We start from the raw sequence: 61,037 nt of genomic DNA, 5'->3' as shown, positions 1-61,037 counted from the left end.
AGAGAAACGGCTCCCGGCAGGGACAAATCCAGGGAGCAGAGAGCCAGGCCACCCCTCGGCATCACTCTCTGCTCAGCTGCTTAGAGAAAGAGAGAAGAGTTGTGAGAAATGGACTTTGAAACGGGACTCTTCCAAGCTCTCAAGTCCAGTTTCTCTTTCAAGTCCATTGTGTGTGAGATCATCCTCCAACGGAGAGAGGTGTATAATTAGCACAGGGCACCTGCGTGGTGACCAGCAGATCACTTGTGGGCAGACCAGCTCTCCTGACTCTGCATTAGGGTCAGGGAGCCCTTTTGTCCCTCAGGGCTCACCAGTGTCCAGCTGAGAGCAAGGTGAAAGATGAGGATTTCTGCCCCTTCAGGGAAGGTGCCCTCACTCAGCAGCACACAAAGGTGAGCTCAGAAAAAGGAATTGAACAAAGTTCCCTCCCAAAAAAGAGAAAGCAATTTTGAGGGGATTTTTTGAGAAACAGCATAGGACTGGCTCAAAGAAGTCTGCCCTGACTTGTCAATGTCTTCTTTCAACAGTTCCCCAAGCCCAGAGTGAACAAATGTCCAACGGCAGCTCCATCACCCAGTTCCTCCTCCTGGCATTCGCAGACACACGGGAGCTGCAGCTCTTGCACTTCTGGCTCTTCCTGGCATCTACCTGGCTGCCCTCCTGGGAAACGGCTCATCATCACTGCCATAGCCTGTCACCACCACCTCCACACCCCCATGTACTTCTTCCTCCTCAGCCTCTCCCTCCTTGACTTGGGCTCCATCTCCACCACTCTCCCCAAAGCCATGGCCAATTCCCTCTGGGACACCAGAGCAATTTCCTATGCAGGATGTGCTGCACAGCTCTTTCTGTTTCTTTTTTTCATTTCAGAGAGTATTTTCTCCTCACCGTCATGTCCTATGACCGCTACGTTGCCATCTGCAAACCCCTGCACTACGGGACCCTCCTGGGCAGCAGAGCTTGTGCCCACATGGCAGCAGCTGCCTGGGGCAGTGGGTTTCTCTATGCTCTGCTGCACACGGCCAATACATTTTCCCTACCCCTCTGCCATGGGAATGCTGTGGACCAGTTCTTCTGTGAAATCCCCCAGATCCTCAAGCTCTCCTGCTCAGATGTCCACCTCAGGGAAGCTGGCCTTCTTGTGGTTAGTGTCTGTTTAGCAGTTGGGTGTTTGTTTTCATTGTGGTGTCCTATGTGCAGATCTTCAGGGCCGTGCTGAGGATCCCCTCTGAGCAGGGACGGCACAAAGCCTTTTCCACGTGCCTCCCTCACCTGGCCGTGGTCTCCCTGTTTATCAGCTCTGGCATGTTTGTCTACCTGAAGCCCCCGTCTGTCTCCTCCCCTTCTCTGGACCTGGTGGTGTCAGTTCTGTACTCGGTGGTACCTCCAGCCATGAACCCCTCATCTACAGCATGAGGAACAAGGAGCTCAGGGATGCAGTGTGGAAACTCATGACCAGATGTTATTCCGATCCAATAAACTGCCCACCTTCTTCTGCATAGCATTTATTATGTAACTTATTACCGACCCAGCCTGTAAGCTGTAATTTTTGCTACTGGTGGTAGTGTTTTACTTGTAATGAGTTTGTCATCCCCTTTCTCATTTACTGTCTGCTTTTCTTTTCTTTTCTGAGTGGCTGTGTAAATGAAGATCCCTGCTCTCTGTGTGTTTAAACAAATAAAAAGGGCCCTGCAGCTCCTTGTTTTATCTTTTTTTTTGAGATTCTTCCTCCAAGACCTTTTTGGATCTGCAGGATCGTACAGAGCCAGGACTCATGGTTGGGAGCTAAGACATTCAGGCGCAGGAGAGAGGAGGTCAGTCTGTGCCTTGGTGGCATGGATTGAACAGGAAGGTGTCCCAGGGAATTCATCACCCCCCAGCCTCTCTCATCAGCCATTTCCAGCACTGGCTGCTCACCCCACGTTTATGGGTTAGTCTTGCTACGAGGCATCTCCACCATCCTGCTGGGCTCAGAGCCTGTATCATGGAAATGACCAGCTCTGCCTGGGCTCTCTTCTGGCCCAGACCCTGGCAGACCCTGGAGCAAGGCTGCCTCTGAAGCCACACATTGGACCTGGTTGGGGCTGAGTGTAGGAAGAATGGGAAGAGTGCAGAAAGGAGGAGTTAGCAGTGAGAGACTGGGGTGGGTTGGCCCTGGCTGGAATCAGGCACCCACCAAAAGCCACTCTGTCACTCCCTTCCTCAGATGGACAGGGGAGAGAAAATACACGGAAAGGCTCGTGGGTCGAGATAAGGACAGGAGAGATCACTCAGGAATTACCATAATGGGCAAAACAGACTCAACTCGGGAAAATTAATCTAATTTTTTACCAATCAAACCAGAGTCAAGGAATGAGAAAGAAACCCTAATTTTAAAAACACCTTCCCCCCCACCTCTCCCTTCTTCCCAGGCTTAACTTCACTCCCGATTGCTCTATCTCCTCCCCGCGTGCAGCACAGAGGTACGAGGAATGGGGGTTGATGTTCAGTTAATCACAGGTTGTCTCTACCGCTCCTTCCTCCTCAGGGGCAGGACTCCTCACACTCTTCCCCTGCTCTGGCGTGCGGTTCCTCTCGAAGCAGACAGTCTTCCGTGAACTTCTTCAATGGGAGTCCTTCCCACAAGCTTCAGTTCTTCACGAACTGCTCCAGCGTGGGTCCCTTCCATGGGGTGCAGACCTTCAGGAGCAGACTGCTCCAGCGTGGGTCCCCCACGGGGTCACAAGTCCTGACAGAAAACCTGCTCCGGCATGGGCTCCTCTCCTCATGAGGCCACAGGTCCTGCAAGGAGTTTGAGCCAGCGCGGGCTTCCCATGGGGTCGCAGCCTCCTTCAGGTGTCTCCACCTGCCCCACTGTGGGGTCCTCCAGGGGCTGCAGGTGGATATCTGCTCCACCATCAACCTCCATGGGCTGCAGGAGAAAAGCTTGTCTCACCATGGTCTTCTACAAGGGCTGCAGGGGAATCTCTGCTCTGGTGCCGGGAGCACCTCCTCCCCCTCCTTCTGCACTGACCCGGGTGTCTGCAGGGTTCTTTTTTTTTATGTATTTGCAATCTCTCTCACTGCAAAAATTGCTCCTGTTTTGGTTTTTGGGGGTTTTTTGTTGGTTTGGGTTTTTTTTTTCTTTCTTAAATATGTAATCCCAGAGGTGCTACCATCGTCGCTGATTGGCTTGGCCTTGGCCAGCAATGAGTTCATCTCGGAGCCGGCTGGCATTGGCTCTCTTAGACAGAGGGGAAGCTTCCAGCAGCTTCTCACAGAAGCCATCCCTGTAGCCCCCCGCTACCAAAACCTTGCCGTGCAAACTTAAAGCACTGTTCTAAAAATTGCATGCCAGAGGCTAACCACTCTGAACTAATTTAGTAAAACCTAAATTAAAGAGCATTGGTTGACCAGCAACAATATGAAGGAGGTCTCTTACAGCACTGTCCTGTTGCTGCTGTCAGCGATAGTACCACTAAGTCCAAAACATCCTTGAGAGCTTCTTTGTTTTCCCTCGGCTCCAAAGCTCAGGCTGCTCAGGCCAGGAAAGTACTACCTCAAATCTCTTCAAACCAAACGTCTCCAAACTTCTCTCATCCGCACTTACCCCAGAACACTTCTCCCCATCACATCAGCACTGGTCTCTGTTTTCTATTGGGGTGAAGTCAGGGTACTCCTTTGTAAAGACTTCCCTACAAAAATCTTCTCTACCTGCTGATCCCACTCGTATCACCTCACGCTACGTACAGCTCCATCTTCCTTCTGCAGAGCTCTATGGGATAGACTGTTTCCCTGTTTCTTTCATGAGAAAAAGTGACAAACCGCAGAGATTCCTTGCCAGGAAGCCACAGCCTTGGGTGTTGCTCAGCTCCTTCTCACTGGCACTTCATTCCACACCTGTTTTGGTGTATTTGGTGCTTTTCTGTGGCTATTCTTTATGCACAGAAGATCTTAAAAGGACAACGATTTCATAAAGGCCCTGTTACAGACAAAAGTTTGCCATGAGCTCTGGAGGGAGCCAGAAAGATAGTTAATAAGCACCAGGAATGTGAAGGCCTCTTCTGAAGAGCAAGAAACCCTGAGCAGCAGTGGTTGTCCATGTGTAGGTCTCAGAGAGAAGGTCAAGGGATGTTAGTGAGAAACAAGGAGACGGCTTATGATTTTAGTAAATGCTGAAACCATATCTGAGCCCAGAAATGAAAGCAGCTGGTACCTGTGTATGGGGAAGAGGAGGAGGTTTGTCCTGGGAAGATGTCAGGAAGGAAGACATCTCTTCTGCAAGTCAGGGATGAAAAGGATTTTTCCATGTTGTGTGCATGCCTAGGAGCTGGAGAATGCTCACTGCTGAGGGTCATCATGTTCAGTCAAGCACCATGAGATGACCTTTCATTCTAAATCTTCAAGTTTCTGTTGGCCTAATCCCCAGGTGTATCGAGGTCCCTCTGGAATGAACCTCCAACATTGAAAGTACCTGTGCTGATCATCCTGAGTCATGGTGCCTCTAACAAGGTGATAACTGAGGTAGCTACAGGACACTACAGATGAGAAAAAGAGTACTAGTGTAGTGTAGTTGCTAATCAAGGCAGAAAGCAACGTTTAACCACCTCAGAAACACCAAATAAGGGTTCAAAGGGAGAATGTGCAGGGCCTGTGAGGAAATGGATAAAAGGGGTTGTCTTTTTGTATGGGAGGGTCTAACAATGCTGAAAGAGTAGGGCTGGAGAGGTGGGAAAGGATTGAAAAGGGAATGAATGGTGAAGCAAAGGAAATGGTCAGGACAGTTTGGGGATACCTGTCAAGCAGGCCTGCACCTGAGCAGCAGTGCCTGGAGCAAGGCATGACAGCTGCAGCTGCTCTGACTAAACTAAGAACCTGACTTACTTCCATGGTCACAGGGAACCTGAGAACTTTCCCTGCTGTCATCAAATGCAGACCTTGAGGACAAGAAACTGCTGCATCATTTTGGTTTCCAGACTCTTAAATGGGATTTCAGGAGGTCTCTGCTGTGGCCTTCTGCATGCAGCAGAATCAGGTATGGAGTCAGACAGTGTTGCTCAAGGCTTTATCCATTGGGGGCTGGAAAACACCGCCTCTTCTGCAGGCTGAACAAGGTTCTTCCCCTCAGTTTCTCCTCCCAGGCAAGTGCTCCAGCCCCTGAGCATCTCGGAGGCCTCCCACTGCGCTCGCTCCCAGTTATCAACATCTTCCTCCATGGGGTGGCTTGACTGGCCAACAGCCCAGCAGGCACACAGCTGCTCACTCCCTCCTCCTCCTCCCCCTCCCCAGCGGGGGGGCCCCAAACTTGACACAGCAGCGTACAGGTGGTCTACAGAGCGATAAGCAGGGGGACACAGTCGCTTCCCTCACTCTCCTGCTGACACTCCAGTTCATACACTCCAGGACACCGCTGGTGGCCTTTGCTAGCAGCTCGCACAGTGGGATCGATCGTTGTCGTTTGTCCCCCAGCACCACCAGGGCCTTTGAGGCAGGGCTGATCCCCAGCTAGGCATTCCTCAGCCCCGGCCACTGCTGGTGTCAGTCTGTCCCAGGTGCAGGACCTGGCCTTTGTCTGTCTTCTCTGTCATGAAGTTCCTGACAGGACAGTCCTTCTGCCTGGCACGTTTCCCCTGAATGGCTTCGCTAAGGCACAGGAACGATCACCCCCCCCGCATTTAGTGTCATTGACACTAAAGTCCCTCTTCTCCCTTCATGCATAACTGCAGTTAGTTCATCATGAAGGCAACCAGGTTGGTGAGGCATGATATACCCTGGGAAGTCCATGCTGACGGCTCGTGGACACGTTCTTCTCATCTGGGTGCCCAGATATGTCACCTGAGAAGACTCTACCTGATGGCACACTCCTCACCAAAGTGAGCTGGTGCAGCCTGGGGTTCCCTGGGTCGCAATGTTGGCCACTTTCCAAGACGGGTGCAGCTTTTGCACGTCCTCACTCACAAGAGACCTCTACCAAGCCTGTGAACTTTGAAAAGGCATATTCAAAAGAAATATTGATCTTCCCCTGTACCTTCATCATCACTACTCTGCCCATTATATGGAGTTTTTAATTTCTCTAATCTTTCCTATATTGTCACCTCTCCTGATAACAACAACCATTTCTGAAGTCATCTTTCCAGCAGACTGTCTAGACAAAGGCCTTTTCCATTACACTCTACTTTTCTCCTCCCCCTGGCAGGGATGGAGTTAATTTTCTTCCTAGCAGTTGGGATAGTGCTGTGTTTTGGATTTAGGATGAGAGTATTGTTGATAACACACTGATGGTTTTAGTTGTTGCCAAGCAGTCAAGAACTTTTCATCTTCTCATATGGCCTGCCAACGAGAAGGTGGGGGGCACCAAGGAGCTGGGAGGGGACACAGCCAGGACAGCTGACCCAAACTGACCAAAGGGATATTCCTTACCCTATGACATCATGCTCCATATAGAACTGGGGGCTTGCCAGGAGATGAGGTGGCTCAGGAACTTGCTGAGCATTGACTTCAGGTGGTGAGAAATTGTGCTGTTCATCATTTGTTTTATATATTCTGTTATTGTTATTGTTGTTATTATTAACATTGTCATCATCCCTTTCTGTCCTATCAAACTGTCTTTATCTCAACTCACAAGATTTCCTTTTATTCCTTTTTCAATTCCCTCCCCCATCCCAGGAAGGGGAGTTAGAGAACAGCTGTGGGGTTGGTTTACCTGCCGACCAGGTTAAATCACGACACTAGTCTAATTTGCTCTTTAGCCAACTCTTTAGCTGTGTTTATAGCTAGCTTTTGGCATCTACCTGTCTAAAACATTTCTCATAAGATTATCCCTTGTAGAAAAGCAACATCATTAGAGGCAGCTTGTAGTAAGCATATGGTGCAGAGTGTGTTTTATTGTCGATGAAACTTTATCGTGCTTGACTTTTCTTTGCTTGCAAATAGGCAAAAAAAATAATATGTGCAGCCATTTCTCTAAGGAAAGCAAGTGCGGGTTGGTACAAAGGAGCTGTAACATCCAGCTGCAGAATTCAGTGGAGAAGTCTGATGTAAGGGAAAGTCCCCGGTGGCCAATGAGAGAAATGGTGGGGCTGGGGAGCTGAGGTGGAGGTTGTCCATGCTGTGTCAGACCTCAAGGGACTGCTTTTCCTCCTGTCCAGGCGTCCTTAGGAGAGACCCTGGAGCAAGATCTACTGGGGAATGCTGCCATCACCTCTTCTCTAAACTGAAAAGTAGTAAAATACACCCTTGGAAATAAAACCTCCTCTTTATTAGCAGTTCTTTGAAATCTTTCTCCATAACTACACTAGGAAACAGCTCCAATTATCTGTACAACTCTTGAAGACTTGAAGAAAATCACAGGGAGAGAGATGGCTCGTTAGGGCTTATTTTAATGAGTCCCGTGGTGTATTTGGTGCTAGGTAACAAACCTCAGGTACTGAGAGGAGATTGCACAAACCTCTCAAAGACTCAATGTAAAAGGAAAAAACCCAAAGTACCTTGAAGCATTGAGTCCCACTGAGCACCATGACCAGCAAAGGCTCCCCGAGGACTCGTTAGAAGGGATAATTGGAGGCCATGATTGCAGGTAGGCAAAGGTAATGTGCAGGCAGCTGAGATGCAGAGAAAGCCCTGCTTTTGTCTGATGAAGCAGAAGGGCCAAGGCCTGACCCCCAGCCCCTGGGAAGGCAGATCCTGTCCTTCACGCCTTGCTCAGGGCTCTTCCTGGGGCAGTGGGATGTGGGGGGTGTCATGCTGAGTGAAGGACAACGGGATGGCAGTTCCCAGCCTTACTGGGGGTGTGCAAGGAGGCAACGAGGCCCCCCCAGTGCCTTAGGACAACATGTCTCCTCACAGGCCTTGGTGGCAGAGACGATTGCCAAGGGGACACAGACTTGGGTTCTCTTGGCGACTTCCAGCCTTGCCAGCACCCTTTGCCATCTCCACCACACGTTGTCCTACGCTGTCCCACAGCTGCTTCTTTTCCCTGCACACTGTAGACACCCATCTCACTTCCTCACCTTGCTCTCACCCTGGCATTTCCATACATTCACGGACGTCTGTCCACCCTCACGCTCTGTTCCTTGAAACACAAAGAGATGGACTGATCTCACACTCCTTCGGGATGACTTCTTGTACCACAGGACTACCCTTGGAGTGACAGTTCTTCCTCCTCATGTCCAGTCTCCACCTTCCACGCTGCACTGTGTGGCAGCGTTTCTCTCTCCTGTTGTTTCCTACCTCCAAGGAAAGCTCCACCATCTGAGAAACAACCCTTCAGGCAGGCATCCCAACCCACCAGTCTTCTTGAGGCCTTTCAGCTGAGCAGACAGAAGTAACCTCACCATGATCTCCCAAGGCTGCTAGCCTTTCAGCTTCTCAGATAGACATGACCAAGCCGTGTGCCTGCTGCTGCCCCATCATGTTCTCAGGCAGAACAGACATGATCACCAAGATATAAGCCCCCTTCCTGGAGGGACCCTAGGTCCTTTGGCAGATGGGATCTCACAGACAATGTGCCAACCAGGTACCTTCTGCTGGCCTGTCAGAGACGCTGGCAGATGTGAGCTTTAAAGCACGTATCCCAGCCATGGGCCAAGGTCTGGCCTGTCAGCTATTTCAGAATGAAGTGACCTCAGAGTCCCTTTCTCAGCCACGTTCCTGCTGCTGGCCTATCACCTCCAGAGGCAGAACTGACCTCACCTCCCCATTTGCTTCCTACTGGATAATGAGGTACTTATACACAATTGACCACATCATACCATACCCAACCATCACCCTCTTTGTGGCCCAGTACCTGAGCAGGTAAAAGTAAGCTGCTTTCATCAAATTTATCCAGTAGATTTCCTACCAACAATTTGAGTGGAGAAATGTTCCTCAGAGGAACTGCTGTATTTCTACCGCTGCATTTTCTATCTCTACTTCGGCCTCTTTGTTTTGTCTTCTTCCTCTGTCGATTCTGTCTCCAAAAGCTCTCCAAGGGAGAGACTCATGGAATCATCAAATAACTCAGGTTGGAAGAGAGCCCTGAAGTTCATCTTGTCCGGCTATCCTGCTCAAGGCAGGGTTAACCTGATGAGGTCGCTCAGAGGCTCTGCCCAGTTTGGCATCATCCACAAAGGAGCTGAAAATGCCCTCTGTCACATTGTACAGGGAGTTAATAAAGACATTCAACAGGGTTGGCCCAATCTGACTATACGGAGACTATGGAGACCATGTCAAAGCCCTTGCTAAGGTCCAGGTACGAAACATGCCCTTCTTGCCCCTACCCATATGGGTTTGGCAGTCCCTTCCTTCTCCTTCAGTGCCTGTGAATCCCTGCAGGTGTATTTGGCCCATCACCTTCTGAGGGACTAAGGTGAGGTTGACCAGCCTGTAATTCTCCCAGTCCTCCTCCTTGCCCTTCTTGAAGAAATGTTTGATGTCTGCCTTTTCTGAGGATCCCAAAACCTCTCTGATTGCTCTGACACGTTTGAGGGCACAATCCAGAAAGGGTGACGCGAGCAGACAGGAGTATTTGCAATGAGCCTGTCCAAGGCGGCTGAGAGGAATCTCAAGGGGAAGTTGGGGGTTGTTCCTGCAGTCACAAATAGAAACGTCAAGGCCCTGTGAGATGTCCGCACCTGAGTTGGCCTCATTGACTCCTCATATACACAGGGGTCTTCAGAGCCACGAGTCCTTCCCTTGCAGACACAGAGGCAGTGCATCGCAGCAGTCACAGTGTCTCTCTGGCCTCTTGTTGCCACTCCGGGAGGAGGCTGGGAGGCACCTCAGCCCTGCAGTGTGTCGCCCTGCCCTGCACTCATCTGAGATGCTCCAAGGCATGAGGAATGGACACCGGGACTTAGGTCCAAGGAAGCCCATCCCAGTGCTGCATTCAGGTGGTTTCCCAGGGGAAGTTACTCTCACAGTGAAGTGACCTCAAGACGCTGTCTGTCCCACAAGCCTTTTGTGGCACCTCTGAGGAATAGCTGATGGCATTCATGCTCACTCAGGTTCATCTCCCCACATGCACATGATGTGCATGCTTCTATCTCGTCTGTAAAATGCAGACGTGAACTTCTGACCTAGTCATGCAGTGTCCTCCTTCTGAACAGGAGGGACAAACCACCTCTCTGAGCTGGAGTGAGAAGCCAGTGTTGGGAATGGTGGTTGCAAGGGGCTGGTCTGTGATGATTGCCCTGGGGCACTTTCCTTGGGGTGTCCAGTGACCATGGGCACAGACCAGACCCTGCTCTGCTGGTCCTTCAAGGCTATCCCAGGAGGACTGGCTGTGCGAGGACACTGCTGCGTTCCCTCACCCCGCACATTCAAACACTTGGTCTGTTCGCTGGTGTTTTCCTCACCAGGGCACTTTCTTGAGCTTGTTCTGGACAGCCACTTTGAAGGCAGACCTACGCCTTCAGGCACTGCCTCAGGAGGTCCCCTTGTCTGACGGAAACACTGTTATGGGGGCAAACTCTGTCATAGTAGTGCCCATTGCCTGTCCCTGCCTATGATCACAGGACTGCCACGCAGCAGGACTCTGACCAAGCTGCCAGTGCTCTCAGGCCTTGCACCAAAAGAAGAGCTCAGAAAGAGAGTGTGGAAGTGAAAAGAGAGCAGCTCAGGAAAGACCAAGCGCTGGTGCTGCTTGGCAGTGCTCCTGTGCTGGGACTCTTTTCCCCTCCACCTGTGCACACAGGCACTGACCTGCAGCTCCAGAAAGGTCTCTCAGGAAGGATCTCAAACAAACCAGTCACTGCAGGGTCCTTTGATTTCTTTAAATGTACAGACAGTCTTGCTTCTCATTAACACACTCTCTGGATCACACAGGAAAGGTAGATCCTGATGCAGAAGAAGTGGGATGAATAATGACATTGCTTTGTGGACCACATTATCACCAGTAAAACAGAAGAAAAACTGAAAACCCCCCAAAAAAACAACAGCAACAAAAACTTCAGAAGACAGGTTGGGGCTGTAAGGAGTTACATTATGAGAGGTGACCAGCAGGTCGAGGGAGGTGATCCTGCCCCTCTACTCCGCTCTTGTGAGACCCCACCTGGAGTACTGCATCCAGCTCTGGGGTCCCCAGTACAGGAGAGACATCGAGCTGTTGGAGTGAGTCCAGAGGAGGGCCACGAAGCTGATCAGAGGGCTGGAGCACCTCTCCTATGAGGACAGGCTGACAGAGTTGGGGTTGTTCAGCCTGGAGAAAAGGCGGCTCCAAAGATCGAATTGCAGCTTACCAGATTCTGAAGGGAGCCGACAGGAAAGACGGTGAGGGACTGTTTATCAGGGAGTGTAGTGACAGGACAAGGGGTAATGGGTTTAAGCTGAAGGAGGGTTGATTTAGATTAGATGTTAGAAAGAAATTCTTTACCGGTAGAGTGGTGAGGCACTGGAACAGGTTGCCCAGAGAGGCTGTGGAGGCCCCATCCCTGGAAGTGTTTAAGGCCAGGTTGGATGAGGCTTTGGGCAGCGTGGTCTAGTGGAGGGTGTCCCTGCCCGTAGCAGGGGGGTTGGAACTAGATGATCTTTGAGGTCCCTTCCAACCCAAACCATTCTATGATTCTATGATTCTATGAGATATGCAGAGGATGATGAAGAGTTTATTGCTTCTGAAAATCATCCAGTCCTCAGTTTCCACAGTGCATCCTTGAGCTCCCGGTTCCTCATGCTGTAGATGAGGGGGTTCATGGCTGGAGGTACCACCGAGTACAGAAGTGACACCACCAGGTCCAGGGATGGAGAGCAGATGGAGGGGGGCTTCAGGTCAGCAAACGTGGCAGTGCTGAGAAACATTGAGATAACGGCCAGGTGGGGGAGGCACGTGGAAAAGGCTTTGTGCCGTCCCTGCTCAGAGGGGATCCTCAGCACGGCCCTGAAGATCTGCACATAGGACACCACAATGAAAACAAAACACCCAAAGAGTAAAATGCCACTAACCACAATTAGCCCAACTTCCCTGAGGTAGGCATCTGAGCAGGAGAGCTTGAGGATCTGGGGGATTTCACAAAACTGGTCCACAGCATTGCCGTGGCAGAGGGGTAGGGAAAATGTATTGGCTGTGTGCAGCAGAGCATAGAGAAACCCACTGCCCCAGGCAGCTGCTGCCATGTGGGCACAAGCTCTGCTGCCCAGGAGGGTCCCGTAGTGCAGGGGTTTGCAGATGGCAACGTAGCGGTCGTAGGCCATGACAGTGAGAAGACAATACTCCCCTACAATAAAGAAGAGAAAGAAAAAGAGCTGGGCAGCACATCCTGCGTAGGAGATGGCCCTGGTGTCCCAGAGGGAGTTGGCCATGGCTTTGGGGAGAGTGGTGGAGATGGAGCCCAAGTCAAGGAGGGAGAGGTTGAGGAGGAAGAAGTACATGGGGGTGTGGAGGTGGTGGTCACAGGCTATGGCAGTGATGATGAGGCCGTTTCCCAGGAGGGCAGCCAGGTAGATGCCCAGGAAGAGCCCGAAGTGCAAGAGCTGCAGCTCCCGTGTGTCTGCGAATGCCAGGAGGAGGAACTCAGTGATGGAGCTGTCATTGGACATTTGCTGTCTCTGGGCATTGGGACCTGTCAAAGGAGGAAGAAGTAGTGACAAGTTAGGGTAGACATCTCAGAGAAGTATTTCTTCCGGTTCTCATGGAAACCCCCCAAACCGCCTCTTTCCTTTCAGAAAGACCTTTTGCTGGTCCATTTAGTGAATTCGGGTGGGAGCTGGCTGAGGATCCCCCAAGTGGCACTTCTGCTTGTCGCTGAGAGAAACCTTGTGGGTCCTGTGTGGCAAAGGGACTGTCCCTTTGTGCCGAGGGACAGTCTGTCCGTCAGACCCGGTCTCAGTTACCCTAGGCTGTCACCTCCTTGAGCTGGAGGGCGATTGCACCCAGACCCCCCTGAGAAGAAAATGGACAATGGGGTGAATGCAGTTCCCAAGTGCCCATCTCCAAACTCCTCACATTGTCTCAGCTCAGCCCTCCCCTCCCAGCCAGGGACGCAGGGGGCTCATCACAGGTGCTTGCATACACCCTGCCAGCAGCATTTCCATGGCCTTAGTACTGAGGGGCTGCTACGTAACACACAGACGGAACGGGAAGGCTGTGCCCTTCTGGAAGACAGCCTGCAGCACAGCAGGATGGCCCAGGGAAATAACCAAATGTCCTCAAGATCACCTGTCCGGAACAGTGAGTTGGCTCACTGAGCCCTGCAAGCAGCATTGCCCGGAGCTCCCACCTTAGGTGGGAAGAAAGGCAGCATGAAGAGGAGGGGGGAACTGGAGAAATTCCCCAATGCCCCTGTTGATGGAGGCAGTACGGGGACAAACGGATGAGCACTTGGGAGATTCCCCTCATCAGGGGTCCATCTGCCGAGGAGGTAACTCATGCCGTGGAGCACATGGCCTTCAAGGTGAAGGCCCTGCTGTGTGGCAGAAGAGATCAGGGGCTTGCTCCGGGGAAGGCGTCGGCGCTGTAGCAAATGGCACAGAGGTGCCTGAATTCCCCCCCCTCCCCTGGCATTTCTGGCAGCAGCTTCTTCTCACTCCCTGCCCATATCTCTGCAGCCTGGAGCTGTTCCTGCCGGGATTTGTTTCTCTGTCCCCACATCTCCTCCCTGTCAGTGCTCACAGACCCCATCGCACCCACTGTGTGCTCAGCTCTGCCCTGCAGACCCCTCCTGGAAGCAGGGACATCTCTGTGTGTGCGGGGGCTCAGCAGCAGTTCAGAGAAGTCTGAATTAGAACTAGGGTCTCCGTGCCTTCACCAGAGCAGAGAAATAAATTCCCATCTCCCACTGCCCCCCAGCCAATGAAGAGCGCAAAACTGAAAGCACAGGTTCCTGCACTTTCAGGTACATGTTGCCTTGATGTCCTGCTTCAAAAGGACCCTCTGCAAATGCCCTGAGGGGGATCTGAACCTGTGAGCACCTCTGACCCATGCAACACCCTCTTGACTCCAGAAGGCCTCTGCCCTGCCAGGCATCACCCCTTCCACCCAGAGCTTATCCCCAGGTGCTGTGGGGAGCTCCCCAGGCAGGCTGAGTGCTGACCCTGGCAGGCAGCAGAGTCCCTGCTCCAGCACACAGCCCCTGGGGTGCAGGGACCCCGCTCTGAAGGACAGCCCTGGGCACCCCTGGCTGTACACCTGGCTGCACACCCTTGCAGCCAGCCCCAGGAGAAAGGAAACTTCGTGTGCTGTCCCTCTGATGGTGCTACGCAGAAGCCCTGCTCTGGAGCATGTCCTTCTCCACAGTAAAGAAACCCTGATCGCCATCCTGCCAGATCTTAGCTGCAGCAAGATGTGTGAGCTCTAGGAAGCCCCTCCAGGACATTTGTGTATCGACCTGGAGCCAGACACTTACTGTGTCAAGGCCTGTGTAGATTTCTCCAACAGCGAACTCTCAGCATTAGCCCACTCCACAGTGCCTGTAATATCTCTGCCGTTTCCCCCTCTGCCCTCGCTGCCTGCAGGCAGTGCCCTCAGCCCTGCTGCGCTTTGCAGAGGAGCTGCTCCTGGGCAGAGCTGTCTCTCTGCAGCGCTGCCCGCTTGCCATGAGCTCCCTCCATCCCAGGAGCCCAGCCCAGCTCAGCAGCAGAGGACCAGCCCAAGGCAGCACTTTCTCTGCCCCCTCTGGGCTCCCTCCAGGTGTCCCTGGGGCTCTGGGGGAACCTGCTGTGAAACAGGCTGAAGGAATCATGATGTTCCCTCCCTCCGCTGGAGAGAGACACTTCTTTCCAGTAGAGTCATTTCTCCAAACAGACTGAGTCATGTCCAAGATTCACCTTTTCATGTCCCATCATTAGAGACAGGAAACCAAGACAGTGACCAGGAGGGATCTCCTTTACCTCTGCTGAGGGAAGGGATGCACCCGAGTCATTAGACGCATCTCAGGTGTAGTTTTATAGTCCTGGGGCTGGAAGGGGACTCAGCTCCCTGCCACAAACCCTCAGGATGTCGGATTCCTCTTGCCTCAGTTAAGGTGGGCACAAAACAGGCACCTGCATGTGAGCTGCTTGTCCCAGCTCCCATGGTAATTCATGAAGATAAAGGCCGTGAGTGAGCTGCTGAGACACAACACCTGGTTATCTTTGAGATGCCAGAGGTGACCAAGATGTGTGCTGGTAACTGCAAGATCTAATGGAGCACTTCCTAGAGACAGGGCAGCATCTGGGGCCATCACCTTGGAGGCTGGTGGGAAATTTCTTTGGCCAGGTGAAATGACAGCAGATGCCCACGTTTATGACAACTGAAACTGTAACTATACCTTAGCTCCAGGGCATCCTATAGAGGTCTTCAACTGACCAAAAGGAGTGCCTTCCTGAGGAACCTGTCCTTCCTGGAGATCTGCTACACTTCAGTCACTCTGCCAAAAATGCTGGTGGGTTTCCTGATGGAAGACGGCAGGATCTCCTTCCTTGGCTGTGCTGCCCAGCTCTATTTCCTGGTTTTGTTGGGCAGCATCGAATGCCTTCTCCTGGCTTCCATGGCCTACGACCGCTACATAGCCATCTGTGACCCCCCCCTGCACTACACCCTCATCATGAGCAGGGGTGTCTGCATCAGACTGCTGGTGGGGTCGTGGGTGGTCGTCGTACCAGTGCAAGTAGGACAGACCTACCAGGTGTTCACTTTGCCCTTCTGTGCATCCCTGGACCTTCGCCACTTTTTCTGGGATGTCCCCCCTCTGCTGGAACTGGCCTGTGCAGACACTTTCTGGAACCAAGTGATGCTGTACACCATCATCCTGGTCTTTGCGATCCTTCCCTTCTCCTTCATAGTTATTTCTTACCTTAAAATTATCAGGGCAATTCTGAGAATACCTTCAGTTCTGGGCAGACACAAAGCCTTTTCCACCTGCTCTTCACACCTCGGGGTGGTGACGCTCTTCTATGGCTCAGCCACAGTTGTCTACTTAAAGCGACAGTCAAGGGATTCTGTAGACCCTGACAAGTACCTTGCCCTGGTTTACACAATTGTGACCCCCATGTTTAACCCTGTCATCTATAGCCTGAGGAACAAGGAAGTGAGAATTGCCTTGAAGAGACTCCTATGGACAAAGTGATACTACAGAGTATGTAAAATAGCCCCAAATAGTCCCAAATGCCCCACTGGGGTACGTGGTTGTCTGAAAAAAGGCATCCCACATTTGCCCCAAAAAACCCCACATGTCCAGCCTGGCTTCCATCCTCCTCAAGAAGGGGGAAGGTGGCCTGAGGCATTCCTGGTATGTCATGCCCCACCATGATTAATGCAAACAGCTCCTTCAAGCTCTGTCTGACCAATGTAAAGTTAAAGGGAAATAGTCGAATCGTGGTCAGCAGTCAAGGAGGCCCAAAGGTGACACAACCGATGAAGAGATGACTCCCCTCAGGTTTGAGAAATCACTTGCTAGACCCCATGGACTGTCTAGAGTGTCACCGCATGGAATCAGCCTAAAAACATCAAAAGTCATGAAGGTCATCTTCCCCTGCTATGATGTCTTGCACTGAGTTGTGTAATGTTTCACTAACTTGACAGAAAGAATAAAAAAAAAAGTCACCGGGGGGAAAGTCCAGCACTGGGATAGAGTCCCAGGGACCCATGGAGTGTCTTTTTGCCATGGTTTAATACCAGTCGGCAACTAAGCACCACACAGCAGCTTGCTCACTCCCCACCCTGGTGGGACAGGAGAGACTCGGAAGGGTAAAAGTGAGAAAACTGGGGGGCTGAGATAAAGGCAGTTTATTAGGTAAAGCAAAAGCCGTGCACACAAGCAAAGCAAAACAAGGAATTCCTCCATCACTTCCCATCAGCAGGCAGGTGTTCAGCCATCTCCAGGAAAGCAGGGCTCCATCACGCGCAATGGTTACTTGGGAAGACACACACCGTCACTCCCAATGCCCTCTCCTTCCTTCTTTTTCCACCAGCTTTTATGGCTCAACACGATGTCATATGGTATGGAATATCCCTTGGTCAGGTGAGGTCAGCTGTCCCAGCCGTGTCCCCTCCAAACTTCTCGCTGGTGGGGTGGTGCGAGGAGCAGAAAAGGCCTTGACATCGTGCAAGCACTGCTCAGCAGTAACTAAACCATCCCTGTGTTATCAACACTGTTTTCAGCACACATCCAAAACGCAGCCCCATGCAAGCTACTATGGAGAAAATTAACTCCGTCCCAGCCAAAACCAGCACACGCATTTATGTGCTGAATCTGCTTTGCCAGTCTGAAACTGTCTCTTTAAAAAATGAGCTAGTGGGGGGTTGTAGCCCAAATGCCTATGCAGCATGAAGTGGGTTTCCCCAAACGGAGCAGCTTTGCACAATGTCTGCTCCACGAGGGGAAATATCTCAGCCTGCAATTGCAAATGGCTGATGCTGTGGAGGACAAATGTGTTTCCTGAGACAATATTCGATAAGCAAACAATACAAAAAGATTGGGAAGGTGAATGGGTAGGACAGAAACAGGAAAATTGCCCATCCACTGGAGCTCTGCAGAAGGAGGCTGGAGTGGTGCCCAGCATGAGGTGCTACAGTGGGATCAGCACCTAGACAAGACTTTTGTAGGGAAGGCTTTGCAAAGGAATAGCCTGACCTCACCCACCTGAAAAATAGACCCCGGGCAGCGTATTGAAGTGATGGTGAGATATGTCCCGGGGTAAAAGACCTTTGATGAGAGAAGGCTGGAGAGCTTTGGGTTGCAGAGATTGGAGGTAGTCCTCTGGCAATCTGAGTAGACTAAGCTTTGGAAAGGAGGAAAATAAAGACGCTCTCAAGGATGTTTAAGGAATTAGTGGTCCTGTCACTAATAACACGAACAGCACAGTGCTCTAATGGAATTCCTTCTTTTTCTTCATTAGGATTAATCAAAGCACTTCAATTTCATTCCCAACATTCATTTCTACTTTACAAAAGAGCCATAAGTTCTCAGCAGTTAGCCTCTGGCATGAAGTTCTTAAAATGCAGTGCTGCTTCTCTCACTGTTACCATTTCAATATTACACTTCTTAGACAGTATTGCCCTTAAATTATCCCTGCTTCATCTCTCTCCTCCCTGTTGTGTGGAGGAGAGGGAGGTGGAAGAGGGGAGCTGTTGCTTTTTTAGCCACAGGCGGCCAAGGGACAGACCCCAGCTTATGCAAAAGCACAAAGGAAGACAACATTTCCATGTGGTGTACGCTAACACAACACCGCTACCTGCATTTCCAGTCTCTGATGTCCTAACTGTGCGGCAGGGAGCCTGGAAGCTCTGAGCTCCCTTCATCTGCCCTGCAATTCAGCATGTAAAATGAAACTAACCTCCTCAAAGAGATTCTTCTGGTTCTCTTCAGAACCTACAGCACCACATTTGCCAGGAGACTGGCCAGGACAGGGAAAGTGGACTCGCATTCCTCTGCACAGAAAGCTTAGGTGTTCCTGGGAATCTCGGGAGGCATGGCATACCGATTCCTGGGTTCAAGGAGCCGCTCAAAGGCTTTGTGTCCATTTCCATAACGGTGGATTCAATGCCTGGCACACGTGCAGCCTCTGTACTGGGATGCTGATGTCTATGGAGCAACCTGCTCCGACCTCCGAGCTGGCCCTGCTTGGAACCAAAGGTAGAACTAGAGACCTCCTGAGTACAGGAGCATTCCACCCTGAATCGTCCTATGACCCCCTGCTGCAGAGACCCCCACCTCCAGCTGAATCCTTTCTCCTGGGGCACACTGCAAGGCACGGGCTTATGGAAGGGTTGTTGGGAAAGGGAGCGCTGGGATCTCTGGTCCAGCCTCCCAGCAAAGGGTGGGGTATCGCCAGTCCCACAGTCAGCTTGGCTGGAAACTGAAGACCTCCAGAGATGGAGATAACAGAGAGTTCTGGGTGTCCTGCTGCCATCAGCAGCACCCTCTGTTCACTCTTTCTGAAGGCCCAGTGTGAAGGTCCCAGGAGGAAACTTGTGGCTGTTGCCTCTGCCAGGATTCAGCTGCCTTTGAGTGCCCTGCTCCTCACCTTCAGCAGACTAAAGAGACCCAGTTCCTTCTGCCTCTCCACATGGCTCGTGCTTTAGGCCCCAACTCTCATCACAACAAACTGCCTCTGGACATTCTCCAGTTTCTCCATCCACCTTTCAAAATGGGAAACCCACTGGCTCATATGGCATCCATCATAACCCCATGCCCTTCTCCTCAGCCAGGCACGTCATGGTCCTCATGCATGCAGTTTATTCTGCTCAAGATGCAGACCTTGCCTTTCTGTTGGCCAAAGGCACGAGGGTGTGAAGGTCCCTCTGGCCTGAAACTCCCACATGTCAGCATTCGAGATTTGTGGGTCAATGCCTCCAGCAGCATAGCAATATGGGGATTTCTCTCCTGCCAAGTATCAATAATTGTTCCCTATTCCTCTGCCAGGGCAATGCCCTGGACCTGTTCCGACATGAAATCACCCAGGTCCTCAGGCTCCCCTGCTCAGATGTCCACCTCAGTGAGGCTGGGTTTATTGTGGTTAGTGCCTGTTTAGCATTTGGTGTTTTGTTTTCATTGTGGTGTCCTATGTGCAGATCTTCAGGGCCGTGCTGAGGATCCCCTCTGAGCAGGGACGGCACAAAGCCTTTTCCACGAGCCTCCCTCACCTGGCCGTGGTCTCCCTGTTTAGCAGCAGTACCGTGTTTGCCCACCTGAAGTCCCCCCAATCTCCTCCCCATCTCTGGATCTGGTGGTAGCTGTTCTGTACTCTGTGGTACCTCCAGTAGTGACACACTATTTACAGCATGAGGAACCGGGAGCTCAAGGATGCCCTTGAGAAAATGATTCCAAGGACATTTTGCTACACTGACAGAATTACCACCTCTGTCCACAAATGATTCCCAGTGTATCTGATTCCAGCTTTTGTTTGTTTGTTTGTTGTGAGGTTGGGTTTTTTGGGGGTTTTTTTGGTTTGGTTTCCTTTGGTTTAAATATCATTATAATATCATTACAATTATCATGCTGTTGATATTTTTCATTCATGGTTTTTATGTTTCTTTCTTCACAAATATTTGCATTTACGTCACTGTATCTGAGTCATGTACCGACTTTGCATGTATAAGTGAGCCTGGCTGCCTTTATAAAAGTATGTTCAACACTACTCAGAATTAGCGTGACTCGTAGCATCTCCATAATACAGTGGGATCTCCCCGGTGCAGTGCTTTCTGTCTGGGCTCTTTCTCCAAAGAGGCATGAGGAACTGCCCCACTGAAATTCCTCTTCCTCCCATGTGTTTGGGAGCAAAAAGCCCAGTGTCTCTTTGTGACCTTTTAGAGACGAGACGTCGGACGGGATTTATGCGTCACCAGTCGGTGTCTGATGACAGGTAAGATGGTGAGTGTAACTGAGGGGTGTACCCAGGGCTCTCACACAGGTGACATTAAGGACACCCATCATCTAGGAGAGGAATCTGGAGCTGCCTGGAGGGCGCAGTGGTTCTCCAGGAGCGGCATGTTCCCAGGGTTGAGTGGGTATGGAAGAGGTCGGCAAAGATGGGGTTGAGGCCTAAAGTACAGGACATGTGCAGACCTCCTCGGGGCACTCTCCAGTTCCTCCCCACCTCTCGACAGCAGCAATTCCCACAGAGGGACACACCGGTCCAGATGTCACCACACCACGGCTCACTGCAGGGGGATGAAAACTCAAGATGTCTGGGGTGGCAGAGCTTCTCCTACCATGGCCTCAGATGCAGTTGACCTTGTTCACGCTGAGCACGCACCACTGCCTTGTATGGTGTCCCTTGTAGTGCCTACAGCACAGAGGACCCAAATCCTTGCCTGCTAGCCAAATCATTGTATGCCCTTCCCTGCATGCAGTAGTCATGCCACTCTCCTCGAGCTGCATTTCCCTCTGGACACCTATCAGACAACTTAATGCAATTTCTGGTGCAATGATTGTGAGGCTTTTGGGGAGTCAGCAGTCCTAGGATGAAAGCAAGCACACATTCAAAATTCACCAGGATTCACACGATTTTGAAGGCTTTTGGAAGATGCGGGTATGAACATGTATCACAGTTTCTGCAGGGGCTATGGGAAAGCCCATACGTACAGTAGTGATGTCTCCAGGAGCTGATCTTAAACTCTCCATCTATCCAGGAGCTGGCCCTGGGATTCCCTCATCCTTCCAGTTACCCCATGGAGAAACACATACACACAGACAAACACACACACACACAAACACACACACACAGACAAACACACACACACACACACAGAGTCATGTATTTGGTAGCGGGAGGGCTACAGGGGTGGCTTCTGCGAGAAGCTGCTAGAAGCTTCCCCTGTGTCCGATAGAGCTGATGCCAGCCGGCTCCAAGACGGACCCAATGCTGGCCAAGGCCAAGCCTATCAGCAACTGTGGCAGTGCCTCTGTGATAACATATTTAAGAAGGAAGAAAAAGAGAGCGACTGAGACAATTTGAGAGGAACAACTCTGTAGACACCAAGGTCAGTGCAGAAGGAGTGGGAGGAGGTGCTCCAGGCGCCAGAGCAGATTCCTTTGCAGCCCATGGAGGTTGATGGTGGAGCAGATATCCACCTGCAGCCCACAGACGACCCCACACTGGGGCAGGTGGAGACACCTGAAGGAGGCTGTGACCCTGTGGGAAGCCAGCGCTGGAGCAGGCTCCTGGCAGGACCTGTGGACCCATGAAGAGAGGAGCCAACGCTGGAGCAGTTTTTCTGTCAGGACTTGTGACTCCGCTGGGGGACCCATGCTGGAGCAGTCTGTTCCTGAAGGATTGTACCTCGTGGAAGGGACCCATGCTGGAGCAGGTCATGAAGAAATGTAGCCTGTGGGAAGGACTCCCATTGAAGAAGTTCACAGAGGACTGTCTCCTAGGAGAAGGACCTCACGCTGGAGCAGGGGAAGTGTGAGGAGTCCTCCGTGAGGAGGAAGGAGGGGCAGAGACAATGTGTGACGAACTGACCACAACCTCCATTCTCCGTCCCCCCGTTCTGCTGAGGGGGAGGAGGTAGAGAAATCAGGAGCGAAGTTGAGCCCGGCAAGAAGGGAGGTGTGGGGGAAAGGTGTTTTGAGATTTGGTTTTATTTCTTATCACTCTGTTTCATTTGGTAATAAATTGGATTATTTTTTTCTAAGTTGCGTCTGTTTTGCCCATGATGGTAAATGGTGAATGATCTCTCCCTGTCCTTATCTCAACCCACAAGCCTTTTGTTATCTTTTCTCTCCCCTGTGCAGTTGAGGAGGGGGAGTGATAGAGAGGCTTTGGTGGGAACTCGGCATCCAGCTGGGGTCAACCCACCACAACGGCTCTCTCCATCGCCAAATCACAGAACCATTGAGGCTGGAAGGCAGCCAGCTTCCACCTTCTCTGGGCTTCCTCTTCATGCTTGATTTTTGTCAGGGGCTCCTTTCTTACCCAGTCCAGCCTCCTGCAATGTTGCTTGACTTCCTGCACATCTGGGTGTATTGTTATGAAGCTTGAAGAGGAGATCCTTGTCTATCAAACAGCTCTTCCCTCTTCTCTGCAGGACCCTAAACCATGGGATTCTTCCAAGCAGGTTCCTCAGCACGCCAAAGCTGTCTCTCCTCAAGTCCTGCTCTTTGCCTTGTTCCCTTCTCTCAGGAACCTCAACTCTACTTTCTCGCGCCCGATATTCCATCCCTGACCAGCTCTTCCTTGTTTCAACGTATGACATCCTGAAGGACCGCCCCCCTCACTGGCCTCTCAGTCACCCTTGTCGGGAAGGCGTTGTCAGTGAACTCCAGAAACCTCCTGGATGGTTTTCACCTTGCTGTTTTGCCCCTTCAGTCAATACTGGGATAGTGCAGGTCTGCCACGACGACCAGGACCTGCAAATATGAGGCTTCTTCCAGGTGTCTGAAGAAGGCCTCATCTACTTCCTCTGCCTCATCAGGAGGTCCACAGCAGACACTCACCAACCACAGTGTTGCATTAGGGGCATTGCTGCGTCACGGGGCTGCATTAGGAGGAACATGGGCCCCTCAAACAACCTGCCTTATCATCCCCCTCAACTCACATTGGTGTGGCCTACACACATGGGTGTGTCCCAGGGTGTGGCTCCCTGTTTTGGAGAAGTAGGGAGGAAGTGGGGAGTGTCAAGTGGAGGTCTGCCAAAGTGAGGCTTGGGACCTAGTGCACATGACCTGTGTAGGGTGGTCAAGGGACTGCGCGTTCTTTGGCCCAGCAGTGTGGAGGCTCCAGGCAGTACAGGAGTGGCCTGAGAGTGCTTGAAGAGTTGCTTCAGAGATGATAGAGCTTCCCTTTGCAGTGAGATAGAGCATGAGAAAGAAGTAATGCCACAAAGTGCAGCTGAGGAGGCCTAGTCTGGACATGAAGAAATGTCACTCAAAGGGCAGTGCCATGGTGTATGAAGTCACCCAGAGGGAAACTGGATCAGCCCAAGGCTTTGTGTTTCAAGGAACAGCCAGGGAGGGTGGAGAGATATCAGTAAAGGAAGGGAGATGCTGAGGTGAGAGCAAGGTGTGGTAGCAGGGTGGATGTCTACAGCCTGCAGAGAAAGAGGCACCAGGCACCTCCGTGCCTGGCAAGATCATGGAGCAGATCCTCCTGGATGGATGCCCCATCCCTGGAAGTGTTTAAGACCAGGTTGGATGAGGCTTTGGGCAATGTGGTCTAGTGGAGGGTGTCCCTGCCCGCAGCAGGGCGGGTTGTAACTAGATGATCTTTGAGCTCCCTCCCAACCCAAACCATTCTATGATGATTCGATGAGGAGGAGGAGGTACAGGTGTGGAACACCATAGGACGATGGCCTGCAGTGGAGAGGACAGAGGGATGAAGAAAGTCTGAAAAGCCCCTGTCCTGGTTTTAGCTGAGAGGGTTGATTTTCTTCATAGTAGCTAGTGTGAGGATATGTTTTGGATTTGTGCTGGAGACAGTGTTGATAATATGGGGATGTTTTTGTTCTATGGGCTTATTGTTGAGCAGTGTTTACACGGGGCCAAGGCCTTTTCTGCTTCTTGCACTGCCCTGCCAGCGGGATGGCTGGGGGTGCACAAGAAGTTGGGAGGAGACACAGACAGGACAGGTGACCCAAACTGACCAAAGGGATATTCCATACCATATGACGTCATGCTCAGTTTATAAGGAGCTTGGGGGAAGAGAAGGGGGGGGGGGGGCGGCGTTCGGAGTGATGGTGTTTGTCTTCCCAAGTAACCGTTACGCGTGACAGAGCCCTGCTTTCCTGGAGATGGCTGAACACCTGCCTGCCCATGGGGAGTGGTGAATGAATTCCTTGCTTTGCTTTGCTTGTGCGTGTGGCTTTTGCTTTACCTATTAAAATGTCTTTATCTCAACCCACGAGTTTTCTCACTTTAACTTTTCCAGTTCTCTCCCCCATCCCGATGGGGGGAGCAAGTGAGCGGCTGCGTGGTGCTTAGCTGCCGGCTGGGGTAAAACCACGACAGGTGGAGAATCGCTTCCCCTGCCTGCGCTCCTGCTCATACAGCCCCAGAGGCTCTTGGCCTTCCTTGCTGATAGCTCTTCTTCGGCCTAAGGGAACCCAAGGCCCACCAGAGTGTTTAACACAGAGCTGCAACCCAGCCAAGCAGCCCCTAGCCTATGTGACCGCAGGGGCTTAGTCCACTCCAGGGCAGGCCTTTGGGTTTGTCCTTGCTGGATATTATGAGGTTCCTGTTGGCCCATCCCTCCTGCTTGTCTTGGTTCCTTGGGATGGCAGCCCTGCCCTCCAGAGTATCAGCTCCTCTCCTCGGTTTGGTGTCATCTGCAAGCTTGATGAGAAAGCATGCTTTCATCTCCTCCAGGTCCGTAAAACCACATGAAAGAGGGCATGTTGCAGGATGGATCCATGAAGGACCCTGCAGCTACAGGTCCCCAGCAGTGTATCTCCCATTCACCACATCCCTCTGAGCCCGAACATGGAATCAGTTTTTAATCCACTTATCTACCCAGGCAGACCAGAGGATCATAATAGGAATTAAAGAATATAGTGGGGGATAGCGTTAAAATCCTTGCTTTTGTCTAGGTAAATGAAATCCACTGCTCTCCCTTCACTCGGAAATACAATCCTTTCATCTCAGAAAGCAGTGTGGATGGTCAGGCATGATGTACCTGAGTAAACGCAGTCACCCTCTGCTTCAGAACCCCAGAAATGGGATCCAAGAGGACACACTCTGGGATGCATTCCTCAACCAAAAGGAGGGTGAGAAGCCTTCAGGTTCCCAGCTCATCCCTGGGGCCTTTTTGGAAGATGCATGCAATGTTTGCTTTTTGCAAGTCCTCAGGGAGTGCCCCGGATGACCTGTCCAAAGTGACAGAGAGCAGTGTCACTGTGACTTCCTGGCTAGCACCCTTGGATGGAGTCCCTCTGGTCCCATGGACTGGTAAAGGTTTGACTTTGCTCAGGTGAGCCCTGACTTGATCCTCACTCACTGCAGGTTGTTCTCCATGGGTTCTGCCTCAAGGCACAAAGGCCTGGGAGACCTTGCTGATGAAGATGAAGCCAAAGGCGCCAAAGGTATCTCAGACCTGTTGATACCTGCCCTTGGTAAATTCTGCAGTGGCCCCACATGGTCTTTCTTTCTTCTTTAACTGTAACTTCATCAGTAACAGCTCATCTTGGTGCCATTAAATTCCCTTATGAGAGTCAACTGACTGTCTGTATGCACCACTGCTGTCCTTGCAGGAGGTTGTCCTGAAACACCAGCTGTGCTGGGCTCTGCTGCCTATCAGTACTGCTGCTCATGAGATCCCTCCTGAAGGTCCCCAGTCTGCCCCTCTGATGTCCCAAGAGCCCATATGTGCAAAGACGCGCTATGTTCATAGCAGAGACGCGCTTGGACTATGTGTTAGATGGCAATGTCAATGATGATATGAGCTGTAGACGTAGATGATGAGGTAGCTGACATGAGGTGCCCACAGAGCCAGCAAAACCTGCTGTCCTCACCAATGCCCGAGATAAGCAGGGCTGGGCTGTGCAGCCCTGACAGGAGACCATGAGACGTTATAGTCAGGGCAGACCTGGGAAATACAGCTGATGGGGAAGAGAAGGAGACATAGCCGTCCCTATGGCACATGCCTCCATTTGGTCAGAGGAACACCTCTATAGATTGCCCTGAACCTACTGATCAGGGACAGGATTCTTTGTACTGAATGTCAGCATCTGCTGTCATGTCTGTTGGCCAAAGGAATTCCCCAACAGCCTCCAAGGCGATGCCCTCACATGCCGCCCTGTCCCTCACAATTGTTCCATTACAGCTTGCTGCCACCTGCATGTGCCTTGGACCACCTGTGGCACCTCAAATGGCACCAGGTTTTAGCATCAGAAAAGTTCACTCCTGGCCTCTCTCTCCATTATTAACATGGCAGCTTAGATAAGGAGCTCAGACCTATTTGACTGAAAAAGGGGAAACATCAAATGCATTTTTAACAAGGGAAAAAAGGAAGACTCAGAGAACTACAGGCTGGTCAGTCTCACCTCTGTGCCTGGCAAGATCATGGAGCTGCCAAGGAGGTGACTGGTGACAGCCAACATGTCTTCACTAAGGGCAAATTGTGCCTGACAGATTTGGTGGCATTCTATGTTGGGGTTACAGCATTGGTGGATAAGGGAAGAGTGGCTGACATCATCTACCTGGAACTGTGCAAGGCATTTGACACTGTCCTGCACAACATCCTTGTCTCTACATTGGAGAGACATGGATTTGACAGGTGGACCTCTCAGTGGATGAGGAGTTGGCTGGACGGTCTCACTCAAAGAGTTGTGGTCAACGGCTCAATGTCCAAGTGGAGATCAGCTACGAGTGACGTTCCTCAGGGGTCGGTACTGGGACCGGTACTGTTGAATATCTTTGTCGGTGACATGGACAGCAGGATCGAGTGCACCCTCAGCAAGTTTGACGACAACACCAAGCTGTGTGGTGTGGTCAACATGCTGGAGGGAAGGGATTCCATCCAGAGGGACCTTGACAGGCTGGAGAGGTGGTCCCATGCAAAACTCATGAAGTTCAACAAGTCCGAGTGCAAGGTCCTGCATGTGGGTCAGGGCAATTCCAAGCACAACTACAGGCTGGGCAGGGAATGGATTGAGAGCAGCCCTGAGGAAAAGGACTTGGGAGTGTTGATTGATGAGAAGCTCAACATGAGCTGGCAGTGTGCGCTAGCAGCCCAGAAAGCCAACTGTGTCCTGGGCTGCATCACCAGCAGCGTGACCAGCAGGTCAAGGGAGGTGATTCAGCCCCGCTACTCCGCTCTTGTGAGACCCCACCGGCAGTACTGTGTCCAGCTCTGGGGTCCTCAGTACAGGAAAAACATGAAGCTGTTGGAGTGAGTCCAGAGGAGGCCATGAAGATGATCAGAGAGCTACCTAAAGGGGCTACAGGAAAGCTGGAGAGGGACTGTTTATCAGGGAGTGTAGTGACAGGACAAGGGGTAATGGGTTTAAACTAAAAGAGGGGAGATTTAGATTAGATATTAGGAAGAAATTCTTCACTGTAGAGGGTGGAGAGGCCCTGGAAGAGGTTGCCCAGAGAAGCTGTGGATACCCCCTCCCTGGAAGTGTTCAAGGCCAGGTTTGGGCAACCTGGCCTAGTGGAGGGTGTGCCTGCCCATGGCAGGGGGGTTGGAACTAGATGCTCTTTCAGGTCCCTTCCGACCAAAGCCATTCTGTTATTCCATGATTTTTTTGCAGCTGAGCTGAGGCAAGAGGAATCCCACCTCCAGTGGGTCTGTGGGTTGCACTGGAGAAGCTGAATCCCCTCTGGCCTCAGGAATACTGATGAGAGCTGAGATGCCTTCATTGACTTGGTTCCATCCCTGCCCTGCACAGAAGGAAATGATCCCCTGCCTGTCACTGCCTGTGTGTCCTGCCTGACAATGGGGCAGGAATGGGGGTTTCCAGAGGGGAACATGGACACCTCCTGTAGATCTGCACACCCCGGAAGAGCAATTCCCACCGCAGGAATCAGCCTGTCCAGTGCTTAGGGAGGGACACTGGGTGATTACTTCAGTCTGCTTCAAATTCTGCTCCCCAGGAGAGACCCTGCTGCCTTTCATGAGCTGTCAGCCCTGGAGGCCCAGGGACACCTCGAGGGAGTCGGGGAGGGTGGGGAGGGGGCAGAGAAAGTGGCACTTTGGGCTGTTGTGCTGCTGCTGAGCTGGGCTGGGCTCCTGGGATGGAGGGAGCTCATGGCAAGCGGGCAGCGCTGCAGAGAGACAGCTCTGCCCAGGAGCAGCTCCTCTGCAAAGCGCAGCAGGGCTGAGGGCACTGCCTGCAGGCAGCGAGGGCAGAGGAGCGAGGAGAAGAGAGGAAAGAGGCAGTCTGGGGTGTGAGAATGTTGCAAAGTAACAGGAGGAGAAATGTCCACACCACTTGGCACGGTAGGTCTGTGGCAGCAGGACAAAGCAGCTGCAGTTCCTGGAGAGACCTCCAAAAGCTGGCACATGCCACAGCCTGTGGGATCTATCAGGAGGACGCTCACAACGTCTCTGGTGTGGAGGAGGAGGAGGACGTGCTGCAGAGCAGGGCTTCCCTGCCACAGCGTCAGAGGCACAGGGCATGACGGCTGCCTTCTGCCAGGAACGGCCGCAGGGGTGTGCAGGTGGGTGTGCAGCCAGGGGTGCCCAGGGCTGTCCTTCCGAGCAGGGTCCCTGCACCCCAGGGGCTGTGTGCTGGCACAGGGACTCTGCCGCCTGCCAGGGTCACCCTCAGCCTGCCCGGGGAGCTCCCCATGGCGCTGTGGGGAGCAGCTGTGGGTGGAAGGAGCGACCTCTGTCAGGGTAGGGTCCTTCTGCTGTCGAGAGGGTGCTGCGTGGGTCAGGGTTGCTCACAGCTCCAGGGTAGCCCTGGGGATTTCCAAGGGGTCTTTTCAAGATGGTTTTCCCTGTAAGGGAAGGTGTCTGCCTTTTGAGGTTTCTCATCTTGGTCGGCTGGTTGGGCAGTGGGACATTTCCAAGGGGGCTTTTGAATCCAGAGGTCAAAGGAGGGTCTCCTGTATGGCTAAGGAGCTTTCCTCATCTGTGATTCAGTGTGCAGCTGTGGGGGCTACAGACAGCACCAGCATCACCTTTCCAGTCTCATCAGGCTTTGTGTGACCTTCTCTGTAGCCCCTGCACACACACAGAGAGGCTGCAGGGCAGAGCTGGGCACACAGGGGCTGGCATGGGGTCTGTGAGCAGAGAAGAGACGTGGGGCCAGAGAAAGAGCTCCTGGCAGGGACAGCTCCAGGCAGGAGAGATGGGCAGGAAAGGAAGGAACTGCTCATGGAAACCCTGTTGCAGGGGAGACAGGGGCACCTCCCGGCCACCCCTTGCAGTGCAGATGCCTTCCCTGAGAAACCCCCTTCATCCCTCCCACCCAGCACATCCTTGGCCCTCACGGACATTGGGGTCTAGGGTGGGAGTCACCTCTCTGTCCAGCAGACCAGCAGAAGAGGCGAAGGGCATCCCTCCTGCCACATATTTATTTCCCGCTGAGCAGCAATCGGGTGGAAGGCAACTGTCCTGCAGTATCAGTCTCTGGGAGGTGACATGCACAGCTGGGTCAGGGTAATGCTTTCCCGAGTGCCCGGCTGTCTCTGCCCTGGCCTCTCTCAGCCAGACCCTCCCTGTGCTTTTCCTTGTTTCTCCCTGTGATTGTTTTAAAGTTACCTTTTTATTGCGGTCAGACTCCCTGGGGGTGGGAGGTTCAGCTGCAGAGTCACGGGCTGATCTTGTTCATCCATTCATGTGGGCATGTCCTTGGGAACAAGTGTCCCAGCTTTCCTCTGACGTGTGGGGCTGTGGGCAATGGAGTCTGTGGGGCTGGAGAATGAGCTGGATTTCCCTTAATCAGATGCTGTCGTTAGGACACTTGGCTAAGTCCTTGGGGTGTCCTTCCAAGGTGTGAGCTGCCCTCCAGGATGCAAGCCTGCCCCATAGCACCTTTGTGTTATCTGAAAGCCCCATGGAGAAATGCCGAGATGCTACAACCAAGGAAAAGCTGTTGGGTTGGTGAAATGAGCCGCGTTTCTTCTTGTCTACAAGTGGGGTGCTGAGACCTTGAGAAAGGGTGAGACATTTTGTGGTCTGCGCTGGATGCCTCTGCTCTCAGCAGTGTCTGGTTGTATGACATAACCTAAGAGTGTGGTCACTCTCCACCTCATGAAGGTACAAGCTGGGAACAAGACGGAGGGACAGACCAGCTCCCCTCACTCTGCTCTAAGCCACAGGCAATCCTCTTGCCTCGCACGACTCACTCTGTGCTCCCTGAGTGCAGCAGAAATGCTGAGGGTTTCTGACATCCCAGAACACCTCCCGAATGTCTCAAACTGCCTTCTGCCATCCTAGTTCCTTAGTCCGCAGAGTGCAGATGCTGACAGGCCCTTTTTCGTTAGGAGCGGATTCACCTGACAAAGCCAAACCCAGGACTGGCCCCTGTCCCCACCGTTCCCATGAACCCACTGCTGCAGAGCAGGGCTGACTCCTCGGCAGCCAGCGGGCAGAGGCTCTGCTCCTCACAGCAAAATCAGCCAGCACCAACCAGAGCTGCACCCATGGAAGTGTAGGAGGTCTCCTGGGAAATGAGAAGGGCTGTATGCAGTAGGGGCAGAGTCTATGGGTAATGGATTTCATTTTGCTCAGAGAAGTCTCTGCTAACTGACTGTGTTTTCCTCCTTGAACAGTTCCCCAAGCCCAGAGTGAACAAATGTCCAACAGCAGCTCCATCACTGAGTTCCTCCTCCTGGCATTCGCAGACACACGGGAGCTGCAGCTCTTGCACTTCGGGCTCTTCCTGGGCATCTACCTGGCTGCGCTCCTGGGAAACGGCCTCATCATCACCGCCATAGCCTGTGACCACCACCTCCACACCCCCATGTACTTCTTCCTCCTCAACCTCTCCCTCCTCGACCTGGGCTCCATCTCCACCACTCTCCCCAAAGCCATGGCCAATTCCCTCTGGGACACCAGGGACATCTCCTACCAAGGATGTGCTGCACAGCTCTTTCTGTTTGTTTTTTTCATTTCAGCAGAATTGTATCTTCTCACCATCATGGCCTATGACCGCTATGTTGCCATCTGCAAACCCCTGCACTACGGGACCCTCCTGGGCAACAGAGCTTGTGCCCACATGGCAGCAGCTGCCTGGGGCAGTGGGTTTCTCTATGCTTTGCTGCACACAGCCAATACATTTTCCCTACCCCTCTGCCACGGCAATGCTGTGGACCAGTTCTTCTGTGAAATCCCCCAGATCCTCAAGCTCTCCTGCTCAGATGCCTACCTCAGGGAAGTTGGCCTTCTTGTGGTTAGTGCCTGTTTAGCATTTGGGTGTTTTGTTTTCATTGTGGTGTCCTATGTGCAGATCTTCAGGGCTGTGCTGAGGATCCCCTCTGAGCAGGGACGGCACAAAGCCTTTTCCACGTGCCTCCCTCACCTGGCCGTGGTCTCCTTGTTTCTCAGCACTGGATCATTTGCCCACCTGAAGCCCCTGTCTGTCTCCTCCGCAACCCTGGATCTCGTGGTGTCACTTCTGTACTCGGTGGTACCTCCAGCCATAAACCCCCTCATCTACAGCATGAGGAACAAGGAGCTCAAGGATGCAGTGTGGAAACTGATGACCGGATGTTATTCAGAAGCAAAAAACTGCCCCTCTTCTGCATAGCATTTATTTATGATGTAACTTATTACAGGTCCAGTCTGTCTGTATTTTTTGTTTTTTGGGGTGGTGTTTTACTTGTAATGATGTTGTCATCCCCTCTCTCATTCACTGTCTGCTTTCTTTTCTGACTGAGTGGCTGTGTATATGGAGAGCCTTGCTCTCTCTGTGTTACAATAAAAAATAAATAAAAGGTCCCTGCAGTGCCTTTCTGAGATCCTTCCACAAACGAGAAAATTTTGAGCCTTAACTTCATTGTGCAGGTAGGATTTCAGGAAAGGCAAAGGTCACCTGGGAAAGTCAAGAGTGAAAAGATGAGCTTTGATCACCTGTTAGAGACCTGTTAGAGATGACCTTTAGGCTGCACAACTGAAATGCCAGCCTGCTGCTGCTGCTGAACAGGGAGGGTGATTTAATAACAGCAGGCACAGGTGGGGCTGAGGGACTCAATGCCTTCTGTGCCTGAGTGTTTACTGAAAAGGTCTCCAGGCCTCTGTGCTCAGGGAAATGGTTCAAGGAGGAGAAGAGCATCTATGGGCAAGAACCTCCTGAACTCCAGCAAGGGCAAGTGGCAGTTTCTGCCCCTGCAGGGGACTCACCCTGGCAATGGCACAGCCTGGGGGCTGCCTAGCTGGGAGCAGCCGTGTGGGAAAGGTCTCGGTGGGCAGGGAGCTGGACAGGAGGCGGCTGTGTGCCCTGGCAGCAAGGGAGGCCACCAGCATCCTGGGCTGTCAGAGCAGGAGCACGGCCAGGAAATTGGGGGAAGGGATTTTCCAGGTTACTGCATCCCAATTTCAGATCCCCAGTAGAGGAAGGATGTTGGCAAGCTGTAGCAGGTTGAGCAAAGGGCCCTCAAGAATGTCAGGATGCTGCCTATGAGGAGAGGTTGAAGGAGCTGGGCTTGTCCTGCCTGGAGAAGGGAAGTTCTTGCAGAAGCATTGCACCATTCCCAGGAAGTCCGAGTCAGGCTTATGTGCGTGGTACGAGACGTAAGGACAAGAGGCAATGGCCCGGAACAAGAGAGGGTCAGGCTGCATATAGGGAGAGAGTTTTCCAGCATGAGGATAGTCAAATGCTGGAAGCCATTTCCCAGGGAGTGTGCACTGTCTCTGCCCCAGAAAGCAAACAGGATGTGTTTCGATAAAGCTGTGAGTAGTTTGGTCTGAGCCTTCTTTGAGCAGGAGGTTCAGACACCTCCCGAGGTGCCTTCCAGCATGAATGAGACACCTGAAGGAGGCTGTGACCCCATGGGAAGCCCGCGCTGGAGCAGGCTCCTGGCAGAACCTGTGACCCCATGGAGAGAGGAGCCCACGTTGTAGCAGTTTTATTGGCAGGACTTGTGACCCCACGGGGGACCCATGCTGGAGCAGTCTGCTCCTGAAGGACTGCACCCTGATGAAGGCACCCACGCTGGAGCAGGTCATGAAGAAATGCGGCCCATGGGAAGGACCCACATTGGAGAAGTTCATGAAGGACTGTCCCTGATGGGAAAGACCCCCCGTTGGAGCAGGGGAAAAAAGTGAGGAGGATGGAGCAGCAGAGAGAAAGTGCGATGAACGTGCGAGATATGCGGAAAGATTTCAGCCGCCTTCCAGGGGAGCACATTATTACCTGGCTGCTCCGCTGCTGGGATAACGGGGCCAGTAGCCTGGAACTGGAGGGCAGGGAGGCCAAGCAGCTGGGATCCTTGTCTAGGGAAGGGGGAATTGACAAGGCAATTGGGAAGAAGGCACAGGCCCTCAGCCTCTGGAGGCGACTCCTGTCAAGTGTGAGGGAAAGGTATCCTTTCAGCGAAGATGTTGTATGTCGGCCAGGCAAGTGGACCACTATGGAGAGAGGTATCCAATATCTGAGGGAATTAGCTGTGCGGGAGATGCTTTATTATGATCCGGACAATGCACAGTTGCCCACAGACTCCGATGAAGTCCAGTGTACCCGACCCATGTGGCGAAAATTTGTACGAAGTGCACCATCATCGTACACCAACTCACTGGCAGTCATCGACTGGAAAAGTGAAGAGGCACCCACAGTGGACGAAGTCGCTGGCCGACTCCGGCAATATGAAGAGACCCTTTCTTCCTCCCTCATCTCGGCTGTGGAGAAACTGTCCCAGGACGTCCGGCAACTCAAAGAGGATATATCTTACTCCCCACCTGTGCAGACCCGTATTGCAGCTGTTAGGAGTAAGCGTTTTTCTGCTCCAGAGAGGGGATATGGAGCATACACACCACGAGATATCCTGTGGTTTTATCTGCGTGACCACTTAGAAGACATGAGGAAATGGGATGGGAAGCCTACCTCAACCCTGCGGGCACGAGTACATGAGTTACAAGGCAAGACAGCTGTACAAAGGGACTCTTCCAGAAAGAATGCCGCTCCAGTTTCCACCCGGCAGCCCCCCAGACCAAGTGAAAGGCCCGATCGCACTTATGATCCTCTTGAAGGGACTTCTAAGTCCTTTTTGCAAGAGGTGAATAGTGACTATGATGAGCAGGATTAGAGGGGCCCTGCCTCCAGCCAGGTGGAGGAAAGGGACAATAGGGTTTATTGGACTGTGGATCCGATGGCCTGGCACATCGGACCCACAAGAGTACAAAGCCCTAGTGGACACTGGTGCACAGTGTACCCTAATGCCATCGAGCTAGGAAGGGGTGGAACCGATATCTATTTCTGGTGTGACGGGGGGATCCCAACAGTTGACTCTGTTGGAGGCTGAAGTAAGTCTAACTGGGAATGAGTGGCAAAAGCACCCCATTGTGACTGGGCCAGAGGCTCTGTGCATCCTGGGCATAGATTACCTCCGGAAAGGGTATTTCAAAGACCCAACATGCTACCGGTGGGCTTTTGGAATAGCTGCTTTGGAAGCGGAGGAAATTGAACCATTGTCTAGTTTGCCCGGCCTCTCGGAGGAACCTTCTGTTGTAGGGTTGCTGAGGGTTGAAGAGCAACAGGAGCCGATTGCTACCACAACTGTGCACCGGCGGCAATACCGCACCAACAGAGACTCCCTGGTTCCCATCCATGAGCTAATTCGTCAACTGGAGGGTCAGGGAGTGATCAGCAGAACCCGCTCACCCTTTAACAGTCCCATATGGCCAGTGCGGAAGTCCAATGGAGAGTGGAGGCTAACAGTAGACTATCGTGGCCTGAATGAAGTCACACCACTGATGAGTGCTGCCGTGCCAGACATGTTGGAACTCCAGTACGAACTGGAGTCAAAGGCAGCCAAATGGTATGCCACAACTGATATAGCTAATGCATTTTTCTCGATCCCTTTGGCAGCAGAGTGCAGGCCACAGTTTGCCTTCACTTGGAGGGGTGTCCAGTACACCTGGAATCGACTGCCCCAGGGGTGGAAACACAGCCCCACCATTTGCCATGGACTGATCCAGACTGCACTGGAAAAGGGTGAAGCCCCAGAGCACCTGCAATACATTGATGACATCATTGTATGGGGCAGCTCAGCAGAGGAAGTTTCTGAGAAAGGGAAGAAAATAATCCAAATCCTGCTGCAGGCTGGCTTTGCCATAAAACAAAGTAAGGTGAAGGGGCCTGCGCAGGAAATCCAGTTTTTAGGAATAAGGTGGCACGATGGGTGGCGTCAGATCCCAATGGATATTATCAACAAAATAGCAGCCATGTCTCCACCAACCAACAAAAAGGAGACACAGTGTTAGGTGTTGTGGGTTTCTGGAGAATGCACATTCCGAATTACAGTCTGAGTGTAAGCCCTCTCTACCACGTAACCTGGAAGAAGAATGATTTCAAATGGGGCCCTGAGCAACGACAAGCTTTTGAACAAATTAAACAGGAAATAGTTCATGCCGTAGCTCTTGGGCCAGTCCGGGCAGGACCAGATGTACAAAATGTGCTGTACACCGCAGCCGGGGAGAATGGCCCTACCTGGAGCCTCTGGCAGAAAGCACCAGGGGAGACTCGAGGTCGACCCCTGGGGTTTTGGAGTCGGGGATACAGAGGATCCAAGGCCCGCTACACTCCAATGGAAAAGGAGATATTGGCAGCCTATGAAGGGGTTCGAGCTGCTTCAGAGGTGATTGGCACTGAAGCACAGCTCCTCTTGGCACCCTGACTGCCAGTGCCGGGCTGGATGTTCAAAGAGAGGGCCCCCTCTACACACCATGCAACCGATGCTATGTGGAGTAAGTGGGTCGCACTGATTACACAGCGGGCTCGAACAGGAAACCCCAATCATCCAGGAATTCTGGAAGTGATCATGGACTGGCCAGAAGGGAAAGATTTTGGAATGTCGCCAGAGGAGGAGGTGACACGTGCTGAAGAAGCCCCACCGTATAATAAACTAACAGAAGATGAGAAGCCATATGCCCTCTTCACTGATGGGTCCTGTCGCATCGTGGGAAAGCATCGAAGGTGGAAGGCCGCTGTATGGAGTCCTACACGGGGAGTTGCAGAAGCTGCTGAAGGAGAAGGTGAATCGAGCCAGTTTGCAGAGGTGAAAGCCGTCCAGCTGGCTTTAGATATTGCTGAAAGAGAAAAGTGGCCAACACCGTACCTCTATACTGACTCATGGATGGTGGCCAATGCCCTGTGGGGGTGGGTACAGCAGTGGAAGCAGAGCAACTGGCAACGCAGAGGCAAACCCATCTGGGCTGCCCCATTGTGGCAAGATATTGCTGCCCGGCTAGAGAAGCTGGTTGTAAAGGTACGTCATGTAGATGCCCACATACCCAAGAGTCGGGCCACAGAGGAACATCAGAACAACCAGCAGGTGGATCAGGCTGCCAAGACTGAAGTGGCTCAGGTGGATTTGGACTGGCAGCATAAGGGTGAATTATTTATAGCTCGGTGGGCCCATGACACCTCAGGCCATCAAGGAAGAGATGCGACATATAGATGGGCCTGTGATCGAGGGGTGGACTTGAGCATGGATGCCATCTCACAGGTCATCCATCAATGTGAAGCATGTGCTGCAATCAGGTAAACCAAGTGGGTAAAGCCTCTGTGGTATGGAGGACAATGATTGAAATATAAATATGGGGAAGCATGGCAAATCGACTACATCACACCCCCACAAACCCGCCAAGGCAAGCGTTATGTTCTTACAATGGTGGAAGCAACCACTGGATGGCTGGAAACATATCCTGTGCCCCATGCCACAAAGAGCATGGCATTGAGTGGGTGTATCACATCCCTTGCCATGCACCAGCCTCCAAGAAAATGGAAAGGTACAATGGACTGCCCGCAGCAGGGGGGTTGGAACTAGATGATCTTTAGGGTCCCTTCCAACCCAAACCATTCTATGATTCTATGACTGCTAAAAACTATCCTGAGAGCAACGGGTGGTGGGACCCTCAAACACTGGGACGCACATCTAGCAAAGGCCACCTGGTTGGTTAACACTAGGGGATCTGCCAATCGAGCTGGCCCTGCCCAATCAAAATTTCCACGCCCAGTGGAAGGGGATAAAGTTCCTGTAGTGCCTATGAAAAATATGTTGGGAAAGACAGTTTGGGTTATCCCTGCTTCAGGCAAAGGCAAGCCCATCTGCGGGATTGCTTTTGCTCAGGGACCAGGGTGCACTTGGTGGGTGATGAGAAAGGATGGGGAAGTCCCATGTGTGCCCCAAGGGGATTCGATTTGGGGTGAAAATAGCCAATGAATTAAATTGTATGATGTTAATAGCTATATAGTGTATCAATGGTATGACCATAAGAATCACCCAAAACTAATGAAGGATGGACTTTGAACCTGAACAAAGTGCCACGATGATGGAACTAGCACTGACTTCAACTGGTGCCCAGGAACTTCATTGAAAATCACATCTTTGACATCCAGACTGCGAGCATGGACCATACCAGATACACCAGCCATGAAAACTCCGGATGCAGTGTGCAACAATCCAGCAGCACACACCATTGCTCCTGCTCTGAGAGACTGTAATGGCAGATGGAACCCAAAGCCATGGACTAAATGAACTCGACAGATATTTTAGAGCAATGGCCCGTAGAGTAAGGGAATGAGATCTGTGAAATAATCTGGTCATGATGTAGATGGTATGGAATAAGGGGTGGATAATGTCCTGGTTCTGGCGAGGACAGAGTTAATTTCACGAGGAGCCAGGACAGGTGAGCCAAGCTGGCCAGGGGCTATTCCATACCATGTGACATCATGCTCACCATAAAAAGGGGCTAGTCAGGGAGGGGCAGGTTTGTGTGGCTCTGGGACCCGCTGAGCCTCCGGTTGGTTGGGTCGTTGGATCAGTAAATTGCTTTCTGTTATCACCCATTGTGAATATCTGTTATCACCCATTGTGAATATCTGTTATCAGTACTGTTGTTGATTGTTTCCCTCTCCCTTGCCATCCCAGTAAACTGTCCTTATCCCAACCCACCAGGCTTTGCCTTTGTTTTTCCATTCTCCTCCCCATCCCGCCGAGGGAGGGGTGAGGCGTGGTGCTCAGCTGCCGGCTGGGGCTAAACCACGTCAGTAGCATATGCTTGCAGAGCATGTTCTGTTTATGAACGTTTCTCATGCTTTGCTTTGCTTGGCTCTTCCCTCCATTCTCCCGTTTCTTTTCCCCTTACACTTTGTTCATTCAGATTCCTGTCACCTATCCAGTTGCTGCTTTGTCATCAGGGAGTTAAAAGTTTGCCTGTCTTCCAGTAGTCTAATTGTCTCCTTGGCCAACTCTTTAATTATGTTTATATCTACATTTTTTGGATCTATCTACAACATTTCTCATAAGATTATCCCTTGTGGAAAGGCAACCTCGTTAGAAGAACTTGTACGTAGCATATGCTTGCAGAGCGTGTTCTGTTTATGAACGTTTCTCACGCTTGACTTTGCTTGCAAACAGGAAAAATCCTTCTGGGCCAGTTCTCTAAGGAAAACAGGTGGGAGATGGTGCAAAGGAGCTGTAACACCCAGCTGCAGAGACTGCACTGTAGAAGTCTGATGTAAGGAAAAGTCACGCAAATCCCAGGGGGACAATGAGAGAAACGGTGGGGTTGGGGAGATGAGGAACAAGGCTGTCCATACAGTGTCAGACCTCAAGGGACTGATTATCTTACATGTCCAGACCTTATGAGGACACCATCTGGATCAATATCAATTGCAGAATGCTTCTATCACCTCTTCTCTAAATGGAAAAGTTATAAAATACAATCTTTAAAATAAAATGTATTTTTTATTAGGAGTGCTTTAGAATCTTCCTCCTTAACTACACAATGAAATGACTCCAATTACCTGTACAAGTCTTGAAGACTTGAAGAAAATTACAGGAAGATTATTGGCTTGCTAGGACTTTCTGTATTTTAATGAGTCCATGGTGTATTTGGGGTTGAGTCTGTGAACCTCAGATACTGAGAGGAGATTGAAGAGACTGCTCAAGAAGTCAAAGTCAGAAGCGAAACCCAAGGTACCTTGAAGCATTAATGGTCCCCACTGAGGGCCATTACTGACAAAGCCTCCCCGTGGACTCGTTAGAGCAGATAATTGGAGGCCATGACTGCAGGTAGGCAAAGGCAGAGTGCAGGTGGCTGTAATGCTGAGGAAACCCTTGGTTTGTTTCATGAAGCAGAAGGGCCAAGGCCTGACCCCCAGGCCCAGGGAAGGCAGATCCTGTCCCTCACGCGTGGCTCAGGGCTCTTCCTGGGGGCATTTGGGTGTGAGGGTGTCACCGAAATCCAGGAGTAAACCTCATAACACCAATGTAGTGTTAAAAGGCAGGCATTCTTTATCGCAGTGCTGGATGCACGGGGGATAGCTCCACCCAACGTGCATGCCAGGTGATCACCAACACACAAGTCGTATAGAATCAAAATATACATATTCATTATTTTTCCAAGAAAAGGCAGTCCTGTGATAATCATTTCTTAGAATCCATTTCCATATTCTCCTCCCCGTCACACATGCTCAGTGATTTGAGTCGGTGGTCCTCAAGGGTCCCTGGTGGTCATCAGTGGTCTCGCACCCGTGTCCGCTGGGTGACCCTCTACTTGCAGGCATGCGCAGTATCCTTGTTGTAGGTGCACCTGTCCACAGCAACTTACTTCATAAGATTAATATCTCCAAACCTATTGTTTGGTTTGGTAGGGACTGTGCATGGAACATAGCAGCATTGTACCTTGCCACGGTCAGTTAGCTTCATTACCTATCACCTTGGTTACAAACTAATTATCTCAACCTGATCCTATAGTTTCTGTTTCACGGCCCCTATCCCACGGTTACAAGGGTGAGCAATGCCCAGTGTAGGAAAACTGTGCAACACCCCCAGGCCTCCCCAGGCAGGGGTGAGGAAGAGACAGAGTCCAGAGCATCAAAATAACGTTTTACCTGGTAGGCCCTGGTGACAGAGTGAGCTGCCACAGCCAAGAGGGCAAATACCTCGGTCCTGTTGGGCCTTTCAGCTGTGCCAGAGTCCTTGGCCATCTCTAATGCAGTCTGTCCTACACGTTCCATGCCTGCACCTCTTTCCCTTCAGGCTGCAGACACCCATCTTTATTTCCCACCAAGGTCTCACCTCAGCATTTCTATATCTTCACTGATGTCTCTCTACTCTTGCTGGCTTTTCCTTGAAAGACAAAGCCATGGGCTGATCCAGACACCCTCTGGGTGATCTCTTGCACCCCAAGGCTACCCTTTGAGTGACATTTCTTTTTCAACACAACAAGTCTGAACCTTCCAAGCTGCACTTTGTGACGGTTTGCTTCTCTTCCCACTACCAAGAAAAGCTCCATCATCTCTGAAACCACCCTTCCAGCAGTTTTTGGCTGCTACTGTAGTGCCCTGAACCTCCACTCCACCCAAGTCTCTCAGCTTCTCCACGGAGGCCCCAACCCCCTTTCCTGGCAGATGTCCTCTGGGGCTGCTCCAGTTCTTGCCCACTCCTCCAGGCTGGCAACCCCATGCCCAGGCACACGAGTCCAGATGTGGCTACACCAGCGCTGCGTCAAGGGGGGTGATAACACCCTTGCCTGGGTGGCCACAGTCCTCCTAATACAGCCCTGTGTTCAGCTGGCCTCAGTCACTGTTTATAATGTTTGCTCCATCAAATGGCATTTTAAATGATACTTCACCGAGTCTGCGTGCCTTTCTTATGGGGGACGTAACAAACCAGAACCTCCAGGTACAAAACAACGACCAAGTCATATGCCTGCTGCTGGCTGTCAGATTCTCAGGCAGAAGTGATGTCATAGGCAACACCACAGCCATGTGTCCGCTGATGGCCAGTCACTGCAAATGACTGGAGGTTCCAGTGACCTCACACTCACCTCCATGACCATGTGTGTCCTGCTGGCATATGAGCTTCTCAGACATAATTGATGTCATAATGATAGCCAACCCATCAGCCTTCTCTTGGCCTAACAACTGACCAGACAAAAGGAACCTCACCATTATCTTCCAAGCCACATGCCTGATGCTGGCCTTTCAGCTTCTCCAGTAAATGCAGCCAAGCCATGTACCTGCTGCTGGCCCATCAGGTACTCAGGTGGAAAGGACATGACAACCCATATCCAAGCCCTCCTCCTGGATGGGCCTACCAGCAACTTAGGGAAAGGGATTTCCACAATCAACTTGCCAACCACGTGCCTTCTGCTGGCCTGCTGGGGATGCAGGCAGATGTGAGCCTAAAAGCAGATAACCCAGCCATGAGTCAGGGGCTGACCTATCAGCTACTGCAGAAAGAAGGGACCTCACGGTCCCTTTCCCAGCAATGTTCCTGCTGCTGCCCTATCAACTCCAGAGACAGAAGTGACCTCCCAGCTGTGACCTCCCAGCCACCTTCACAGCCTTGTGCCTCCTGCTGGCCCCTGAGATCCTGGAGCACAGCTGGCCTCACCACAGCATTCCCACCCATCTCCTCTTTGTGGCCCATGAGCTCATCAGATACAGGTCACCTCACACTCCTCCTCCAACACCAGGCGACTCTTCTGGGACCTCTCAATCCCTGCCCTGTCCAAGGGGCCAGTCAGAGCAAGTTAGGGTGAGGAGGGGCTGAAGGTGAGGGGCTTAGAGCACAGGAGCGAGGGCTGTGGGAGTCAGGTGTTGAGGTTCGGGCTTAGGGATTAGAGCTCACCTTTCAGTCTTGGGGATTAGGCAAAGGCTTAGGGAGAGGGTTTGGTGTTCTGCTGAAGGTGCCTGGTTCGCGTGAAGGCTGTGGGCTGGCTTTGTGGGTTAGGGTTTTGTGTAGGGCTGGGGTGAGAGCCAGGGTTAAGGCCAGTGTTTAAATGCTAAGGGTGGAGGCTCGGGGCTAGGGGAAGCAATAGGGTAAGGGTAAGGAGTTATGGGGTTTGGATTTGGGTTAGATGTTAGGTTTGAGGTTAGGGATAGCCTAAGCTCAGTTAGGTCAGTAAGAGTGGTTTACTATCAGGGTGAGGATTAGCCTTTAGGGGTAGAGTTAGGGCTTAAGGTTACTGGTTAGACACAGTGGAAGGGCTTAACATGAATGTCTTCACCGTCAATGTTTTCACAGCAACATTTCCATAACCTATTTTAACTCTTTAGTGTCTACTGGCCAAGCATGTCTTCCTTCCCCCAAGTCTCCCATTTCTTTTGCCCAGGCTCCTCCTGTCCTCCCCAAATGCGTCATCTTGTTGGGGGCCTCTTTCTGATGAAACCCATGAGCTCAGAGTATCTCTCTCCCTGCTGCTGACCAGCCAGAAGTGACCTCACAGCCAGCATCCAAGGGGGCACATTGTGCTGCTGCGCTTGAGAGGCCTCTTCACTGCCCACCCAGCAGCACTGGGGGAAGGTGATGCCCTGCACCATCCCAGAGGTTCCCTGCCTGCAAACCCGCTCATGCATCCGTAGGATTCCTGCATCACTTTTCCCACAGGGGTGCTTCAGTTACCACAGGGCTTCTTGGCTGCAGTGGCCACCTCTGTGCGGACAACTGCATTAAGTGCGGAATGTAAATGTTAGACAAAAGTTGAAGGTTATGCAGAAAAAGAAATCTATGTAACAGCTGACAAAGTCTTCATTTCCAGCTTTTAATGATTTGTTATGAAATTTTACTGATCGCTGACCAATGCTGCTAGTATCTGGCTCCTCCTCAGACTTTGTACCACTGACAGAATTTGTTCCTGATCCTGGCCAGTCAACTTCCCACCCACAACATCGTCCACTTCTTCAGTCCAGATGTTAACAACCTGCTCTAAGGAGACTATGGGAAAGCACATCCAAGGAGGTGCAAAAGTCCAGGCACACAGCATGCCCTTTGCTCCCCTCCCACATGGGCTCAGCAATCCTCTTCTGTCCAACTAGTGATGGAGGTGGCTGCAAGTGCATGCGCCCTGTCACCTTCCCAGGAAGTGAGGTGAAGCTGACCAACTTGCAACACTCCCAGTCCTCCTTCTTGCCCTTCTTGAAGATGGGTTTGATATTTGCCTTTTCTGAGGACCTTGGAACCTCCCTGATCTCTCTGCACCTTCCAAGATGCTTGAGAGGCCTCGTGATGACACCAGCCAGTTGCACCAGCACCTCTCTGCTCCTTCTCACACCGAAAGCCTTCTTCATAGCCAACACGTCCATAGGAGCTCCCAGGACATGGCACACACCAGTCCAGGTCCTCTGGATGGGTTCAAAAGAGAACCAGAAGTGATTTCTTCCTAAAGGCCCACCACTCCAATGGGTTCTCTCTGCTGCTGACAGCTTTCCTGAGCGTTTTTCTCAGTGTTTCCCTCCTGCAACTTCTCTGGTCCACAGGCTGTAGATGAAGAGATTGACCAGGGATGTGAGGATGGTGTAGAAAAAGGGCTTTGTCAAACTGTCACAGGAGGGCTGTTCTGGGCATCACACCCAAGAAAGTGAGTGTTGTAGAAAGCAGTGGCACTATTGAGGTGAGAGGAACAGGTGGAGAAGGCTTTCTGGCTGCCCACGTTGGATGGGAGAGCTGCCCCAGGGTGGCAGCTCTGATGCACACGGGAAGGGAAGGATGGGATCGAAAAAGCAGGCGATGAAAGCAAAGAGCATGAGTGTCACAGTGTCACTGCGTGAGAGCTCCAGCAAGGGGGTGAAATCACAGCAGAAGTGGTCCGCGCCACTGCAGCCACAGAACTACATCTGGCACACAACTGAGCTGCTTGCTGTAGATGACAGAAGTCACCCTAGCGAAGGGGCAGCTGCCCTCTGCAGACAGACCTGCCAGTTCATGAGTCTTGTAGAGAGCAGGGGGTGGCACACAGCCCAGTACTGATGGTAGGATGTGCTCACCAGTAGTAAACACTCTGTACATGCAAAAGGTGCAGAAAACAGTACACTAACACCGTGATGAGCAGAGATGGTGCTGTGCCCAGTCATGAAGCTGGCTATCAGCTGGGGCAGGGGGGTGGTGCAGTAGCAGGTCTCCAGGGAAGACAGATGCCTCAAAAAGAAGCCCATGGGGGTGTGCAGATGCTGCTTTGCCACCATCCGCATGATGATGAGGGTTTTCCCAGGCACAAACACCACGCAGGTCATGAGAGAGAGGAGGAAGACAGTTGTCTAAGGGCTGGGAACATTCCCCATTCCATAGGTATGAGGGACTCCATGACTGCCCCATTGCCCTTTCTCTGTGGAGGGTTTTTGGTCCTTCATTTGCTCTCTAACTTTGTAGGGAACTTGCAAGGAAGATCATTTGGTTTGGTTTTCATTGCTTGGGTCTCAAACAGACAAATCCCTGCAAGTACATTTATTTTGTATAATTAAAGAAGGAGTATAGCTCCTTGTTCAGACAGTTGCTGGGTCCCACGAGTGAGGTAGATAAGTAGAAGTGGGGTGTCCACGTTTCTTTGTGGACAACATGATCACAGTAAAAAAAGCAAGAAAAGAAAACAACTGACCCAACAACAATGACAACAACAAAAACTAATCAAGAAAGACTGGGCCTGTAAGGAGTTACATTATGAGTCACATGCTGAAGAAGGTGGACACCTTACAGCTTCTGGACAAAATTCAGTCATCAGTTTCCACACTGCTTCCTTGAGCTCCTGGTTCCTCATGCTGTAGATGAGGGGGTTGACAGCTGGAGGTCCCACCGAGTACAGAAGTGACACCACCAGATCCAGGGTTGCGGAGGAGACAGAGGAGGGCTTCAGGTGGGCAAACATGGCAGTGCTGAGAAACAGGGAGACCACGGCCAGGTGAGGGAGGCACGTGGAAAAGGCTTTGTGCCGTCCCTGCTCAGAGGGGATCCTCAGCACGGCCCTGAAGATCTGCACATAGGACACCACAATGAAAACAAAACACCCAAATCCTAAACAGGCACTAACCACAATTAGCCCAGCTTCCCTGAGGTAGGCATCTGAGCAGGAGAGCTTGAGGATCTGGGGGATTTCACAGAAGAACTGGTCCACAGCATTGCCGTGGCAGAGGGGTAGGGAAAATGTATTGGCTGTGTGCAGCAGAGCAGTGAGAAACCCACTGCCCCAGGCAGCTGCTGCCATGTGGGCACAAGCTCTGTTGCCCAGGAGGGTCCCGTAGTGCAGGGGTTTGCAGATGGCAACGTAGCGGTCGTAGGCCATGACAGTGAGAAGACAATACTCTGCTGACATCAAAAAGAGAAAGAAAAAGAGCTGGGCAGCACATCCTGTGTAGGAGATGGCCCTGGAGTCCCAGAGGGAATTGGCCATGGCTTTGGGGAGAGTGGTGGAGATGGATCCCAGGTCGAGGAGGGAGAGGTTGAGGAGGAAGAAGTACATGGGGGTGCGGAGGTGGTGGTCACAGGCTATGGCAGTGATGATGAGGCCGTTTCCCAGGAGGGCAGCCAGGTAGATGCCCAGGAAGAGCCCGAAGTGCAAGAGCTGCAGCTCCCGTGTGTCTGTGAACGCCAGGAGGAGGAACTGGGTGATGGAGCTCCTGTTGGACATTTCCTTCATCTGGGCATGGGGACCTTTTCAAGGAGGATAAGGCAGTGACAAGTTAGAGCATTCTTCTCTGAGCAAAACCTAGTGCATTTCTCACAGAAACTCCACTGAAACTGCCTCTCCTCCTTCAGGAAGACCTTTGGCAGGTCCCTCTCATCAGCTGTGGTTGGTGCTGGCTGAGGGTGCCGCAGGTAGCTGGGGGCTCTGCTGGGGTCTCTGCAGGAATCAGTTCATCCCTACAGCAATAGCTAAACAGGAACTCGGGGTCACATAAGATCAAATCCCCTCGTGATATCAAAGGACTTTTCAGTATTGTCCCTCCCAATTCACCTGACCGCAGAGCAGAGTTGAGGGGATTTTGCTTTGTGTATTTTGTTCTAGTTGCCCCACCACACCTGAGGAGCACCTGTGAGCACTGCCACTTCTGCTGCACTCCAGGTGCAATCTTGTGGGTCCTGGCAGGCAAAGGGACAGTGCCTTTGTGCAGAGTGAGGACAGTCAGTCTGTCCATCAGCCCTGGTCTCTGCTGCCGTGTGCGGGCAGTTCTTTGAGCTGGGGGATGATTGCCCCCAGACGTTCTCCAGAGCAGGAACTGGACGTTGCTGAGAGCAGAGGAATCCAGTTCCCAAGTGCAATCTCCAAACCCCTCACCCCGTCTCATTGTACCTGAGGAGGATCTCAGCTCTGCCCTCCCGGCCAGGGACACAGAGGGCTCAGTGCAGCTGCCCGTGCACAACCGCCCAGCAGCATTCCCATGGCCTTAGCACTGAGGTGTCTTCTCCATGGGGCTCCTTCATAACACAGACCTGCCACAGGAGAGCTGTGCCCTTGTTCAAGCGCAGGATACCACCCAGCAGGGAAACAAGGAGGGAAACAAACCCTGAAGCTGGGGTGTCCTGAAGGGAGAGTTTTCCCTTTTGTATCACTGGGAGCCGGGGGATTAGGAGGGGATTGGGACACTGTACTCCCATGGACAAATCCGTGTGCCAAGACCCCCAGGGCTGGTCTCTGAGGTGCATCTGAATGCCACCCCCCATCCCAGTCCAGTGATAGGAACAAGAGGAGCAGAGAACAGAGGGGGAAAATGGACAAATGCCACAGTGCTGCTGCCGACGGAGGCAGGACAGGGACAGACGGTCGGGTATGTGATAATTTCTCCTCTTCAGGGCTGAGGTCATTGAGAAGATGACCGAGTCCCCATGGCTGTAAGGGCAGAGGCTATGCTGGGTGGGAGAGAAGAGCAAGGGTTTTCTCTGGTGAAGGCTTCTGCACTACCAGGGATGGCAGGGAGGTGCCAGAATCCTCCCTCCCACGACGTTTCTGGGAGCAGCTCCCTCTCCCTCCCTGCCCATTTCTCTACTGCCTGGAGTAGTCCCTGCTGGGAGCTGCTTCTCTGCCTCCATGCTTCTCCCCTGTCAGTGCTCACAGTCCCCATGCCACCGGCTGTGTGCTCAGCTCTGCCCTGCAGACACCTCCTGGTAGCCAGGCACTGCCCAGGGGCATCCCTGTGTGTGCAGTTGTTAAAGAGCAGCTCAGGAAATGCTAACAAGAAGTGGGGTCTCAGTGCCCTCTCTAGAACAGAGAAATAATTCCAGGCTCCTGCTGCCCAACCAGGCTACCAAGCCCTGGGCACCCGTGGCTGCACATCTGGCTTCACACCCCTGCAGCCATCCCTAGGAGAAGGCAGCAATTACCCCCTGTCTCTCCGATGGTGCAGCAGGGAAGCCCTGCTCTGGAGCACAGCCTCCTCCTCTACATTAGAGAAACTGACAGAGTCCTCCTGACAGAGCCCATAAACTGTCAGATGTACCAGTTGTAGGAGATCCCTCCAGGAACTGAAGCTGCATTGCCCTGCAGCCAGAGACTTACCACGTAGAGGGCTGTGAAGATTTCTCCCTCAGTGAGCTCTCAGCATCCTCCCGCTCCCAACTGCCTTTAAGCTCTCTCTGCCTCGCAGGTCTCCTCTTGGGGCCTGCAGGCAGTGCCCTCAGCCCTGCTCCTGGGCAGAGCTGTCTCTCTGCAGCGCTGCCGGCTTGCCATGAGCTCCCTCCATCCCAGGAGCCCAGCCCAGCTCAGCAGCAGAGGACCAGCCCAAGGCAGCACTTTCTCTGCCCCCTCTGGGCTCCCTCAGAGAATGTCCCTGGGGCTCCGGGGGAACCTGCTGTGAAACAGGCTGAAGCAATCTCTGATGTTCTCTCCTGCAGCAGGGGAGAGAGACTTCATTCCAGCAGTGTCATTTCTGCCATCTGAAAAAGAGTGATGTCCAAGCATCACCTGTTCATTGTCCCATCTTTGGACAGGACATCCAGGCAGGGACAGGGAATGATCTCGTTCACCACTGCCGAGGGAAGGGATTCAGTCCCCATTCCACATTTCTAGTCCTGGGGCTAGAAGTGGACCCAGGTGCCCCCCACGCACAGCACAAACCCACCGGAGGTGGGATTCCTCTGGCCTCAGTTCAGGAGTGCACACAATAGGCACCTGCTTGCGAGCTCCTTGTCTCAGCTCCCGTGCTAATTAATGGGGACGGAGGCCAGGAGTGACGTGTTCAGAGGCAAAGACCTGGTGACACTTGAAGTGCCAGAGGTGGTGCAAGACACGTGGAGCTGGCTGGAAGATCTAGTGGGGCCATGCTGAGAGACAGGGCAGCATCTCGGGTCATCATCATGGAGGCTGGAGGGGAATCTCTTTGGCCAATGGAAATGACATCAGATGCCCACGTTTAGGATGATAGAACGTGTTTCTATTTGTTATGTCCTGGGCAGCCTACGCAGGGATTCCTCTGATGAGATGGAGTCATGTAGCATAGGGAGAGCCAAGTTCCTCTCTGCCTTTTCATCAGCCAGCTTTACTAGATCTCCACTGAGTATAATCATAGAATCATAGCATGGTTTGGGTTGGAAGGAACCTCAAAGATCATCTAGTTCCACCCCCTCTGCTGCAGGCAGGGACACCCTCCACTAGACCACATTGCCCAAAGCATCATCCAACCTGGCCTTAAACACTTCCAGGGATGGGGTATCCACAACCTCTCTGGGCAACCTGTTCCAGTGCCTCACCACTCTAACAGTAAAGAATTTCTTTCTAATATCTAATCTAAATCGACCCTCCTTCAGCTTAAACCCATTACCCCTTGTCCTGTCACTACACTCCCTGATAAACAGTCCCTCACCATCCTTCCTGTAGGCTCCCTTCAGAACCTGGTAAGCCACAATTAGATCTCCCCGGAGCCGCCTTTTCTCCAGGCTGAACAATCCCAACTCTCTCAGCCTGTCCTCATAGGAGAGGTGCTCCAGCCCTCTGATCAGCTTCGTGGCCCTCCTCTGGACTCGCTCCAACAGCTCAATGTCTCTCCTGTACTGGGGCCCCCAGAGCTGGACGCAGTACTCCAGGTGGGGTCTCACAAGAGCGGAGTAGAAGGGCAGGATCACCTCCCTTGACCTGCTGGTCACGCTGCTGGTGATGCAGCCCAGGACACGGTTGGCTTTCTGGGCTGCAAGCGCACACTGCCGGCTCATGTTGAGCTTCTCATCAATCAACACTCCCAAGTCCTTCTCCTCAGGGCTGCTCTCAATCCATTCCTCGCCCAGCCTATAGTCATGCTTGGGATTGCACCAACCCACGTGCAGGACCTTAGCCTTGTTGAACTTCATGCGGTTCACACGGGCCCACCTCTCCAGCCTGTCAAGGTCCCTCTGGATGGCATCCCTTCCCTCCAGCGTGTCGACCACACCACACAGCTTGGTGTCATCGGCAAACTTGTTGAGGGTGCACTCGATCCCACCGTCCATGTCACCGACAAAGATGTTGAACAGTGCCGGTCCAAGTACCGACCCCTGAGGAACACCACTCATCACCGTTCTCCACTTGGACATTGAGCCGTTGACCACAACTCTTTGAGTGCAACCATCCAGCCAATTCCTTATCCACCGAGTGGTCCATCCATCGAATCCGTGTCTCTCCAATGTAGAGACAAGGATGTCGTGCGGGACAGTGTCAAATGCCTTGCCCAAGTCCAGGCAGATGACGTCAGTTGCCCTTCCCTTATCCACGGACGCTGTAACCCCATCATAGCAGGTCACCAAGTTTGTCAGGCACAATTTGCCCCTAGTAAGGCCATGTTGGCTGTCACCAATCACCTCCTTGTTTTCCATGTGCCTGAGCATCGTCTCCAGGAGGGTCTGCTCCATGATCTTGCCAGGCATAGAGATGAGACTGACCAGCCTGTAGTTCTCTGGGTCTTCCTCTTTACCCTTCTTAAAAATGGGGGTTATGTTGCCCCTCTTCCAGTTGGCGGGAACTTCGCCAGACTGCCAGGACTTCTCAAACATGAGGGAGAGTGGCCTGGCCACTTCACCTGCCGGTTCCCTCAAGATGCAAGTCATCAGGTCCCATGGACTTGTGCACCTTCAGGTTCCTTAGATATTCTCGAACCTGATGTTCTCCTACAGTGGGTGGTTCTTCATTCTCCCAGTCCCTGCCTTCTGTGACCTGGGCAGTGTGGCTCAAGCATTTGCTAGTGAAGACTGAGGCAGAGAAGTCGTTGAGTACCTCAGCCTTCTCCATATCCTGGGTAACCAGTTCACCCATTTCATTCTGGAGGGGACCCACATTTTCCCTCGTCCTCCTCTTATCACTGACATACCTATAGAAGCTTTTCTCGTTGTCCTTGACGTCCCTGGCCAGACTAATTTCTATCAGGCCTTTGGCTTTCCTAACCTTTTCTGCGGTTCAGGGCTAAAGCATGTGCCCTGTGTGGCGAGGCTGAGGGATGTGGGTTTCTTCAACCTGGTGAACCTCCTCCAGTGAGGGTCATCATCCAAAAGGGGTAACCTCCCGAGAAATATTTTAGAGAGATAGATGCGAAATGAGAGATATAAAGAGAATGAAGGAGTGGGCTGAAGAGATAACTAGACTGCCGAAAGACAAGGGCAGGCCTCTCACTCCCTGAAGCTCAAAGCAGCACCTGGGTAGTTGAGAGGGATCTGACTGAGCAAGGAGTAAGGAGAGGGGGAGACTGGAGAGCAACAGGAAGGGCATAGGTCCAGATAGCCTGCTGAGAAATGCCTTTAGACCTAGTCATTTTGTCAGCAGAGGTGGCAAGATTCAGGAGATTAAATACACAGGATCACGGACAAAGTACTGGCAGTCCAAGTACAGGGGAAGATCAAGATTTCTTCTTCTGCAATTAATTCAAGGACTTTTCTGCTTCTCACACCAAACCACCAGAGGGTAGGCTAGGGGTGCAGAGGAATTTGGGAGGGGACACAGCCGGGACAGCTGACCCCAACTGACCAAAGTGATGGCAGGACCAGTGGGTGTCTCCAATGGCACAAAGGGCGGGGGAGGGCTGCACTAGATCCATCCCATGGGCTTTCCAAGAGAGTGTCCTGAACCACTCTCCAGTCCCATGTCCCTTTGGCTGCAAGCTCCTCACAGCCTCTCCTGGCATTGCAGGGCCCTTGTCATCCCATGGTCTCCTCAGGCTCACCTTTTCCAGTGGGACACATTACCTTGGATGGTCACTCATTTTATGAGTTGCCCACTGTCTTGGGTTTGCGTGGCAGGGTTTTGGTAGCGGGGGGGCTACAGGGGTGGCTTCTGTGAGAAGCTGCTAGAAGCTCCCCCTGTGTCTGACAGAGCCAATGCCAGCCGGCTCCAAGACGGGCCTGCCGCTGGCCAAGGCCAAGCCAATCAGCGCCTCTGTGATAACATATTTAAGAAGTAGAAAAACACTTAGAGAGAGAGAGCTTTTGCAGCCGGAGAGAGGAGTGAGAAGATGTAAGAAACTCTGCAGACACCCAGGTCAGTGCAGAAGGAGGGGCAGGAGGTGCTCCAGGCGCCGGAGCAGAGATCCCCCTGCAGCCCGTGGTGAAGGCCATGGTGAAGCAGGCTGTCCCCCTGCAGCCCATGGAGGAAGGATGAGGGGGTGTAGCGATTCCACCTGCAGCCCGTGGAGGACCCCACGCCGGAGCAGGTGGAGGCACCTGAAGGAGGCTGCGGCCCGTGGGAAGCCCACGCTGGAGCAAGTTCCTGGCCGGACCAGTGGACCCGTGAAGAGGGGAGCCCACGCCAGGGCAGGTTTGCTGGCAGGACTTGTGGCCCCGTGGGGGACCCCACGCTGGAGCAGTTTGCTCCTGAAGGTCTGCACCCCGTGAGAGGGACTCCATGCTGGAGCAGGGGAACGATGAGAGGAGTCCTCCCCCTGAGGATGAAGAAGCGGCAGAAACACCGTGAGATGAACTGACCGTAACCCCCACTCCCCGTCCCCCTGTGCCGCTGAGGGGGGGGGAAGGTTGAAGCCGGGAGTGAAGTTGAGCCCGGGAAGATGGGAGGGGTGGGGGCAAGTGTTTTAAGAGTTGATTTTATTTTCTCATTCCTCTACTCTGTTTTGCCTAGTAATAAATTAGATGAATTCCCTCTCTAAGTTTGGTCTGTTTTGCTCGTGCCAATAATTAGTGAGTGATCTCTCCCTGTCCTTATCTCAACCTGCAAGCATTTCGTTATGCCTTTTCTCCCCTGTTTAGTGAATGAGGGGAGTGAGAGAGCGGCTCTGGTGGGCACCTGGCCCCCAGCCAGGCTCAACCCACCACACCCACCCAGGCTCACGCACTGTCCCTGGAGATCCCCTGACTTCTGGCAGCTCCCGATTCCTCTCCAGGATGGCATCTGCCATCAGCCCCGCTGCAGGTGGGACAGTGCCCGGCAGATAAGTCAAAGACCAGTTGTTGTCTGCTTAGGCATGTGTGCCATGGTTTAACCCTGTCCGGCAACTGAGCCCCATACAGATGCTTGCTCCCTCCCCACCTCCCCCGGCGGGATGGGGGAGACAATATGAAGAGTAAAAGAGAAAACTCGTGGGTTGAGATAAAGACAGTTTAGTAGGTAAAGCAAAAGCTGCACAATCCAGAAAAGCAAAACAAGGAATTAATTCACCGCTTCCCATCAGCAGGCAGGTGGTCAGCCATCTCCAGGAAAGCAGAGCCCCATCACGCAGAATGGTTACTTGGAAAGACAAACACTATCACTCCAAATGTCCCCTTCCTCCTTCTTCTTCCGCCAGTTTACATGCTGAGCATGGTGTCATACGATATGGAATATTCCTTTGGTCAGTCGGGGTCAGTTGTCCCGGCTGTCTTCCTTCCCAACATCTTATGCACCCCAACCTACTCGCTGGTGGGCTGGTGTGAGAAGCAGAAAAGGCCTTGACTCCATGTAAGCCCTGCTCAGCAATAACAAAACCATCCCTGTATTATCAACACTGTCTTCAGCAAAAATCCAAACCACAGCCCCATCCTAGCTACTATGGAGAAAATTAACTCTACCCCAGGCAAAACCAGCACAATGTGCCACCAAGAAGGGAACTCTGGGTCCAGCCCTTGGTCCCTAACAGATCATCCTGGGACTCTGAGTTTGTCCTTGTGTATCTGTCAAGAAACCCAGAACATGAAGAGGCCTTTTCAGGGAACAGCTCCTTGGGTGTATTCCTGGAACCAGCTTTGGAACCTGCTCTTCCGACCCTGCCCTGAGGAGCCCCTCTGGTCACGGTGGGGATAGTAGGGACGCCAGCTCTGACACAGTGGTGCACATTACCTGCTCCTGCCTGCAGCCACAGGGATGCCCCTGAGGAGACAACAGGACTGTCTCTCCTTACACAAGACTCTAGGGCTAACACAAATACAAGGGCACAGCAGGACAACGTGGCAGTGAGGAGAGATCCGCACTGAAAAGATCACATCCTGCTGTTGTCCATGGCCGTGGCTCCAGGGAAGCAGCAGCCCTGACTGGCACCTGGCAGAAAGGGTCTGTGCACTGAGGCAGGGAGGAGCAACCCCAAGGGCCACTGGGGCTGCTCTTCCATGAAGCAGCTGAGCTCCTGGCTCCAAAAGCCCTCCTGCATATTGGCGCTGCACCCCCAGCTCCAGAGGAGATAAAAGAGATGGGAGCTGAGACAAATCATTGTTCTGCTGATTTCTTTATTGAGTTTGCCTTCACAGGGAGCCTGACACCACATGTACATGATGTCTTTGGGTCAGAAGAAAAGAAGTAGGAGGCCAAGAATGGAAGTCTTGAAAGGGAAATAATATCATCAGGAGTACAAACAAAGGAAAAAAATCCACAGCAAAAAACTACAGATATGAAGAAAATATAGTCATGGCTTTCCTTGAGATAGCCTGGAAGTCCTATGAAGACGATGGGCACCTTATGGATGCTGAAGGAGCATGTATTCAAACAGATTCCTCAAGGCATCCTTTAGTTCCTTGTTCCTCATGCTGTAGATGAGGGGGTTCACAGCTGGAGGTACAACCGAGTACAGAAGTGACACCACCAGGTCCAACGATGGGAAGGAGATGGAGGGGGGCTTCAGGTAGGCAAACGTGCCAGTGCTGATAAACAGGGAAACCACGGCCAGGTGAGGGAGGCACGTGGAAAAGACTTTGTGCCGTCCCTGCTCAGAGGGGATCCTCAGCACAGCCCTGAAGATCTGCACATAGGACACCACAATGAAAACAAAACACCCAAAGAGTAAAATGCCACTAACCATGAGAAGCCCAGCTTCCCTGAGGTGGGAGTCTGAGCAGGAGAGCTTGAGGATCTGGGGGATTTCACAGAAGAACTGGTCCACAGCGTTGCCATGGCAGAGGGGTAGGGAAAATGTATTGGCCGTGTGCAGCAGAGCAGTGAGAAACCCACTGCCCCAGGCAGCTGCTGCCATGTGGGCACAAGCTCTGCTGCCCAGGAGGGTCCCGTAGTGCAGGGGTTTGCAGATGGCAACGTAGCGGTCGTAGGCCATGATGGTGAGAAGACAACACTCTGCTGACAAGAAAAGGAGAAAGAAAAAGACCTGTGTAGCACACCCCAAGTAGGAGATGGCCCTGGTGTCCCACAGGGAGTTGTCCATGGCTTTGGGGAGAGTGGTGGAGATGGAGCCCAGGTCGAGGAGGGAGAGGTTGAGGAGGAAGAAGTACATGGGGGTGTGGAGGTGGTGGTCACAGGCTACAGTGGTGAAGATGAGGCCGTTTCCCAGGAGGGCAGCCAGGTAGATGCCCAGGAAGAGCCAGAAGTGCAAGAGCTGCAGCCCCCGTGTATTTGTGAGTGTCAGAAGGAGAAACTGGGTGATGGAGCTCCTGTTGGACATCTGAATCCTTGGGGCACAAGGACCTTACGAAGCACGAAGAGGCAGTGACATGTCAGGACAGACTTCTCTAAGCAAAACCTGTCCTATTCCCTACGCCTCCCATCCCGGATCCCATCTTTCCATTAAAAACTTCCACAGCTCCCTGGCTTGAGTTCTGGTTGGTGCTGGCTTGGGGTGCAATGGGCAGCAGGGAACTCTTCTGTGGATGAATCAGTTCTGCTGTGCACCAAGAGACAAAAAGGAACCATGAGGGAGTGATCTCTGATTAAATCCACTCATGACATTCAAGATCTCTTCAGCATTGTTCCTCCCCGTTCACCTTTCTGCAGAGCAAAGCTGCAAGGGTTTTTGTTTATTTTGTTCCTGTTTCCCCATTCACATCTGGGGAGAGTTTTTTGAAGGCAGACATCCCTGGCACTTCTGCTCCACTACAAGTGCTATGCTGAGAGCCCTGGGAGGCCAAGGGACAGACCCTCAGTGCGCAGGTCGGAGAGCCAGTCTGTCTATCAGTCTTGCTGTCAGCTGCCTTTGGCTCACACCTCTTTGCGCCAGAGGATGATGACACTCAGCCGTTCCCCTGAAATAAAATTGGATACTGCTGAGAGCAGGGGAATCTAGTTTCAAAGTTTAGGTGATCTCCATACTCCCTTCCCCAGGGAAGAGCTCTTCACTTCTGGAAACCCTGAAGATGGGGTGTCCTTAACAGAGAGTCAGGTTTATCCCCACCCCAGGACTGCATTGCCCTGAGACTGACAGGTTTGAAGGGGGCTTGGGCACCTTGCTCCCATGGACCCATCTGCAGGGCAGGACCTGCAGGGTCGGTTGCTGAGCTGCTGCTGCTGCTGCAAACCCCATCCCCAGAGAGCCTGAACACAAGAGCAGCAGCAGCAGCAGCAGCAGGGGCGGGTGGAGAAAGAAGGAGAAATGCCACAGCACTTCTCTGAAGGGAGGCAAGGCCAGGGAGGGACAGACAGGCACTCAGGAGAGTAAGTCTCCTCTGCTGGAGCCATGGCTACAGAGGAGGCTGCTCCTGCCCTGGACCCCATGGCCTCGAGGGCAGAGGCTTTGCTGAGTGGGAGACAAAACCATGGGACTTGTTAGGGGAAAAGCATGTTGACTGATGGGCTGACAGGGTGGCACCCAAATCCGTCCTCCCAGCCTTTGCTGTCAGCACTTTCCTCTCAGCCCCTCTCAGCCCGTGTTTCTGCTGCCTGGAGTTGTCCCTGCTGGGAGCTCTTTCCCTGTCCCCAGGTCTCCTCCCTGTCAAACTCACAGAGCCCATCCCATCTGCTGTGCACTCACCTCTGCCCTGAAGACCCCTCCTGGCAGCAGGGCACTGCCCAGGAGCATCACTGTGTTTGGAAGTCCTGAGGAGAAGGTCAGGTAGATGTCGAGGAGACCACAGAATCGATGGGGCTGTCCGTAGGCAAAGGAATGGGTGAAGGGGCTTTATCAGGTTGCTCACAGACCTAGTGATCTCTCAGTGTAATGCTGTAGGAGTCCCAATCTCTTGTGCAAACTTGACAGCTCCATTAGCGTTTCCTCCACAACCACAGCAGGGAACTGAAAGCAGAGAACCCGGAAAACAACTTTTCTTCCAGGTAGCCCTTGCCTTGATGTCCTTCTTGAAAAGTCCCCATGGAAGTGTCCTGGGGTAATCTGGACCTGTAAGCAGCTGTCACCCACACAGCACCATCTCAACAGCAGAAGGATCTTTTGCTGCTCTGCTGAGTGTCACTCCTTCCACCCACAGCTTCTCCCCACGGCGCCATGGGGAGGTCCACGGGCAGACAGAGCGCTGGCCCAGGCGGGTGGCAGAGTCCCTTCCCCTTGCCCACAGCCCCCTTGGGTGCAGGGACCCTTCCTGAAGGACAACCCTGGACACCCCTGGCTGCACACTCGGCTTCACGCCCCTGCAGTCAGCCCTGGGAGAAGGCAGCTGTCGTGCCCTGTCCCTCTGATGGTGCAGCAGAGAAGCTCTGCTCTGGAGCATGTCCCCCTCCTCCACACAAAGCAGCTTTGAGATTCCTGCTGGCAGATACCATAGGCTGTGGGCTATCCCAGATTTATGAGATCCATCCAGGAACTGTAGCTGCATTGCCCGGCACCCAGGGGCTTACCACATCAAGGGCTGTGAAGATTTGTCCCCCTGTGAGCTCTCAGCATCCTCCCAGTCCTGACTGCATTTAACGTGTCTCTACCTCACTCCTCTCCCCTGCCCTCGCTGCCTGCAGGCAGTGCCCTCAGCCCTGCTGCGCTTTGCAGAGGAGCTGCTCCTGGGCAGAGCTGTCTCTCTGCAGCGCTGCCCGCTTGCCATGAGCTCCCTCCATCCCAGGAGCCCAGCTCAGATCAGCAGCAGAGGACCAGCCCAAGGTGTCACTTTTCTGCCCTTCCCACCCCACCCTGCACTCTCTCCAGGTGTCCCTGGGGCTCCCCAGGGAACTACTTGGGAAGAGGCTGAAGGAATCGCTGATCTTCCCTCTCTCACCTCTGCAGAGACGCTGCTTTCTAGCAATGTCTTGTTTGTGTGTCTCAGAGTCAGTTAGGTTTGAGAACCACCTTTCCTTTTCCCACTAGTAGACATGACATCTGGGCACTGACCGGGAGGGACGTACCTGTGCTGAGGGAAGGGATTCAGCTGAGTCAATGGAGGCATCTCCTGCAGGGTTTGTAGTCCTGGGGCTGGAAGGAGTCTCAGCTCCCCCCCCATGCACACCACATTTGTATTAGAGCTATTCAATTTCATGGCCAAATACATGCAGCAGGGCCGGAGGGCGTATGGAATCACAGAATCAACATTTTATCAAAATGATGTCCAATTGATTCAGATCAATATGAATTGAGACCGTTGATTGTTGATATCCATGATACCAGTTCTCCCCCACAGCCATTCCAAACCTCAGGAAGCCTCCTATAACCGGCCCCAAGGGAGTGCCAGTGACCAGCAGCACCGTCAACATGGTGCGCACAAAGGGAGGAGCGTCGGTTGGGAGCACCGTCAGCACTTTGTGCGTCAGTTTGCGTGGAAGGGAGTGGGAGAAGAGCAGCAGACTCAGCAAGTTGTGGGGCTGCTGCCCGCTCTGCTCACCAGCAGGCTTAGACTGAAGCCCTGACAGTGGCCCCAGCTAGCCGGTGGCTGTGCAAGCCTACCCAGAAGATTAAGGTCTTCGGGGAATTAGACTTAGAAAGAAGTCATCTTTCAAAAGAATTACCACTTTATAAGTAAGCGGGCCATTTTTTCCGAGAACTCTAAGGAGATTATGTCCTGCTGAAAGAAAATGGTGTCCCCATGCTGCAACTGCAAGGCTGAGGCTCAAACCCAAGCAGAAGCACTACAGCCTACCTATGGTGACATCTCCACTCCCACATCACACTTCCCCCAAGAAGAGCCCTGAGCATCCCATGAGGGAAAGGATCCCACTTCCCAGCAAGTCAGTGGGGGTCAGGAATCACCAAACTGCTCTCCTACGGACTGAAATAGCTGTCCACACCTTAGCTTACATGGAGTTCTGGCACATGGAGGCCCTCCAAACATGATGGCAGTGGTGGATGTGGTAGCTGCAAGTGATCCCAGCTAGAATACCTTTTCAAAAAGTAACTAGATACCAGAGGAGCTCAACAGGCAGCACAGTATTTTGGAATGTGAGCAGGAGACTGATACATAGAATGATAGAAGCATAGAATGCTTTTGGTTGGAAGGGACCCTTAAAGTTCATCTAGTCCAATCCCCCTGCCATGGGCAGGAACATCTTTTACTACATCAGGTTGCTCAAAACCCTGTCCAAAGGGACTCTGAAAACACTTCCAGTGATGAGGCACCCACAACCTCTCTGGGTAACCCGTTCCAGTATCTCACCACCCTCATCTCTTTCAGCTTAACACCATTGCTGCCTGTCCTGTCACTAAAGGTCTTCAGAAAAAGTCTCTCTCCATCTTTCAAATACACCTTCTTTATATATCTAAAGGCCTCAAGATGTCCCCAGAGTTGTCCAGCCCAGCTGGCTCATGTCCAATTTTTCATCCTCCGGTACCCAAGGCCTTCTCCGCAGGCCTCCTCTCAATCCATTCATTCCCCAGTCCATACAGGCATGGGGATCTTGCACTGACCTAGGCGTAAGACCTTGCATTGGCCTTGCTGAACTTCACGAGGTTTGCATGGGCCCACTCCTCCAGCCTGTCCAGGTCCCTCTGGATGACATCCCTTTACTCTAGCAAGTCAACTGCACCACGCAGCTTGGTGTCATCCACAAACTTGCTGAGGGTGCACTCCATCCCACTGTCTATGCCATTGTTGAAGATATTCAATAGTTTCTGTCCCAGTACACAGACCCCCGAGGAACACCTCTCGTTTCTGATTTCCACTTCGACATTGAGCCCTTGACTGTAACTCTTTGGACGTGGCCATCTAGCTAGTTCCTTGTCCACGTAACAGTCCATGCATCATATCCATGTCTCTCCATTTTAGGGACAAGGATGTTGTGTGGGACTGTATCAAAGGACTTAAAGAAGTCCAGGTAGAGGAGCCCAGTTGCTCTCCCCTTATCCACCAACTCCATCATAGAAGGCCGCCAGATTAGTCAGGCACAATTTGCCCTTGGGGAAGCCATGCTGGCAGTCTCTAATCACCTCCCTGCCATCCATATGCCTTGACATAGCTTCCAGGAGGATCTGGTTCATGATCTTACCAGGCACACAGGTGAGGCTTTTTTAAAAACATTCACAGTGTTGATGGAGGAAGTTAACTCCACCCTGAAAGACTTTCTCTGCAGCTCCCAGTCCTTCCTGGAATTTATCTTCCAAGCCCCAAAGCTGTGCAGAGTTTCTGCAGTCACCGAAGCTGTCTCCGGATGCAGTGTCATTGCCCAGCTCTGGTTCTCTGGCCTTGGGGGCAGCAGGGTTTGCTCTCTTTGTGGGCACCTCATTGCCTCCTTGCGTTGCCATCTGCCAAAGAATTGAGTGTGCCTCTGCCCTGAAGCAAAGCCTTTGATAATGTGTGGTGCTGGGCCCCTGTTCCCATGTTTCCCTGTCACAAGTCTGTGGTGGGCCCCGCTGCCACAGCTGAGGTGTTGCAGCTTCAATGTGCACAGGCAGGAGGAGCTGAGGAAGAGACGGGAGGAGCTGGTGCCTCCCAGCACTGTGACATTTTTTGATTAAATGAGATGTGTTGGGATGGCTTGCTCACCTGGGGTTCTGCAGTGGAGGGATGAAGACTCTGCAGGAGAAAGTGGCAGAGATGATGCAAAGGGGGGGATGCCCCCCGTGCAAAGGGACAGCTCAGAAGCATGGAGATCCTTTATGGGATGGGACAGAGGTTGGGTTAGCTTTTGTCACTGAGTGCTGAGGCAGTCTGTGAGGGTATGTGGAAGGAGCGTGTCTGCTCCTTTCAGGGTATCTGGTCAAGGACCTTTTCAATGCAGCAGGGGAGAATGAGAAAGGGAGTAAGCCGTAAATAGAAAAATACAGGGACTCAAACCTGACGAAGAAATGATAAGGGAGGTGGTGATAAGAACCAAACCTGGTTGCTCACCCTAATGGATGAGGACAGTTGGGAGGGTAAGAATGTTTATTCCAGCGAGGTTATCAGATTGGGGACCTTGTCAGTTGGGAAACCAAGGGGAAAAAGGGCAAGTTAGAAACTGAAATATAGACACACAGACCTGACAAAGCAAACATGGAGACATTGACAAGAAACCCTCCTCACCCACACAGTGATCACCCGATCACTGTTCTGCACTCAGCATCGCACACATCCCTGTCACACTGCCCCCAAGAAGAGCCCCGAGCATCCTTTGAGGGAAAAGTTCCCCTTTCCCAGGGGATCAGGGCTTGGCTGTCTGGCTTGGTGAAACACAGCAAGGACTGACTTGGCACCAGAGCCACCCCACATTTGATTTTCCATCCTTAACTGGCACCTCTAACTTCCTGCTTCACCAAGCCCCAGGGATGGTAACCTGGTCTGGTCATCCCCTCCATGGTCTCTTCAGTGATGGCCCTCAGTGGGGCTCACTCCATAACAGGCTCAGAAACTTGGTTGGCTGCTGGCTTTCACTTCTCTAGAAGCTTGTTCAAGCCACTGTCAGTATCTGCAGTTCAGGAACTTGGCAGCAGAGGGCTCGTTAACATGCAAAACGCCCCAACAAGCCAAGTCCCTGGGAATAATTTTCCTTAGGTCTTCAATTCTGTGTGGTTCATTAGAGCGATTTCAGGAGTGTAGTTAAAGTGAAAATATCTCAGGAGTATGTAACAATAAGAATGGATTTCTTCTTTTCCCACTTTGACTTTTCCTCTTAACAGATTCCGTTATATCAGCAATCTCCAATTGATATTGAAACTGAACATCTCCTAAGGGACTCTGAGTATGTAGGGGAGGCACGACCCTTTATGTTAGACACTCTGTGGGGAGTCTTCCTGCTTAAGTCCACCCCCACCATTTCTCTCATCAGCCACCTGGGACTTGCAGCAGCCTTGGTCAGGTCTGAGGTTCCATCATTGAAGCTGCATGTTTCAGTCTCCTGGCACCAATTCCACCTTGCTCCACCTTGCCAACTCTTTGATTGTGTTTATAGCTATCTTT

At 52.3% G+C, this 61,037-nt stretch overlaps 3 protein-coding genes and 2 pseudogenes across 3 annotated transcripts; 3 read left to right on the top strand and 2 right to left on the bottom strand.

Moving 5' to 3' along the window:
- Positions 1 to 928: 928 nt before the first annotated feature.
- On the top strand, positions 929 to 5,488 carry LOC129201167 (olfactory receptor 14C36-like; annotated as a pseudogene).
- A 6,086-nt stretch (positions 5,489 to 11,574) lies between these two features.
- LOC129201183 (olfactory receptor 14C36-like) lies at positions 11,575 to 12,513 on the bottom strand. Its single transcript, XM_054812333.1, has one exon. The coding sequence runs from the start codon at positions 12,487 to 12,489 to the stop codon at positions 11,575 to 11,577; it is 915 nt and encodes a 304-aa protein (XP_054668308.1). The 5' UTR covers positions 12,490 to 12,513.
- Positions 12,514 to 14,960: 2,447 nt separating this feature from the next.
- On the top strand, positions 14,961 to 15,995 carry LOC129201166 (olfactory receptor 10AG1-like). The gene is made up of 2 exons (XM_054812318.1): positions 14,961 to 14,989; positions 15,203 to 15,995. Exons 1-2 carry the CDS (start codon positions 14,961 to 14,963, stop codon positions 15,993 to 15,995), a joined length of 822 nt encoding a protein of 273 aa, XP_054668293.1.
- Positions 15,996 to 28,202: 12,207 nt separating this feature from the next.
- LOC129201165 (olfactory receptor 14A16-like) lies at positions 28,203 to 31,507 on the top strand. The gene is made up of 2 exons (XM_054812317.1): positions 28,203 to 28,248; positions 30,531 to 31,507. The coding sequence occupies exons 1-2, from the start codon at positions 28,203 to 28,205 to the stop codon at positions 31,505 to 31,507; spliced, it is 1,023 nt and encodes a 340-aa protein (XP_054668292.1).
- A 12,854-nt stretch (positions 31,508 to 44,361) lies between these two features.
- The window catches only part of LOC129201164 (olfactory receptor 14A16-like), a 17,685-nt pseudogene continuing 1,009 nt past the window's right edge, over positions 44,362 to 61,037 (bottom strand).

Source organism: Grus americana, unplaced genomic scaffold (genome assembly GCF_028858705.1).
Source record: "Grus americana isolate bGruAme1 unplaced genomic scaffold, bGruAme1.mat scaffold_82, whole genome shotgun sequence".
In the NCBI taxonomy this organism is placed as follows: Eukaryota; Metazoa; Chordata; class Aves; order Gruiformes; family Gruidae; genus Grus; species Grus americana.
Note: the sequence above shows the minus strand (reverse complement) of the source record. Positions and strands in the feature narration are given on the sequence as shown.

What these genes read in the sequence shown, in the direction of transcription:
- LOC129201183 (XM_054812333.1), bottom strand. Translation starts at nt 12,489, where the DNA reads ATGTCCAATGACAGCTCCATCACTGAGTTCCTCCTCCTGGCATTCGCA.
- LOC129201165 (XM_054812317.1), top strand. Translation starts at nt 28,203, where the DNA reads ATGTTGCAAAGTAACAGGAGGAGAAATGTCCACACCACTTGGCACG. An exon ending in TGTCCACACCACTTGGCACG is followed by an intron (nt 28,249 to 30,530) that starts GTAGGTCTGTGG and finishes CTCCTTGAACAG; the next exon opens with TTCCCCAAGCCCAGAGTGAA.
- LOC129201166 (XM_054812318.1), top strand. Translation starts at nt 14,961, where the DNA reads ATGGTAATTCATGAAGATAAAGGCCGTGA. An exon ending in CATGAAGATAAAGGCCGTGA is followed by an intron (nt 14,990 to 15,202) that starts GTGAGCTGCTGA and finishes ACTATACCTTAG; the next exon opens with CTCCAGGGCATCCTATAGAG.